Raw genomic sequence first — 70,035 nt, 5'->3', positions numbered from 1 at the left:
AAATGCACTACAATAATTTCTAAACTTCTTCGTACATCAAATTGATTCGTATGAATTGGTTTATTGTTTTTATAGTTCTTTGTGTGGAAATTTGAAATTGAATGTCTCTCAATTTTAAATCTATTCTTAGATTCTATTCAGCTCAAATGCAATTTGAATCATTCAAAACATATTCAATTCAAATACAAATTGAATTATCCCAATCCGATCCAATTCAATTCATTCATTGAATCATCATACACTCCAAATTCAAATTTGAATCTCATAACTCAAATGCCTTTATTCAAATTGAATCTTTACACATCCGGTTTACAGTTCAAATACATCAATTCGATTATCACATAAATATCTCCCTCAAGATCTTTCACTCTTTCTCTCACATCTCTTCACTAATCTCTCTCTCACTCATCTCTGATCTTATGCTCCGGCAGCAAAAGTCCTCTCTTAGCTCTCACCCGCCATCACTGCCCTCCCTCCCTCTCTGTTCATTTGCACCGGCCAAATTGCCTCATGCCTCTCCAAGATCTTTCCACGAGCAGGTAACTTGCCCTTCTCCTCCTCCTCCATAGCTTCACCTGCAATTCATACGGCCATATACATATACACAAGCACACGGCACCATCCCCTCACAAACACAGCAGCAACACTCCCATCTGCTCCACTCTCATGTCCCAACACCGAGCAACCACAACCATACACATATAGGCATACACACATGCATACAATACACAGAGCACACACACGGCACAAAGCAGCAGCAACACCGGCCCCATCTTCCGCTCCAGCCCTTCCTCTTGGAGCCGCTGCACGTGCCGTCGTCGCGCATTGCCTTGTGTGCTGTCGTCGTGCTAACCTCCAAGCGTCGCCATGCTACCATTGACCCGCATCGCGTCGCCACATTGTCACGTGTGCACTACCACCGTGCCACCCCGGTGAGCCTCCCTCTTCTTCCTCCGCCCTTCTCTGCTCCTTCGCACGCGTCACCGCCCCGCACCTCCGTCCTCCCGCCACCATGGCCCGAATCTGAGCTGTGGCCGCCGAGCTCTAAGCCCCGATCCGCCTTCCTCCTCTTCTAGGCCGAGTCGGCGCCATACTGCATGCACCGTTGTTCGGTCGCACCATCGCATCCACATGCTCCCTCGCATCGCGCCGCCCGCGCATGTGCCATTCCGCGCGAGCCGTCGCTGGCCAGCTCGCGCTGTCACCCATGCACCCCTTCGCACCAACGTCGTGCATGCCGCTACTCGCTAGCGCGCAGCCGCTGCACGCGCCGTCGCTGCCCGACCATCTCTTCGCCATGCCGCACCTCTGTCTCCCGGCCTCGAGCCTAGCCTCCACCGTTGCGCCATGCGCTCCTCCTTCTGCACCGTGTCCGCGCATCGCTCCGCGCCGCGTCATCGCTCGCCGTCTTGCACATGCACGAAGAAACCCACCACTAGCGAGCTAGCCTCCCTCTGGCCTTCTCTCTCTCCCCCCCACCGCTACCTTCTACTTCTACTTCGGTCAGCCACCCATCCCCTCCGGCCACCTCCCTTCCTACTCCGGTGCCACCCCCTTTTTCCCTACGTCGCCTTCTCTCCGGCCTCCTGCTCCCCGACCGACCACCTCTCTTCTTCCCCATCGATGCATCTCCCCTTCGCTCCTCTTTGAGCCACACAGGAAAAGCACCCAACCAACCTTATCCCTTAGCCCTCCTGACCACCATGTGGGCCCATGGCCAAGTTGGCCCTTGAGTCAGCCGGTCTATGGTGGACTGCTCCCTACGCCCACCCTCGGTCCACCGAACTACAAACCAAGTCCGCCAAATCTGGTGCACCGTGAACCCCACCTCACAGCTCCCTCAGTTCGGCGATTTTCTGAGCGAATATCTCGTCCGTTTCAACTCCGATTTCGGCGATTCTTTCGCCGAAATTCATCTAAATTCGAGATCTACCTGTCTATCGCAGTGATATCCTTTAGGGCTCACTTGGTTTTTTATTTGGTGTTAATTGTTTCTTCTCTAGTAGTTCGTTATTGATCGTAGTCGCTTTTGCAGAATCAGAAGACTTTGCGGAGAACACAAAAGATCTAGACTTCGACCAAGGCTTTGAGGAAGACTTCGAAGAAGGCAAATCCTATTTTCTCGATCATATTGAACCTATATTTTCAAATAATCTACATGATCAACTAAAACTGGACTTATTATCGCATGTGCTATGTATTACATTTTCTTTCAAACTACTTATAGTAGTTAATCCTATCAACACTGTCATGCCTTACATGCCATCATCTAGAATACATATCACCCTAAGAGTACCTGTTGTTAAATATATTAACGATGGATGACGTCTTAATATCTAACATGCTTAGGATGGAATACACCTTCTCAGAGATGTCGCTTTTAAAATACGTCTCTTCGGAGATATCGATTTACTGTTATCAATGATAATTCATATACCATAAATCCTTGATGGTTGTGAATTCTATAATGGCTGTGAAATTCTTGATGTCGTGTAGGATATGGCAGGAGATGTGTAAAAATATATGAAAACTGTTTTAGCGGGGGTAAGCGGGATAGTTCTCAGAGTTAGAGGTTATCTCATAAGTTAGGGGCTTGATGTGATACTCATTGCCAACGCTGAAGATGGCTGCCCTGGCCGCTTAAACACCGAGTCTTAGGCTGTCATGCTAAGCCACCCCAGTGTAACTATGCGTCCTGAATAGGCAGGACTTGACTCTTCTTTCACCGGACTAAGTTAGGCATAATACTAGGAGGTCTGAGAGTCAACGTTGAGCCAAGTGTCTTCAGGTTCTGCGCGAAGGAGTTTTCGCCCCAGTCGATCATCGGTGGTCTGCCCTCTATACGAGACCTGAAGAACTTGATGTATCACGTAGAAAAGCACGGTAGGAAAAGTGATTGAAATGTCTCTGTATGATTCGCTCCTCCACCTGCAACGGATGGAGGCTAAGCATATCGCGTGGATACAATGTACAACCTCTGCAGAGTGTAAACCTATTCGAATAGCCTTGTTTGCGATCATGGATTGCAAAGCATTAACCTCACTTGATTAGTCTAAGGGATGCGTGTGTCTTGATGAGTGAGTGAGTGGACTAGATGTCTGTGTGATGAGGTTCCTGGCTCGATCCGCCAGAAGCTGTCGTTTGTACTAGAGGTACACTAGATGTGATAATAGGGACTGCGGAGTGAGGTGTAGCCCCTCCTAGGACCGAAAAACCTCTAGATATACTTGCTGCTTGGTTTTGAACGATTTAAACTATTTTAAAGGTTAACAATAGAGAATACAATGGAATAGTTGCATAAAACTGCTTTACACTTAAAACTAAACCATAAAGCATTGTACTTGTTTCATCCCTTATGCATCTATCAAACACTTTGAAGTAGTATATGACTTGTTGAGTACCTTTCGTACTCACTCTTACTGTCATTCAGATGAAGAAATTAATGCCGACTTCACCAAAGGTGAAGGCGATGATGAAGAGTAGAGTTAAAAGTCACGTTCGCACCCTAGCTACTTGTGGCTTTGGGTAGTCGCTATTTTCCACTGTGTTTTGTTGACCGTCCGGGCAGATTTGTAATTTACAGTATGGTTTAAACCTTTTGTACTCTGAACCATAATACTTATGTATAAAGTTTGACTGTGATACTACTATTGTTATATTATGTGTATCAGCTACTTGATCTAGGGACTAATACAGGAGATACAAGAGATCTTGGGTTCAAGGTCTTACACCAGCTATCTTCGAGCATGCAGTGGTGCGGCCACCACCCCGAGTTCACCGCCAATGCTTCCTCCATGGCATATGGCTGAGCTAGCGCCTCCAAAGCCCATCCAAATGGAGATTGAGAGAGGAAGTGAAAGGAGCACCCAATACCGAAGCTTAACTTCAAAAAAATCTCTAATGGAGGGTGAAGAAGGAAGAGGTAAGTAGTACAAGAGAGAGAACACATACATGAGAAAGTTGTGCAATTTTAGGGGCAAAACGCAGTCCATCTCTCCGTACTCGGCTTTTCGCTTGGCTTCCTTCCGTTGTCCTTCTGCAACCACCTCGACAGCAGATTCTCCCCCACCCTCCCCCGTCTTCATGCTCTGCCGTGGTTGGAGGGGGTGTGAGACATGAACTCACCTTCCTGGAGCACCCCATCTGATTTTGCCTCCCCACACCAAATGCTTCTCGGATCCAAACTCAATTTGATCACAGTCAACTGCATGAACAAAAAACAACCCAAAACGGGGAAAAACCTCCCCTCCCCCAAATTAACACCACCGATTTCGCGCGGTCGAGAAAATCAAACCCAAATTGAAAACACAAACCCCCATGCACTCACCTTCCAGCGCAAAAAAAGGTCACCCTCGCTTCTCATTCCGCTGCATAAAAAAACACTCAAAATTTGAGCCGATCGGGGGTATTAGGGTTGAATCGAATACAAACGTGGAACAACGAACTCACCTCCATGTGCGCACCTACCCAATCATGGTTCTGATTTCCGTTAGATCAAACACCAAGCAAAACCCTAGTCAAATTGATTTGGGGACCAAGGAACAAAATCGCTTATGGGAGAGAGAGAGAGAGAGAGAGAGAGAGAGAGAGAGAGAGAGAGAGAGAGAGAGAGAGGATGATGAAATGAACTGGCACGACTCCTGAGATTTGAAAAAGGCTCTCCCCAAAACCGTTGTTCTACCCGCCTCGTCAGTTTCTCGAGAAAGATACGATGATAGATGGGTTTGAGTTTGGTGTGAAGATAGAGGGGTACGACCACAATAGGTGGAAAAGGTACACGGCATCTAGTGGGCCCTAGCCGCAGAGTGGAACTCCAACATCGTTGTGTGTGAACGCTGCACGACTTGAAACTTCCACGAACATGTTGTGCACAGACAGATGGCCAGCGGATGGTTGATCGAGCGTGCATGCCGCACGACCAGAGCATACACACTCGAAATTTAGAATTTGCCTAGTTCTTTTATCTAGCCAAGTGAAAATAGTGTAATAATTTCGCACGCTCGAAATTTAGAATTTACCTAGTTTTTTTATCTAGTCGAGTGGAAGTAGTGTAATAATTTTCACTCGGTTAGAATTTACCTATTGCTTATTGGTACAACACAGCCTTACCATCTACGCTGTCCCGTTGTGCGGCTGTTTAAATGGTTCTTCATTTACGGCGATGACAAGCCTAAAAGTAGACAATAAGTTTGCGTCGGTGATCTAAGTTCGAGCTACACAATCAGGTGGTGGTACAAAATGATATATTGCGCATGTTTATAATTCGTGTAAAAAAGAACATATATAAGATTGTAACATAAAATTGCTAAGAAGTCCACTGGAGTAGGCTAAGCTTACAATAACAACTTAGAGGACCGAAATTAAATAGTTCTCTTTTTTTAGATGGAAACTGAATAATTCGACGTGACAACATGGCATCGGAAAGATGTAGCCACCGAAACAAAAAGCATCACCTTTTTTTATTGTGGAGACCTTTCTGTCAATGATACCAGACGACTAATCCAGATCTATTCAGTATGTTGCATTTTTTTAATCTTTGAGGATCCGATCAGGTTATCTGAACTTGGATGGCGACTGGAAGATGAGTAACTGAAGCTTGGCGAAACTGAGGTACTGTTGAGTAATTGCTCAAATTTAGTTCTTGTCTTGCCGTGCACTGAATTCAAATTTGGAGACCGTTTAGAAGAACGTCAATAGATATGATCAGATATTCTGGCTCCACCATATAGTTAAAACTAGTAATCAGAAACGCAATTTCGACTATGCATTTGCAAAAAAGGAAAAGGAAAACACGGCTGATTGTTCAATTTAATTTTGGCTGTCCTGCAACTGGCTTTGAACCGTGCTACTTTCTAAAAACGCAGGGGGTCATGCCCTGATTTTGTTCAAAATTACACGAGGCGGCCAGGTCCGTATAATTAGCCCCACCAGACGTATCCTCGGCAAAGGATCAAACAATGAACTAGACACGATAAAGGTATGTATAGAGGCAAATTGGATGAATATCGGCAATTATTTGCATTTCGAATACATTATGCCAACACGACTGCCTTCCTTACAGATCGGCACATCACTTCAGAGACAAACTGGTATTGGGCTAATATGCACGGACCTCGAACACTCGGCGTCCAGTAAGCGAGGACTCATCAGATCCCTTAATGAGAAGGAAACAAACATGACAGCATCTTAATCATTGGCCTTGATGGGGTAGTCTTGTGGCAAGACAAGCTGGCGTCCTCTGTAATAACCTCCGTTGCATCATTGCCAACCAAATTTGCTTCTGTTAATGGTACGGCATTCCTTGCTGGAGATGCTGTTGCGGAATCGCTTGTGACAGCAGGAAGCTCCGCATTCTTCTTGCTGAATTCTTGAACCACCTGTGACAATTAAAGCAAACTAGAATACATAAGAATTTTCGATGAGCAACAATTTTAACTGTCTTCTACTCTTCTTCCAAGTGTAACATTGAGGCAAAATGAACTACAAGTCTTTCAGGACCTTCTAGAAACATTCAGAATCCTTCAGTGATAATTCAGCATTACTCTTGCAGTCTTGCTCTAATTAATGGGCTATATTTGGGTCCATAGAGAGTAAATTTGGTCCCCACTACATAAATTCGGTGCATTACCACTCACCAGCAAAAAGTAGCTAAATGTCACAATCCAAACAGCTAACAGATTGCAGTATTGCTCTGCAAATACAATTGCTATGTTTACATCATCTTCGGATCAAACATAGGTGCTCAGTCGAGCAGTAGTAACAACAACAACATTCCCTTTGCACTAGATGCGGGCTGGTTTATTTCCTAAGTATGACAGAAAATTGTGCTAAAATGCATTAACACATGCTTTCCTAGTTAGTTACATTATTAGGATCAATTGGTCAGCTACACTTATCACTGGTAAATGCAATGTACATCATTATACATAAATTATTTAAAGGGGACCAATCATGCAACTTCCCAAATTAAAAAGCACAGCAGAAAGTAACATCAGAAAATATTGTCAAGTTTGAAAAGTTGGCATGTTTTGAGATGGAAGAGATGAGTCACTGTGTGTTCAGTACCTTCCATTGAGAAGGGGTCAACAGCACTCGAGCCCTTTTCGATCGCACATACTCGAAAGCTGCTGCAGGTGTCATATTCTTGTACTTTACCTGGTGAAAATCAAGAACCATACTAATCGCAAGGATTACACTGAAACACAATGAAATTGATTCCAAACAAGCAGTATGCTATAATTCATTCTCATTATGAACCTGAAGTTCTCATCTCAATTTGTGACATATTAGTTTTCCTAAAAGATGAATAATCAGTTTACCAGATAGCACAAGACAATTGTTGTACTCCTCCCCCTTCCAGCTTTGCAGTGAATATATGTTATCCTCCCACAAGATGCATTTCCTAATTAAGAAGGGCATAAATGTCATCAAAGAAAAGTTACTGAGCAAAAGGTACTCATGTCGTGAATAGTCAACAACTTAATCACCAACTCTTGGATGATCAAGATCAACTAAACAACTGCTAAATTAAGGGTTCACTTTGGGCATAATTTGATGCAAACTTACTATGAATGAAATCAACAGCTTGATTAATATCCATAAGTGAAGGAGCAAACATATAATCTCTTGTAGGAATAACAAGGTGATCAATCCCATGTGACTGTAAATTTCAGCAGAGGAGCATTTATGTCATAACATATTTCCGATTGATCATAACTTGGGCTGTAGCAATTCTGTTCCTAGGTGGCATATGTAAGATTTCATGAAACTTTAAAGGACTATAAGCTCTGCAAATGGCATACACCTTTGAACATAAAAAGGTAAAAGTTGCGAGCCACATGCCTTATACAATGATGACGGCACTAAAGTCTCAAATGGTTCATTTAGGGTTATCACACCATGCACCCCAAGCTTCAGCAAGCGTGGAACGTCCCTGCGGAATGGAACAGCTCCAAGCAAAATGAACTGGTACAATGGTCAACATTTACATCGGTATCATCAGCTCGAAGATAGCTATAACTCATCAAATGGAAAAAATCAACTCAAACAGAAGGGAAACGATACAACTCCACAGAATCATGCAAACATTAGGTCAAGGCTAGCCGAGATTGAACCCCAAATACAAAGCTAAATTCATGCATAGCATAACTATGGCATTCCTTGTAGAGAACAATAATAGAGCCAACATCATTTGGAAAGCCCAGCATGCTGCATTTCATCCAAGATGTGCTATTTTTTGCAAGTTACTGGAAGATTTATGCAAATCATCTCGAACATCCCAAAGTCCCAAGACTCCGTACATACGTTACCACCAAAATTAACCCTAGTCCTAACAAAAAGCATGGAAGAAGCTCCTAATTCTAACAGCGATGAAAATCAGTAAATCACCTTATTCTATATAGATGTTTTGGCACTGGAACAAAATGATACCACATCTGCATCTAAAGTACAATATGATCAGTAAAAGTACAGAAGCTCATCCTTATAATTCTACCTCTTAATCCACTAGGCTCAGCAAAAGCACAACAGACTGTACATCTATGACAACAATCGCTTCATTTCAATGTGATACAAAACACATAATCCACCACTAGAATACTCCTAGCCTGCAGCCAGATCCCCTGAGAAGCACCGATTGTTCTAGTTTACTAGCGAACATAGCAATCTCAAGTCAAAACCCACAGGTAATCTCTCACTCAGGAAGCTTTGGGGGTGCAAGAACGACAATTCACCTGATCGACCTCATCCCACCACCGGAACTCGGCCTGGACCTTGCTCCGCACCACGTTGTACAGCAGCGTCGGGTAGAAGAGCAGCCTCGCGGCGGCGCCCACCGCCGCCTCCTTCGCCTTCCTCCGCGCCGCAGCCCCGCGCCGGCCGCCCACCTCCACGGCCATGGCGACCGCTCCGAGGGCAGCCGAGCCTTCAGCCTTCCGCCCAGACCGCAGGGGTCACAGGTCTTCCAACGGGAACCGGGCTTTGGATGCAAGTGCAGGAGCAGGATCAGAGACTGTGGCGGGTTGAATTGGGGTGGGATCGAGAGTAAATTTGGCCGATTCAGGGCTTGATTGGGAGATCAGGAAGCGGGGAATTGCCGGATGGGGTGATCGAAGCTTTGCTTCGGAATGGGGCGAAGATGAGGATCCTCTGACTTCAGAAACCATGACTTCGGCTTCATCTCATCTCAGGCGTGCGCGGCATCCAACGGAGGAAAATCCTTCTTCCCCGTCTAGTCACCACCTTGTGCTACCGGCATAGCTACTGCGGTCACGAAGGAGACGAGAGGGGAAGAGGGATTTTCCCCCGTGAGATCGCACGCGCGGCTGAGATGAAGCCAAAGTCACGGTGACTTTTATCCTAATTTAACAGATACGTATATTTTTTTATTAAAAAGTCTTACGTGCATGGTATCTTCATACATATTCCCCTCCCCTTCCCGGTCCGCACACACGCCAATTCCGCCCGCATGTGGGCCTCCTCCCTCCCATTGCTAAAAAAATAACAAATTCTTTCCAACCAAGCCGCCGCCGCCGCCACCCTATCCCTCGCCTTCGCCCCGGCCAATTCCTCCACCACCCCAGCCGGATCCGCCCCTGACACTCCGCCTATGCCCCGGCTGATCCACCGCTGTTGTGGTCTAGATCGGCCCGATCCACAGCTTCTTCGCGCCCCCCGCCCCCATCCTCCCTGCGGAAGGATTTATTGTCTAGCAAGCACCGTGAGAATTTATTGGCCAAGTTAGATAGCGGTGATATTTTTTCTGGAAGATGAAAATATCAAGAAACTAATTTGGCTAGACCTGGAGATACTAGATGGGGTTCTTATTACAAAACTTTAATCCTTATTGAATCCATGTGGGTTGCGGTGATAGAGGTGCTAGGGCTTGTGCAGGAAGATGCCCAAAATCTAACATCAGCGAATGGTTTGATGAGAATAACGGAGACATTCAACTTTGTGTTTATTATGAAGATGATGTTGAAAATTTTTCATATTACAAGTGAGTTATCTCTACTCTTGCAAAGAAAGGACCAAAATATTGTTGAGGCCATGTCATTGCCGATTGATGTGAAAGTACGTTTTCTTAACTTGAGGAAACAAGGTTGGGAGCTGTGAGGAACAATCCAAACAGTATTCTAATTAATCACTAAGTCGATCACTGACACGATCATGACTTCAGCGATTAAACAGAATACCGCTCCGATAGTCCCGGCACGTGTTTTGTGCCCAAGGATCAGAACACATGCCTTCCAACATATACATCGCAACATAGCTTAATAAAGAGTGAGTAATAAATATTTATATTACAAGTATTAAGCATGCAACTGATTTCAATTTACAATAAAAGCGAGCTAGAAGGAGACAAAACCCCTCAACTCCTAACAAAAAAACTACGCAGCGGAAAGTTAAACTTATGAACAACAAAAGAAAACAGCGCCACATGCCCTTAGGCACCGTCTCAACACGCCACCTTTAGAGTAAGATGTACTACTCTTGCCCGTCACCCTGATCGGCAAGCATGAAGTAGCCAAAAATAGCCTCATCCACAGCAGCAGCAATACCTGCAATAATTTAAAGGCAACACCCTGAGTACGAAGATACTCGCAAGATTTATACAATATGGATATATAATATTCTGACTTCAAGAATTACGCATTGAGCTGTTAGCAAGGACAAGTCATAAGGTTAAGTAAAACATATACGGTAAGCAACCTAGATGTATATGTGTGAGCACCTAAACTTAACCAAACATGCCATTCTATCCTGCAATAACCAACTAAAGATAAATGAAATTGTAACATAAATGTAACCTAAGTACTTTAACATATAAGTAAACTGAACCAACTCATCTATCACTATAATAACCGAACCATCAACCACATAATCGAACTATCAACCACATACGAAAACTCTACGGCCGGGTTCAAATGAAACAATAGCATGCTCATGAACAAGAGCGCGGCAGTTCGAACTGTTTATACACACTGCAAGGGATACTCCTGGATCTACATGACACGAGGACCATACGATTTGTGCCACCCACTAAAGTGCACACAAGGGGTACTCATGACAACCTTTCCCAACCAGCCCCAACCGTGTGGATCATGCATCGCTCAGCGCGGCAGTACTAGAACTACTCCCGGAGTAAACCAGTACCACTTACAAGCTAGCCCGCTCACACCGTCGATGTTCAGACCCATAAAGCCACAGCTGCGAAGGTATTCGGCTCGCCTTACCATTAGATCGGCATGTGGTGAGTAAGGTAAGTGCTAAAACCAATTACCCTGACGATCGGCCTTAAACGATGCAAGCGGTCTACGGTGCCCGGGTTCCTCTCCCGGACTGCCCCAGGACTTTCCTTCGAGCCAGACGTCACCCCTAACACCGCCCATATCTCGTCGCATACTCACCACTCATCCAACAAACATCCACATAACCACATAAGTGAATAAGTAGTAAGCCATAAGCTCACAAAAAATAGTCGAACCATTGCTCGTCTTCTATCGAGGACCTATACATTGCTAAGCATTTTGATCGACTTTTAGATATTTATCATATTACCAAGGCTACAAGAATATAAATGAACAATTCAAGGTAGGAATTATGCAATCAACATAGGCTCTACTCATAAAAACCTGATATCGACTCCCTATACATGCAAACCTATATATAAGCATAGTTTATCAATATTTAGATTTCATTCAATTCGATAAAGTTGCAATATGATAGATACTTGCCTTGCTGCTCAAGTAGCTGCCTATAGATACCCACGCAACACTCGTTGAAATCCGGAAGATCGGAGTTGTATTCGACCACTGTCGCCTCCCGCTCCGGCTCCTTCTTAGCTAAATAAGAACGCGTGCAATGATTAGCATGAATGAATGCAATGAGGCATGCCACAATGCTTAACAACATGCTAGAAGCATAAGATATGTGAATCAATGCAATACTAAATGATCTAAACGAAATCCGAAAATTAACAGCCATCCGGAGTATCTGGAATGGTTCAGAATATCCGGGCTCGGACCCTCCGGGTGAACTTCTGGAAGAGGTGCTCGGTTACTGCTTTTTATTTGACTGGCCCGGAGTATCCAGGTGAATCTGGAATGTCCGAGTTTCGGAGTATCCGGGCCATCCTCCGGTGAAGACTCTCGGTTAGCCATTATTTTAACTTAACCCGGAACCTCCGGGTTGGTCCGAGCTATCCAGGATATACCGGACACTCCGAGTGAGGTTCGAAACGAAGCTCTCGGCTACACGATCACATAACTACTCGGAGTCTCCGGGTTTGCTCGGATTATCCGAGTGATACAGACTTTGGTTCTTCACGATTTTTCCCTCGGGTGATTTGACTTATTTTACAAATCTGTGCTACATAAACGTGCACATGCCTTATCCAAGAGATCCTAAACCAAAATCGCACCCTAAACCCTAACCAATTTTGAACACAATTCAATGAACTATTTCTGCTGAACCCGGAGTATCTGGGTGAGTCCGGAGTATCCGAGTCAGTCCAGAAAAGCTGTCTTCGAGTGGATTTTTGGTTGATTCAAGTTGCGATCTTTTCCAAGCCTAAAGGGAACATGTTAGGGATAGTACAAGGGTACTAGAACTTGTTCATCAACTACCAACACGACTCTATAGCTCAAATTCGACCAAAACTCCATTTTTGCTCAAAAAGCTCAAGAACACCAAAAACTTCAAGAACTACTCGATTCTTCCACAAAAACGAAAATGAATTGGATAGATGAGTAGCTCATGTGCTAGAGAATGCAACGGTACCACATGCATACCTTGAATCCTCCACTTGAGCTCGGATTTTGAAAAGAAAAGGAGAGAATGCTTGAGTGAGAGAGGGAGAGAGGGAGGGGAGCTGCTGCTGTAGCTTGGGGGAACGTGTGGAGTGAGGGAGGAGAGAGAGAGGGCAGGTGGGGTGCTGCCCACTTGAGAGAGGGAGTGGGTGGGATGGTGGGGCCATATGTTAGAGAAAATGGGTATTTTCAATGTAATTTTTATTCTTTTCTATCCCAATTTTCTTCTCTCACTCGAATAATTTTTTAACGAAATGCATTAGCATTCTGAATTATCATTATACAAAATTAAGTACAATGCTTAAGAAGCATGATCTTGCTTAAATACGTGATTAAAAATTTGGGACGTGACAGGAGCCATTGTTTGCGGAAGTCAAAACATTTGTGAACAAAATAAGATATCAATTCCAAATATGGATGAAGCAGTACCAAGATGGGGCCAATCAAGGCGTAATAAGATCAGTGTCACTCAAGACTGTCATTATCGTGTTGACACCTTTTATGCAGCTCTTGATGCTATAAACATAGAGATGACTCATCGTTTCAGTGAGCTATCTTCAGAGTTGCTTATATGTTTTTCTTGTCTTGATGTAAGAGACAGATTCTCTAAGTTTGATGTGAACAAGATTGCTAGATTTACGGAGATATATGACATAGATTCTCTATCAGCAATTGTGCCGTTATAAAAGATCAACATGAAACATTCATTCTTCATGTTCGAAGAATTGAAGATTTTATTGGTTGTCACGATCTTGCAAGTCTAGCAATGAAGATGGTAGAAACTCTAAGATATATTGTGTTTCTATTGGTATACCACCTTATTGAGTTAGCATTGGTACTACCAGTTGCAACAACATTTGTTGAAAGAGTTTTCTTGGCCATGAACACCATCAAAACTGATTTGCGCAACAGGTTATGCGATGTTTGGCTCAATGACTTGATGTTGTGCTATATTAAGCGGTATTTATTCAGAGGACTATATTCTAATGCTATTAAGAACCGGTTTCAAGACATGAAAATAAGAAAGATGAATTTGCCTAAGCCATCTAGTTCTAGACATAATTAGTGGTTGTGGTTCTGTAAGTTTCTTTACTTAATTACTTCTATTGTCTTTGGTTACATTTGATTACTTTGCTTAATTGCATATTTGCATATATGTTTACTTTCGGTTTTTTTCTATTTTACAGGTTCATATGATTTTATCGACTTATGTTGAGGACCTGTTCGCTTCGCTTAACTATTATTTTAATTGAAGTGTTTTTTTAATCTCGTTTTAAAATTCATCCTACCTACTTTGCCTGTCTAATCCGTCACTGTATGCTGCCCTGCTAATGTAATCTGATCAGCATTGTTCTATGTGATTAGGTTCTTCTTCTTCGGTGCGCAAAGGTCCATCTCGACACCATTGGCTTCTTGGTACCGAATTAAGGCGCGGCTACAGTTGAATTTCTTTTCCCCTTTTTTTCCAACGCGACTCAGCCCCTGCTTGCAGTTGGAGATGAATGCATCTAAAAGATACGACCATGTTACCAACAAGGACAGTGCAGAAACTGCAAGGGATATCATGACCATGTCCGGCCCAATCCAACCCCTCAAAATCCCAGACGCTGTTGTTGCGCTCGCTCAAACTGCTGCAAAGGCAAATAGTGAGACTGAAAAATGAATGTCATGTCAAATGTAGGTATTTTTTTCAGTTGTGATATAGGCTGATAGGTGGTGTTATTGGACAAGGGAAAGAACTTCCGTTATCACGAAATAAACCTGTTTTTTGTCTTGCAGATCTTCGAGGCTGGCCGTTGTTCTCGCCTCCTAAGGTGCAGTTGGAGAAGTCTACCAAGTGTTCAAGAGAATTCTGTTCTTCAATCAACTTTAGACGCATGTTCATCGCCGAACTCTCAAAATAGATAAGGTCTGTATTTTGTCCTTTTGTCTCTTCCCTCCAATTTTGTGTCAACTTACCATAGTTGGATAAAAGAGGGACCAGTAGGGGAACTCTGAATCTTTTAAATTAAGGATGGAGACAGGGCTCAAGGCTGTGACCTCAACCATCGCACCCAACTGCTTTCTTTGCCACTGTACTCGGACATCATATAGGTCTTAAGGTGAACAGTAGAATTGTTTGCGTCCGTTTTTTGTTTCCTTTGTTCACATGTCGTACTTATATGCATGATCATGTTAGTATAGCATCAAAGTTTGAATTAGTAGAATGCATGCTTCATGGATAATTCGTTTGTTTCCAGAGTCAAAATTGAACTCTTATGTTTGTAAGTTTATTTACCTGATGCTATCACCTATCATTTTCCTAGAAATTATGTCATATTGTTGTTCCTGTTACATGGGATACTTTCACTTTTTAGAAACCCAGGATCCAGAATTCATGAGTTGTATGAGAATCTATTTGAAAGCTTAGCACAACAACCAAGTAGTAAACATAAAATTGCACGAGTAGCTTGTATCTTAAATGGTTGGATGTTCTCGGTTTCTGTTAAGTGTGTATCTTTTTCTTAGCTACACAAAAAATCCTTTTGGGAAAAAATCTTCGTGGTATACATCTTTGGTCCATGGTATAGTAGTATTTGTTGTCGTATTGAACTCCAGTTATTTCACATCTTCATTTTCTTTCTCTGAAGCTGCTCCTTTATCTCATTAGCATACATTGGCATGACATAGTTGTTGGTGTTCTGTAGGATTTCCCCAAGAACAGAGACCATGTTGCCGCTTTCTGGGATAAAGTAAGTAATCTGCAATAAATTACTTATTATACTTTTTTAAAGTTCCATCACAGTTGACAGTATTACACAAGTCCAGGGATTTTGAATAGAGATGCAATTTCGCAGTTCGCACCATAAAGCTAATTTGGGGCCGAGCAAAGTCACTACAAGATAAGGTATTATGATTTCTTTTCTTTCTTTGGCCTCTTTCTGATGGATGTCGGTGCTTCTTGCAACAGAATTTGTTGGATGTGAAAATATTAAGCGGATTGCGACACATGATATATTGTGAAAAATATTTGGTCCTCGTTGCAACATGTGGTTACGTAACTAAGTTTAAAAAAAATACTTTTATCGTTTGGTTATTTGTATTTACTGTTGTGATATGACCCAGAAGATATAAATATACAGCCTCATCGTTACCTGTGAGTGAAACTTGATTCGAAGGCAAATTTCACTCCGTAGTCTGGCCTTGTAAATGCAAACTCGGCTCTACATCCACTCAGTTAGGTAGACTTATTGTTAATATAAAAAAAATCATCTTAAATTTAGTCAATTAAATAAAAATTCAACTCATCCTATCTAAACCGATACAATTAAATAAATATTATTTTTTTCAATAAATATAATTTTATTCTATTTACTTTCACTCAACTGCTTATATGATATAACTCTGCAGAATAAATCTGCGGGACGCAACACACCCTGCACATTCCAGTTGCAAGAGAGCACGAGTCTCGCGGCCTGGCCCCCCTCCATCTGGAAGACGCCCGGCCCCACCACCAAGTGTCAGACCGCGCATCTCTCCCGTCCCCCACTTCTCCATAGGCATCGCATCGTCGTTCTCGCTCGCATCCAATTCGCTCGTCTCCTCCTCCGGTCGCCGTCACCCCTCGTCGTCACGCGCCCCCGGTCGCCGCCGTCGCCATCACCGCACAAACCCCCACAAAGCCACCCGAACCCCGTCCAAAATGGATCTCTCTTCCTCATCCTCCTCCCATGGCGCAGCTGGCGGCTCCCCGCGCTGCTGACTCGGACTCCGAGAACCCCAGACCCACCGCGCCCGTGCCCATCACCGTGCCGAGCCCGCGGGCCCACCTGCACCACCCCCACCATCACCTGGTCGACCGCCGAGACACGCCGCGGGGCCGCGCGTGGGAGCCGGAGAGGAACCGGCGGGGTGAGGCGATGGACGGGGCGGCGGCGGCCAAGGTAGTGGATGGCGAGGCTGGGTACGTCCTCGAGGACGTGCCGCACGTGTCCGACTACCTCCCCGATCTCCCGGTGAGTGCCGCGGTTCCTTGGGGACGACGATCTGGGGGGTAGAGCGGGGATCGGTTGATCGATCGCTGCTGCGTCTGGGCGAGACCGCCGGTGTGTGGCGTGGTGAGGGAGCGCGGGATCGTGCGGGAATGTGGAATCTGATGGTGATTCCGTGCGAAAGTAGGTAGCAGCTTTTGTTATTTAATTTTGGTCGTTAGTTATTTGCGTCATGGCTTGGGCTCTTTTGGTGATTCGAATTGTGGTGACCTTATTTTTTGGCGTCACCTTTTTGAGTGGTCACATGCACTACACTTTTCCTCTTTTCGTGTTTCTAATTTGGTGAGGCAGATTAAGTGATTTGTCACGGAGGCAATAGGTGATTTGTGATTAGTTACGGAGGCATTAGGTGATTTATGATTAGTTACGGAGGCAATAGGTGATTTATGATTAGTTACGGAGGCAACGGTGAATCTTTTAGAGATACTAATAATAACCAGTCTCTTTGTGATCATGATGAATTTTTCATTTGATGCTGCAGACCTACCCAAACCCATTGCAGGATAACCCAGCATACTCGGTTGTGAAGTAAGATTGAACTTGCTTACTTGATTAGCTGACTTTCTTCCTCTTTTTTTCATATTGTTGCTAACTTGAAAGTAATTTTTGTTTTGTTTTCAGGCAGTACTTTGTGAACCCAGATGACACCGTCTGCCAGAAGGTGATTTTTTTATGAACTTGTCCACTGGCATTTCCTTTGTGTTAAGAAATACTTTACTTCTAGAAGTATTTGTGTTATTTTCATGTGACTGCGTACTATTGTTCAATGCAGATTGTTGTTCACAAGAATGGCCCAAGAGGGAACCACTTCCGTCGTGCTGGACCTCGCCAAAGGGTATATAAATCTTGTGTTTTTTGTACACCAACGAAGCAATCAACAATGGCAAAGATAATATGATTAACCTTGTAAGCTTTCTTCTAACCTTGTGATTGTCTTGGTTAGGTTTATTTCGAATCGGATGAGGTACATGCATGCATTGTCACCTGCGGCGGATTGTGCCCTGGACTTAATACTGTGATTAGGGAAATTGTATGCGGTTTATCTGACATGTATGGTGTCAGCAAGATACTCGGAATTCAGGTAAAACATTACATCGCATCATGAAGTCCACATGAAGTATGCACCCATCATTTTCCCCCTGGGGTTCTGCAAGTTTCTTCTTTCCTGAAATTTAGCTGAATTTATTCTGGACTAACTGTTATCACATAGTAGTATTTCTTTTACATTATTCCAGTTGCATGAACCTGTCAATCAGGATGATGCATCAGACACAAGCTAAAGTTTGCGCAATGAATGCATATAAAGAAGAACGTTTGGGTAATGAATGACTTTTTCTTTACCAGTTTGATGATTCAATCTATCGAGCCAAATACCACCAAATCCTGTCTACCAAATGTGTGTTGTTGGTTTTTGCCATAAATCTATAACCAGTTCTTTCAACTACTGTACTACAACCACAAGCTTTTGGTATGTGGGAACAGGGACATAGGAGTCCATTGAGCCTGCTCAGAATAACCCCCTTTTGCTGAATTATCACCAATATAATCATAAAATAATCACAATGACCGCGGAAAACACAACATAATTAGTATTTGGTGTCCTTATGTTTATTTTTAACACAGGGTGGGTACAGAGGCTTCTACGCTCGCAACACCATCAACTTGACTCCAAAGAGTGTAAATGACATTCACAAAAGGGGTGGAACTATTCTCGGATCATCACGAGGAGGCCATGACACCATGAAGATAGTTGACAGCATTCAAGACCGTGGCATAAATCAGGTAAAGGAAAGAAAATAGCATTTCTACTCTGTCCTTTTCTCTCTTTTCTGTTATCACTTTGTTCTTCTCTTAAATCTATTGGCACCATGAAGATTCTTTGACAAAGCTGAGACAGTTAATCTTGTACACTGATTAATGATTTTACTCTTTGGTGCTTTGTTCAGGTCTATGTAATTGGTGGTGACGGTACTCAAAGGGGTGCTGGTGTGATTTTTGAAGTACGCACAATTCTATATTCGCTGAAAGTGTTCTCAGATCTGTTTGAATTATACCCTTTACCTAATGGCATATTGATAGACAATCAATCATATACTATCAAACCAATTCCTGAAATATGTTTATAAGTTACTCTTTACTTGAATCTTCTTCAGGAAGTTAAAAGACGTGGTCTTAAAGTTGCTGTTGCTGGCATTCCAAAAACTATTGACAACGACATCCCAGTAATGCACGTTTCCACATTGTAGTGATATTTTGGTGAAAGGTTACATCTACCTTATATGCATGAACTCATTATTACCTATGTTTCAGGTAATTGACAAGTCATTTGGTTTCGACACAGCAGTCGAGGAGGCTCAACGTGCAATAAATGCTGCTCATGTGGAAGCTGTAAGCGCTGAGAATGGTATAGGTCTTGTTAAGCTAATGGGCCGACATAGTGGTAAGCTTCTCAGAGAAACTGATATGTCATGCTAGTAACACTTCAATATGTGTGGGGCACCTTTGAGAAACTTCAGTTCTTCTATGAAAATCTTAAATGACTTTCTGTTATAATCAGTTTCCTGATGAATTTTAGTATTGCTTATTGCATTTAACAACCTTAAGTGTTATATACAGTTCTATGGAAATTCAAATAACCTTTTTCCAATCTCTTTGAATTTATATGTGTATAGATATGCATGTCTTATGCTGCCATGGCAAATTGTTGCTTGTCATGTTTCATGCTTTTGTAAGTAGAAATATGGCAATGGCTGACATATATAATCTTATTGAGTTGTGGGTGTTCCACTTCCTTTTAGGCTGCATTTAGATCATTTTTCTTCTTTGTAGACGCAAAGCACTTTATAGGTCATTAACTAAACGTGCCTATGCTTCTTAAGGCCTGTATGGATAGGGGGGTCCTTGGAATCTAATTCAAATTTGAAGTAAATCCCAACAGTTTTCATCCAAACACCCCCTTAGTAATTTCCTGGGTAACAAACTTGTCCATTCACTTGTTCCTTTATACCCTAAATTTGACTAATGATTTTTTTACTGATGCAGGTTTCATCGCACATTATGCGACTCTGGCTAGCAGGGACGTGGTATGTTCACATCTCCATCAAGCTGAAAATATTTGAAGTGTATTTTCATGTTTACATACTAGAATAAGGCTCAAACATTTCTTTTTGTCAGGATTGTTGTTTGATTCCAGAGTCACCTTTCTATCTGGAAGGTGAAGGTGGGCTTTTCAGATATATAGAAAAGCGTCTGAAGGACAACGGTCACATGGTTATTGTTGTTGCTGAGGGTGCCGGACAGAAACTTATCACGGAAACCATGCAGTCAATTGGGAAAGATGCTTCAGGCAATGAGCTGCTTCTTGACGTTGGTCTTTGGTTATCTCAAAAGATAAATGTGAGACTTGGAAATTCCACTTGCATCTCCTATTTTTCTCTACTATCTAGTTGTTGTTTGTTGTTTTTACTTCCTCTGGCTCTTTTCTGCATTAGACGACACCATTGATACTGTATGCATGCCTATGTTTCACTCTCATCTAAAGATCTGCAATATAAGTACCTGCTTAATCAGTGTTTTACTCATGAATTCAGGAGTATTTCAAGAAAAACAAGATGACCATAAATCTGAAGTACATAGGTCAGTGGGTTTCTTTGCTTCTATGCTTCAGGATCTCAACTTGCTAGTTTCAGAGTAACAAATCTCAGATGTTATTCTTCTATTGCAGATCCGACATACATGATACGTGCAATCCCTAGCAATGCTTCTGATAATGTCTATTGCACGCTGTTGGCTCACAGTGTGGTCCATGGAGCCATGGCTGGATATACTGGTTTCACTATCGGTCAAGTAAACAGTCGGCATTGCTATATCCCCTTTTATGTAAGTCGCCCCTTGGTAGGACATTGGATTATGTTTTACTGTGTTCAGCATAACAAATTAAATAAAGTATTCTGCTCCAATGTCCCTCGTCCTGATTTTTTTAATCACTCCAGAGGATAACGGAGAAGCAGAACAGAGTTTCGATAACTGACAGGATGTGGGCAAGACTGCTCTCCTCTACCAACCAACCAAGCTTCCTCTGCAACAAAGTTGTGGAAGAGGCAAAGAAGGAAGACGAAAGAACGGCCAAACTTTTAGATGGTTCGCCTTCCCATCGGAAGGTTGACCAGAAGGTTGCATCTTCCAACTCTGGTGGTAAGAAGTGAGGTCAACGCCGCTGATATGTGCAGATTTCAGCTGCAGTAGTTATGGCAACTGATGATGCTCGATTCTCCGTGTCCAGTTTTTTTCTTGGAAAAACAGATCCTCCCTATCTGAATTAGATCTGAATTAGAGTGCTAGATAAATCTTTCTTTTGTTAGATTTGTATTATTGTTGTCTACATACTAAAATTATGTGCATGCATGAAAGTACTATTATTTTCTCTATAATTAAGTGAATGTATTAAATATTGGTAAATTCATAAATAAATATTGAGATATCTTAAATTAGTGAACTAATTTTTTTAGTCTTCTTTTGTCATGCTCTATGCAATAAAAAAAAAGTGTAATGTAGGCGCGCCAATCAGATTAGTTACTCTGAATAGCTATATGCTCTTGTCGGCTTACGGATCGAACTCCGTCCACACCATCTCAATTCGCCTGCGATGAAGGATGGGTCGTCGAAACATGATGTTATGGCCGATTGTGCACCGAGGTTGCTTCAGGAGTCGAAGCCTGGCGCCGCGAGGCCACCGCATGGGCCCATGGAAGATCTGCAGGCGTCGTGTGTCGTGGCTCCGTTTCCACCGCCGGAGCTGGCCACATCACCTCAGAATGCAGCACAAATCATCAGAAGGGCGTTGCCCCCTAGCGTGCGCTTTGGCTCCACCGATCCACCATGTTGTAAATAAAATTCTCAATTATTATGTAATTAGAAATATAACTGCATTAGGCAGTTAATGTTGAATATTGTAGACTCAATTCATCAATGAATACAAGGATTACATTATCTATCTCTCAGCTTTCGGTCTTTCCATCTACTTTCGACCACAATACGTTATCAACACGCTTGTTCTCCACTGAGCAATCATAACAACAGAAGAACAGAGGTACGAATGCCTTGATCATCCGGGACACACGCTCTACACAACGCTTGTAGGCCGATACACTTCATCAACGCTAATCGGCCTTACTACAGTGGTCCTTCGATGTGGCGGCTCTGACGCTAAAACAACATAGAACCGACGACAATCAAGAAAGCACAGAGGTGGCAAACTGGGTAAGATCGATGGATTCGCCAAGAACTTACCTATCTTGGGTCCTCTATCTTCGACGAACAGATGCGTCTCGCTTTTCACTCCGTGGAGAAGAACAAGCCAGAAGCATCCCTGATCTCCCTCTTATTCGACGACGACCATATCATTTTGTCATCTTGACATAATAATTACATTCAACGTATTTTTTTAAATATTCTACTTAGCATAACACAAGATAATAGGAATATAGACATATACTAACAAATATCAAATTATGTCTCCTACTACTGCAAGATCTATACTATTTTTGGTGATTATCTTCAACGTGTTAGCTACATAATTTGAGACTTATACTATGTAATTCAAGTCTTAACTTGACTTTACAAATTTTACATCATTATTATAATATTACCATGATGATTTTAATTTACCTATAGTAAATTAATCAAATCTATGGTCAAATCCATATATGATACAATGACCGACAAAGAGTTTAATAAACTCGCGCTTGACGGTCACAATTATCTAACATGACCAATGGACGTCAAGGTCAGTCTTGCGTCCCGCAGAATAGTAGCGACACTCCCAACCTCCCTAAAAGGGAGATCCACTGCTACTAGATCAAGTTAAATAAAACATCATATCTGTCCGGATCTCAAATCTGAGTATCTGATGGAAGAGAATCTGAGCACTCTATGGCTAGCTCTTAAAACCATATATGAATAGCAGAAGGTAGCCATTCTGTCCGAAGCATACTTTGAATGGTCACATTTTTTACTATAGGACTTTAAGTTCGTCGAAAATTACAATCATGTTATTCATAAAATTTGCTCAAAATTGTGTTTTTCAGGAAAGATAGAGATAACTTTATCTATTATGTTTCCTGCTGATAGGATCTTATAGCAACAATATCATACAAGAGAATACCAAATTTGACTCAATAAATGTATTATTTTAGGTTAAAAAACATGATAAACTCTTTCTAAGGAATCATCATTAGCGCCCAATAAACGTTGCTTATTTATCTGAAATACATCATAATGTTCTGAATAATAATAAGTTCGATGGCTATATTAAACGTCATTCAAAGAACTTCAATGGTGAACGCAAACGCGAGAAGAATCAAAAGCCCTGTATACCGGATCAGGATCAAGGCATTTTCAAACTTGACAAATCTAATCTTTATCGTGAGTGTGTATATTACAAGCACTCCATTTAGAAATATTGAAACCCGAGACATTTAGTTGATATATATTTACAATCCGTTGGACGTAACCAATCTGCTCAAGGACAAAAATTTGAAGCCCACTTCAATATTCAAATAGACTCCACCAAGGAGGCTAGTTGTTCACAACATGTTCCACAAAAACCAAGTAATAACAAGATTCTTCTGCAGCCAGAAGATCCTATGAGCCAAGAAAACATATTGTCGAATTTGCTTCGCACGACATGTTTGGAGACCTTATCTAGTCTCTCAATTTCTTAGATATCATGTTATCTACGTCCTATTAAATATTATAATATAATATTATATCAGCTCTATGATACTACAATAAAGTATGTGTATTCTATATATCTGATAAGAATTTTATATTAAATTCTTTATTTTTATATATAGATTTCTACGGGGGTCAATCCAATGGAGGAAGATATGTGCCTAGTGGACATATGCATCATAAATTCTATACTTAGGGAAATCAAAATAATTCACCTCTTACTAAGACACAAGAAAATATTTTGACAATCGCTAAACACGATGCAGTGATTGTTGGCTATGGTCGTGCCATAATTACTTTTCATATGGATACATAAGTCATAATTGATGATGCTCTATAGTATCTCGATTCAACACGTACCTTACTAAATTATAGTGATATCCGTCAGAATAGTTTACATATCGAAACCCATGATGATAACAAAAGAAGAATTTCTCCTCTTAATCAATGGATATGGCAAGCTTCCCTATATATCATCTAGATTGTACTATACATACATTAAACATGTACCATATATTGCGTACCAAATGTTATTTTTTTATCTTAATCAAACCAAGACTTGGCATGATTGCATTGGTCACTCTACCTTAGAGATGATAAGGAAAATTATTAACAATTATATTAGTCAACATATCCCCAAAAATCTTCAGATTTGTGTGTATCGTATGTGTCGCAAGGAATTTAATTTTAAGACCCTCCTACCTTAAAATTCATAATGTATCACCCAGTTTCTTGAACGCATTCAAGAACATACATGTGGCTCTATTCAGTAATTTTATGGATCATCTAGGTACTCTACAATACTGATTGATGCATTAAAAAATAGTCACACATATGTTCCTTATATATAAGACATCACACTTATGCCAAACTTATTGCTCAAATAATTCAAATTAGAGCAAATTATCCTGAACGCGGGATCAAATCCATTCACATGGATAATATCGTTCCTTAACATGTATTCAATTATTGTTTGATTTTAAACACTACTGCATTAAGTAACATATGTGCACATTCACGATAGTCTAGTTGAATATGTCAACAAGAGAATCATATATTGGATAACTAAATTGTACTTGGTGATGCTCTTACCCTTCATTAAAAATGCTCAGAAATGATTTGTTTAAAAAGCCAACTTTTCTGTATTATTATTCTTTTGCATTAATTGCTTGCCAAAGGTTCTGATTTGTGGTCTTTACATCATTTATATTGTTGGTTGTACCGAATTTATAAAGGTGAACCAAAGCTACAGTGCTGTAGAAGAATGATATTATCCCATATGGCTACAGCCACACCTTCAAATGACTGACTGGAGGGGTATTTATAGCCTCAAATCCGGCAGGTAGCTATTTTTCCAATGACTTAGAAAAGCTGTTAACACCGGATGATACGGTGAGAACAGTAGCACTAACGCCGGATTATCTGGTGAGTACAATATCAGAAACTAGCCGTTATAACTCCACTCAATGTCTCTGTGAATACCGGACATTTTAGTGTACCTTCAAATCCATCATCGTACCTACCGGTGAGTTATCTTGAGTCATCTGAGCCTTTGCAACATCTCTGTGCAAAATGCTTCGGTGCATTTATCTTCATAGCACCGGACCATCCGGTAGAATGTTCTTCATTCTTTAACACTTGCAATCGTCTCTGCAAGAAATGCTCTAGTGCTATAATCCAATATGCACAAAACAAGCACCGGACCATCCGATGGGTTGATCTTCAGTCTTCTGCACTTGTATTTTTCTCTATAGGAAATACTCCGATATTACCTAGTGCAGATCACCGGATTACCCTATGAGGTTATCAGCCTTCTCTCCATTTGTCAGAAACACTCATGTGGTCTCATATCCTATTCACCGGATTATCTGGTGAGCCTATCAGCCTCTGGACATAATGCCATGGTGAGTACAAATTCATCTGCATCGGACCATTTGACGAGACAAATTTTCCTAGAACTTTTTCAATTGAATCAAATTTTGTCCCAGCTACGATAGCTTCTTAATGTATTGCATCTATGAGACCTACTAGCGTATATTCTTGACAAACATGTTAGTCCCAATGACTATGTTATCAGTAATCACTAAAATCACAATTATAGTCTAATATAATCATTTTCGCTACAAATAGCATATCAATATACTATTTTCTCGTCATATTTTTCCCACAGAATTTTAGAGGAGTTTTCAACGAGAAATTTACAATTAGGAATAATTAATCAAAGGGAGTGTTGTAAATAAAATACTTAATTATCTTGTAATTAGAGATATAACTGCATTAGACAGTTAATCCTAAAAGGGCACCCGTTGGGGTGACCGACATCCCAACATGTGCAATCTCATGTATTCAATGTTTATATTTTGTAAACTCAATACATCAATGAATATAAGGATTGCATTCTCTAATCTCTCAACTTTCAGTCTTTCCGTCTACTTTCTACCACAAAACACCAAACGCGATAGCGCGGGGCCTCGATCCTCGGGAGTGGGCGGTGGCAGGCTGGCAGCTAGAATGCAAGTTTACATTTTTGGGGTCACCGTGTAGATCCAAAATTAAAAAAATAAATTAGAGATTTGCTTTCACTTAATTAAATTAAGAAAAATAAACTAAATAGTAATCTAGAATTACTCACTTACATCCCTACCAACAGCTAAGCCGACGCGGTGCACACGGGATGGTGAGAAGGAAACCCACCCGACGCACCAAAGAAGAACAAGCAAGGAAGCTTGCATGACAGATCTAGCTGGCAGTCATGCGTTCACCCATTGCAGTTGGTACGTCGTTGCCCCCGATTCCCCGGACTAGATGGAATCAAACCACGCCCACATAAGAAATTAACAATAAAAGGGTTTTTCAGGAAACAATTCGTGTCGCATCAAAGGGTTCAATGGATCAATTTATATGTCATTAAAAAAGAGACCCTCTGGTCTTATTTTTTTTCTATATCGTCAGACATTGATATTACTTGCTCATTGTAATGGATAGGGGCTAAATAGCGTTCTAGCTAATTTGCTTAAAGAGAACCTGGCCTTCTGGTGCATCGTATAATATGAGTAAGTGTCGTATGTTAAGAAGTGAAATTGTGTAACTGTAACAATGTTCATAGACTAGTTGTCAGGGGGTGCGTTGAGTACCAAGCGTTGAGTACCAAGTCCATAGGAGTTGGAGGCGCCGTGATGACCGCGTCTTGGTGACCACGCACTCCTGCACAATAGGTGATTAGCTCTGCATGTAGAACGGTTATTGACCTGAACTCACGGATTACCGATCCACCACTTGTTATGCCTGCTATATAAACAGAAGTGATCCCAAGAGGATCTTGCGTTTGGCAAATTATCTTTACTCCACATTCTTTTATGGTAATCAGAGCCACGATCTGATTGCTTAGCCATGACAGGATCGCCGTTTTCCACAACCACCGCAAATTCCTCATCGTCTGCTGCTGCTGCCCAAATCGGCACCATGCCTGCGCCATCATTCAGCCACATGATCCATGTGAAGCTAACCCAGGAGAATTATCTCCTATGGAAGACTCAGATCTTACCATATCTGAGGAGCCAAGGTCTTCTCGGCTACGTTGACGGATCAACTCCGCAACCAAGCCAGACAATCCATGTCGAAGAAGAAGGGCGTCGCAGGCTCGCCGTCAACCCGGACTACACCGTCTGGTACCATCAAGATCAGTTCGTGCTAAGCGGCATCATCTCCTCAGTGACCGAGGAGGTGCTCAGCACTCTCATCGGCGTGACCACCTCACGTCAAAGCCTAGCGCGAGCTGGAGAAGACCTTTGCGGCGAGCTCGCGTGCGCGCATCATGCAGATACGCATGCAGCTTGCCACGACCCAGAAGAAGGACAACAACGTCAGTGACTACTACCGCAAGATGAAGCGCCTCGCCGACACACTAGCCGCCATCGGCAAGCCCCTTGAGGACGAAGAGTTCATCGCCTACCTCCTGCGCGGACTTGGGAGCGAGTACGACTCCCTGGTGATGAGCATCACCACACGCACATATCAATACTCTGTCAGCGATGTGTATGCTCACATGTTGAATTATGAGATGCGCATCGAGCACAACAACATTGAAGTTCAGATCACGGCCAATGTCGCCAACAGAAGCCAAGGGCGCGGCGGTGGCGGCCGGAACAATCGAGGCAGGGGGCGCGTCAACAACAACCGAGCTCCCGGCGGTCGCGGCGGCGGCCGTGGCGGCGGCAACAAGGAGACATGCCAAGTCTGTGGCAAGAACGATCATGACGCCCTCCGCTGCTGGTATCGCTTCGATCACAGCTACCAGGCCGACGACGCCACCAAGGTCGCGGCTGCAGCCTCCACCAATGGTTACACTGTCGATCCGAACTGGTATGTTGACTCTGGAGCAACGGACCACATCACCCACGATCTGGAAAGACTGACGACAAGGGAGAACTACAATGGAGGTGATCACATTCAGGTAGCGAGTGGATCAGGTTTGTCAATTGCTCATGTTGGAAATTCTTTTATTACTGGTTCAATTCGTCCCCTATATCTGAGACATATCCTTCATGCTCCTGAGATAAATCGTCACTTACTGTCTGTTAGAAAATTGGCCACTGATAACAATGCCTTCGTTGAGTTTCATCCAAATTCTTTCTATGTTAAGGATCGAAACACGAGGATCACACTGGCACAAGGAAGATGTAGGAATGGCCTCTACATTCTTCAGAATAAAAGGCCCAGCCAGGTACTCATGTCAGCCAGAGTCACAAGGGAGCACTTGCATCGACGGCTAGGTCATCCTGCTTCTTCAATAGTTAATCGAGTTCTGCAGAATAATCAGTTAGCTGTAGTTAGTGACAGAGAGTCCCCATATGTTTGTGATGCTTGCCAGCAAGGCAAAGCACACCAGCTACCTTTTTCTTCATCAACCAATGCATCTTCCTTTCCTTTGCAAATAATACACACAGATGTTTGGGGCCCTGCTATTTCTTCTGTTCATAATGCCAAATTCTATGTGTCCTTTGTTGATGACTACAGCAAACATGTGTGGATTTACTTTCTGAAACACAAAAGTGAAGTTGAATCTGTTTTTCTTCAGTTTCAGAAACACGTTGAAACCCTGCTCAACACCAAGATTAGATCAGTTCAGTCTGACTGGGGGGGAGAGTATCATCGACTCCATCAGTACTTCACTAGATCAGGAATAGAACACAGGATCTCTTGCCCTCACACACACCAACAGAATGGTGTTATTGAGCGAAAACACAGACACATAGTAGAAACTGGTCTCACTCTTCTTGCTCAGGCCAAAATGCCACTTAGGTTTTGGGATGAGGCTTTTCACACAGCCTGTTATCTCATTAACAGAATGCCTACACCCACCATACACAATGACACACCTCTTCACAAGCTTTTTGGTTCTAAGCCTGATTACAAAATTCTTCGTATTTTCGGTTGTGCCTGCTGGCCAAACCTCAGAGCTTATAACTCAAAGAAGCTGAATTTCAGATCCAAGCAGTGTGTCTTCTTGGGATACAGTTCATCACACAAAGGGTACAAGTGTTTTGATAGGTCTACATGCCGTATTTTCATCTCTCGTGATGTCATATTTGATGAAAACTTGTTTCCCTTTGCTGTGCAGCCTGTGTCTGAAATTCTGAATCCGAAAATCACACATCACCCAACTCTGCTACCCATTGCAACTAAACAGCCTGTATACCTCGAGCACGCTCTCATGAACATTGAACCTATCCAATCCAACAACCCACATGAACCAGTAGTAAATGATTTTCAACTTAGCAATGACTCAACTGACTCTGCTCCTAACTCTGATGTCTCTCCTAGTAGTGTCTTGCCTGCAGGTCTGACAGAAAATTCAGAAGAAAATGCTGCCACCTCAAGCCATACTGATGAAGATGTTGACCAAAGTCAAGCACAGTCAGATGGTCAAGTGCCCGGCCATCCAATGCGTACCAGACTTCGTGACAATATTGTGAAACCAAAAAGGTTTACAGATGGAACAGTTCGGTATGGCTTAAACACTGAAGTGGCCACTGCTGAAAATCCGACAAGTGCAGTTTCAGCTCTGTCAGTCACTGAACCAAGCAGCCTACAGCAAGCTTTGAAAGATCCAGGGTGGAAGCAGGCTATGGATGTTGAGTACTCAGCCTTGATGAAGAATGACACATGGGAACTGGTGCCCCTAAAGAAAGGTATAAATCTCATTGACAGTAGATGGGTGTATAAAGTAAAGAGAAAGTCTGATGGTTCAGTTGAAAGGCTGAAAGCTAGGCTGGTAGCAAAGGGGTTTAAGCAGCAATATGGAGTTGATTTTCTTGACACCTACTCACCAGTTGTCAAACCAACTACAGTGCGTGTAATTCTGTCATTAGCAGTCACTAGAGGATGGTCCATGCATCAGATAGATATTCAGAACGCATTCCTTCATGGTTTTCTGAAAGAAGAAGTACACATGCGGCAGCCTCCAGGTTATGAAGATAAAGGACAGCCATCAGGTTATGTTTGTAGATTGAAGAAGGCTCTATATGGCCTGAAACAGGCCCCACGAGCTTGGCATTCAAGGTTAACAAGCAAACTGCATGAGCTGGGCTTCAGTGCTTCAAGAGCAGATGCATCATTGTTCATATTCAAACAAGGAGGCATTACAATTTACATGCTGATTTATGTGGATGACATCATAATTGTTAGTTCATCTTCTGATGCTACAAGAAAGCTAATTCAACAACTGAAAAATGAGTTTGCTGTCAAAGATTTGGGAAAATTGGATTACTTTCTAGGTATCCAAGTCAAACCACAAAAGGATGGTGTGCTGCTGTGTCAAAATAGGTATGCTTCAGATCTTCTGAAAAGAGCCAAGATGGATAGGTGTAAGCCAATATCTACACCTATGTCTCCCAGTGAAAAGCTGACCAAAGATCAAGGGAAGCAATTGTCTGAACTTGAAAGATTTCAGTACAGAAGTATTGTTGGAGGCCTTCAGTATCTGACTATTACAAGGCCTGATCTGTCCTTTGCAGTCAACCGAGTTTGTCAGTTTATTCAGTCACCAACAGATTTACATTGGGCTGCAGTCAAGCGTTTGCTGAGGTACATCAAAGGAACACTTGACTTTGGACTGAAACTGAAGTGCTCAACACACTGTACTCTCAGTGCATTTTCAGATGCAGACTGGGCAGGTTGCCCTGATGATAGAAGATCAACCAGCGGGTTTGCAGTATTTCTTGGATCAAACTTGGTGTCATGGAGCTCTAGGAAGCAAGCTACGGTGTCCAGATCCAGCACTGAAGCTGAATATAAAGCTATTGCAAATGTGACAGCTGAGCTGATATGGTTGCAATCTTTACTGAAAGAATTGGGTGTATTTCAACACAAAGCGCCATTGTTGTGGTGTGACAACCTAGGAGCAACCTATCTAACTGCAAATCCCATGTTTCATGCTCGAACAAAACACATTGAGGTGGATTTCCATTTTGTCAGAGAGCAAGTTGCAAGGAAGGCAATGGAAGTCAGGTTTATCTCCTCCAAAGATCAGCTTGCAGATGTCTTCACTAAGCCACTGCCAAGATCACCACTCATTTCTATCTGTCGCAATCTCAACTTGAGATCACCAAGCTGTGATTGAGGGGGTGTGTTAAGAAGTGAAATTGTGTAACTGTAACAATGTTCATAGACTAGTTGTCAGGGGGTGCGTTGAGTACCAAGCGTTGAGTACCAAGTCCATAGGAGTTGGAGGCGCCGTGATGACCGCGTCTTGGTGACCACGCACTCCTGCACAATAGGTGATTAGCTCTGCATGTAGAACGGTTATTGACCTGAACTCACTGATCACCGATCCACCACTTGTTATGCCTGCTATATAAACAGAAGTGATCCCAAGAGGATCTTGCGTTTGGCAAATTATCTTTACTCCACATTCTTTTATCGTACATGTCTCTACCTTTAGAGAGAAAATCCAAGAAGCTCCTCGATATTAGAGCGAAAACACCACTTGGGTTCCAGATTTTTCCCTTAGATTTTCATATTTGCCAATCGAGTTATTTAATTTTGCCAAAAGGCGTACGTCGCTGAAGAAGTCTCGAGCGCGAGCGGGTGGCAACGGAGCACGCGGGAAACCAAACCTCAACCGGCGCACGAGGATAAGGAAGGTTGGGTTTTTTCTGGCTTTAGCAGTCTAACTAAACTTTAAGCTGGTTTTTGAAAAGGTGAAAAATTAATTTTTGAGAAAATAAACTAAAATCTGAGAAGCTGATTGAAATGAGCTTTTTTGGTTTTTGATGTGCTGAGGAATTAAAAATTTATTGTAAAAATCAATAACAAAAGTCCATCAACCATTAGCCAGAAACAAGAAACTAATTTTTCAGTTCAAAAGCCAAAAGTCTCAGCTCAACCAAACACAACCAAAATCGAGACGACTATGAAAATCCAACATGTGGAAGAGGGTTAAAAGAACTATGCGTGTGGCCCGTGGAAACTCAGAGCCCAACTGGAAACGTGAAGTGGCATGCGTGGATAAATTTTAAGAATCCAAGAACAGCATGTATAGTTTTGTATTGTGATACAAAATACCAACAAAAATATAGTTCTCAAGTGCATAATACTCGTAGTTAGGTGAAAATTGATTCTTAAAATTGTAGTTTTTTTTTATATGGTGATGATAATAAAAACGTAGTTATGTGAAACTGTTTTTTTAAATATAGTTTGCGATTACTTGCTTAATATAGGTGTAGTTTTGTGTATTTTTTTTAAAAAATACACTAGGGGTAGGGAGGGGTAGTGAACAACTGCACCCAGGCTTGGGCGACGCCGCTTTGCACTTGGCAGGGCGACAACTCCAGTGCTTGGCTTTTGTATAGTTGGCTGCCGGACTTAACAGGCCACTGTTGGTGTTATCGTAGTGCCGGACTTCGTGCGCGTCATCTCAATGAAACTTGAAGTGTGATGCTATTATGACCGGACATGCACGAGGCGGAACGCCTGCCGCTGCCGACCTGCCGTTCTGGCTCCGTTTCCACCCGCCGGCAACAACTCAGGCGTCTGTTCCCCGAAGGCCGGAACGCGCGCGGCTCCGCTTCTCTTTTCCGAGGGGCACGCGGCTCCGCTTCTGATCCATCCAACTCACGGACGTCGCTGCCCTCGGTTCCATACCTAGCTGTCTGAATTATTTCTGAGACGTGCGATACATCCGACTGCTTAAGCATGGACAGCCTTTTTTTTTTTTTTTTTGCTATCTTGTGTCTGAGAACAAAGCGGAAAACTGAAAATGTACTTTATGGTTGAGAATACGCGAACGGACCGAACATATTTTCACTGTTAGCTCAGAGCTGCTCGGCGGAGCACGCCGGCGGCGAGGCTGGGCCGGAGAGGTGGCGGAGAGCACCAAAACAAAACTGCTGGGAGGTGAAGAAGATTATGGAATGATCAATTTGAGGTACTATAGGATTTTGGTGGCCGATTTCGCAGATTGGGGATGGGAAGGGGACAAGTACCTCGAGTTGGATCTCGATGACTCCAATAGCCATCGTCACCCGTTAGGAGGCTGAAGAGGAGCTCCTCAAGGATGGGCTTGCGACCGGGACGTCGATGGATGGGGTTGCTTATTGGTGGTGGTGGTGGTGGACGGGACGAGTTGGGGCCTCTTCTTCTTGTTGGTGGCAGTGGTTGCCTGTGAATTGGAGCTCGTTGGCGGAGAGGTCGGTCAGCAGGGAGGCTAAGAATGAGCTGTAGGAGCTGGGGGTCACCTTTGGGGCGATTGGTCGTAGGATCATCATTGGCGAGCGACGCAGCGCCCTGTAGCGTCAGGCTCCGGCACCTCCCCGAGCTCTGCATTGTGTTGGACTTAAGGTTCCCGTCGCGCCGTCATGGAGACTCATGCAACTGTGCGGTGATGCAGTAGCGACCTCTCATTGTGCCGTCGACGGGGGCGACAATGGAAGCAGCGTCGCATCGACTCGGGCATGAAGCGCTTTAGAATCGTGAGTCTCGGGCATCCGAAATTGGACGCCCGAGCCTGAGCTCGGTAGATTGAGCCTGAGAGGTGCTCCGGGTAACAACCCAACACCTCTCAGTCACCTCTCCGGCTTGCTCAAGCTCAGCCACCTCTCGACGAGGGCAGCAACCAAACAAAACAACCCCTACAAGCCTCAACGCTCGGATACACGGGCGGCTGGCTGTGGAGCCAGTACGGTGCACACGAGAGGTCGATACGGTGGAGCAAACCCCACTCAGCACACGAGAGAATACCACCGAACCAGCTGACCACGCGCACCCACCCTGTAGGGTGGCGACACGTGGCACATGGAAGTTCTCGCAATCGTCGAGAACGCGTTCTGGCGAGCTTTTTACTTAACATGTCATCTTCCAACGGCGACAAGTAAAAAAAGAAAAAAAAATGTTGCGCTTTATTACTCTTAAAATTTAAAAACTATAAATAGTCATAAAAATTATGACAAAAATATATGTTTTAGAGGATGCTATAATCTATATTTAAAAAATTTCAACTCAAACAATTACTTTGCAATGAGAAAAAAAAGATAAATTTCATTGTACACAGTAAAAATCTTTTTTTCTTATTGTACATAAAATATTCTTTTCTGAAATTTTTTAGAGTTGAAGCATAGTGTCATCTACAACATATATTTTTTAAAAAAAATTATAACTATTTAGATAATATTTTAAATTTTGAGAGTAATAGAACGTCGTGTTTTTTATTTTTTATGTCGCCCTCCAGAACGGATGACAACAGACTATTTTTGCACTTTTTTCACATGAACCTCTAGTTTTACAATTTTTATTTTTGAAATATAAAAATAAAAAAAAATCACGTTCTGGCTCACCTCACTCTTTGATAGGCCGGCCCAAACAACCTAAGGCGCATGCGCGGCAAAGCAGTCTCAGGCCTCGAGCCCTCGGCGCTTGAGTGGGCGAGCGACACGAGCCAGCGCGGAGCCCGACGATACGCGCCCGGCCCGTGGACTAGTGCGCGAGAAGGCAGGAGAGTGGCCCGTGAAAACTCGAAACGGCCCAGGTGGAAACACCCCGTGAGGCCGTGAGCGGTCTCGGGTCGGATTGCCGATTATTTTGTCCCACCTCGGTACCGGAGGAACACAGATGGAGGCGAGGCGGGTATAAGAAGAGGAGGCAGGCGACCTGAGGAAACCATCTTTGCGCTTGGGGCAATGACGCAGCTAGTGAGGTCATACCGAGGCGCGTCAATTGCTGGTTGAAAACTATTTCCAAACCCCCTCTTTGGCCCTCCCGGGCCACTGAGAATTTCTGGAAGGGCTCCTCCTTTTCGAAGGAGTGAAAGCCCTACAAATGTTAACCAAATTTTTTTCCCATTATCTGCAAGATAATAAAGGAATTTAGATAGCCATACCGAGGCGCGTCGATTGCTGGGTAAAGCTTCTACTTCCGAACCGAATTTCTGTAAAGGCTCAGAGAAACAATTTGCAGTATACTCCTTAAATTATCAAATTTGGGCAGCCAGATCTTCTATGCCCCCTAGTTTTTATGGAATATACATATTTCGGATCTATAGGCAAATGTGATGCATTGAAACATACCTACCTGAGAATTATGATGCTTTGCATCACAATATGTTGTGATGGTTCAGGATTCCAGCAAGGATAACCAAAGTCGTATGCTACATCAATTGCAACCTAGAAACCCATTCAGTGTCTAAATGCTACTATGCTACATCAATTGAACTAGCCAAGTTCTTGACCTACAGTACTTCTAAATGTCTACACGCCTACAATCAGCTTTGGTAAACCAGGCATCTCTTACATAAACATCAACCTTGGGGCCTAACTATGGTGTTTATAACCTGCTTCAGGTTGCTGCAGGACAAGATCTCAATATCAAGATTAAGCAGTTTGAGCAACTTCTCAGAGGTCTTGGGAACGACACATTTCTTGTATCCCAACTTTGCAATTGCCATCACCCGCTTGTCCATTCTTGGCACCTTTTAAGAGGAAAATAAAAAGAAATTACTAAGTTCCTGTTCCATATGATCACTACTAATAATGCATGCCCCCCCCCCCTAAAAAAACTAATAATGCATGGGCTGGATAACTAATGCACATTATTTTCCACAATCAAAGCACATTATTACTGTTAAACACCCCGAGCAAATGAGAGCCCACTTAGGGCATGTTTGGATGGTCGGCTCCCCTCATGCTTGCATCCGCGTGTGCAGTCGCTTGTGCTTAGCGCGTGTTTGGTTGCCTGGACCAGCTCTCTCGCCTGCACCCGCCCGTGCAAACGCATCGAGCGAGCCTGGCTCCGCGCGTACACCGGAATCGGGCGTACGCACCGGGGCTAGCTCGCCCGGTGAAAAACACTGTGCATGATAATTTTTTATTTAACTTTAGATTTTATTTAGTGGTACAAGAGTGATCCAAAAATTCTAAACGTTTTCGTAAGCAAACTAGAGCTCACTAGCAACCCATTTTAATTAATTTGATAAAAAAAAATCTAAGTCAATATTTAATTAAAATTCTTCAAAAATTATAAAAAATTCACTAATATTCTTATCCTGTGATGTACTAATTTATAAAAATATTTTCAACCTAAGTTATTTGATAAAAAAATGAGTTTCTTTGTAATGCAACGTATACTCATGCGGGCAACCAAACACAATCTTTTCTCAGCCAGACTCAGCACATGCAGCCAACTAAACAGACCCTCATACATCAACTCAGCCTACATGACTTGTACGAACCAGGCTGAGGATACTCGGGCAACCGAACAGACCCTTAACGTTTACACGCTCATCTACTGACGTGCACTGGATGAATTAAGGTGTTTAGCCTGTTTCCCACGTTAGCCGAGGAAGTTTTTGTATTGTATATTTACTTTGCACAAACCATTTTAAACTTCATTTAAATCATTTCATCATGCTATAAATTACCTGACCTGAGGATCATATTGATTTTTAAGGGCATGATTTGCACTTTAACACGTACAAACAATCCATATGTGAAGTTTGGAACAAGTATAAATTGCACCTCTACTGGGCTGGATTTCAAATTCTTAAACAGAAAACAAATTATATCGTATTGTTATAGAAAAAAATACAAAAAACAACATACAGTATCATCCTATTTCTAGCTAAGTTTTTCTTTAATGAGAGGATATTGGCTGGTAGGGAGTTTCCAGAAAAATCGTAGGGCGCTTAATTATAATTGTGTAGTCACTGTTTACTCGTTTAGACGGTAGATTTTTAACAGCACAGAAAACATCTGAGTAGGCTTGGAAGAGAAACATAGCGGGAGTTCTGGAGAGATGGAGCTCTCCCCCCTCCTTCTCTTCCGCCGCTGATCTCCCCCCTCCTCCCCCCTCGCCGGTGCTTAGCTCGAATTCGGCGTCCACCCATCCGCGTGCGCCTTCTCCACTGCTCAAGCCCCGATGACCTCCTCCCCACTTTCTCCTCTCGTGCCGCCATTTTGGTCAGGTGCGACCTCGGCGGGAAGAACAAAGGTGCAACGATGGCTGCAGGATTCGCCCCTCTCTGCCTCCTCGGATGGCTTTTCACCTCCAATCTGGCCTCCTCCCACAGCGGTGGTCCATAGCTCTGGTCTACTGCCGCTAGAGCGTAAGTGTAAAGCAACCATTTAGGGTGAGTCGTCGGGTTGTAGTTTGGCCAGGGTGCCTATAGTTTCCGACCTGCAGTTGGTCGATTCTGCTGGCCTAAGCTCCGCCACCTGGGCACCCTCGCCTGCTGTTTTTGGGGATCACTCCTCTCATCGTCCACCACCCTTGGCGTTTGGCTCTAGCCAGGTTGTTGACAGTGGTTGGACCTTGGTCTCTGGCCGTCGGCGTAGAAGAAAGCCACGCGAAGGTCCTTCTTGCAGGCCTTCCCCTCCACAGTGTAGTTTGCCTGCCGCCCTCAATGGACGATGCCTAAACTGCTTGTCTTGCACTCACCAGCGTGCGGATTGTCGCCTCCCCCCCCCCCCCCTCGGTGCTTCCACTGCAAGGGATTTCAACACCATGCTAAAGACTACAAACGTGCGCGGGGAAGCTCCTCTGGTTCTGATGCCGTTGGCCGCTCTCGTCAGATTCTACAGATTGGGTCTTCTGCAGATTCCACACCGTTTGGCTCTACGGCTGATGTCGACACCCCACCCCAGCACACTGACTCCGGTTCGCTCCGTCCACGGCCAGGCTCCACCCCTTCTGGATCAACGGCATGGGGTTCCACACCACCCTCTTCTCCGTCGCTGCACTGCCAGACGCACGATGGCGTTGCTGTTGATTTCCAGGTCTCCGCTCAGGAGGTGGTTGTCAGGGCTCCGGAAGGGGCGCTAGAGCACCGTGTTGTCCCATGGTCCGACGCCATCGTCGGGGAGGAGGCTTGTCTTCGGTGAGCGATTCTGGCTTACGCGAACGGTGCATGGAGGGACCTTCGTGCATTGGACCTCTTTGCATTTTTAGCCAAAGATCTTAGCGTTCTGGAAGATGAATTCAACATCAAGACCTTCTCTCTAGATAATTTCATCATTTGTTGCCGGTCGCAGTTCGCTTGGGATGCCATCCTTGCTGCCTTCGGCCAACCGGCATCTACGGTAGATGTTGTGTGGTTCTTCCGACCTTGGACCTGGCTAGCGTATGCGTCTGCCGGGGTTCTTGCCTACCGGGCAGTCATTGCTTTGCAAGGCGTTCCACCTCACACGTGGTCGATCTCTTCGGCGTAGACGCTCCTCGACCGCTGCTGCTGGGTCGAGCGATTTGAAGATGATGCCGCTGTGTTTGGTCGGACCTCGCCATTCTCTGGGTTGTCGCTTGGTGTGATGCGCCGTAGTGCATTCCTGACTTGATAATCATGGAGGTGACTGAGCAGGCCACTGCTTCCCGTTATGATGACCCTGAGCTTCATCTGCTTTTCGGCAACCTATCGCCATTCACCATGGAGAACCAGACTTTATGCTTCAGTGTCAGCATCAGGATCAATTCTTTGGCACAATTTCATGTGCCATCTTCCACCAGCGGCAGTGATGGTTCCGTTTCGTCGGTCAATGGGGTTGCCGATGGCCCTCCAGCAAGCTGCATGGGGCGTTCAGGCCTCCCTAGTGGGAGGTGCATGACCTTCCTACCTCTCCCTACTCCGGTGGCTGGTTCTGCTGCTCCGCCGACCGCTGGTCGTGCCTGCGGTGTGCATTGGGCGCCTGGTGTTCTTCATTCCTCCTTAGCTTCCGTGCATATCTCCTTTGGCTCCTTTCATGACGATGCTTCCAAGGCGACCTCTCCTCACATGTCTTTGCCAACGGAAATAGGGGCATGCGGTGGCCTTTCTACAGGTCGTGGTATGGGGCGTTGGACCTTGTAGTCGGCTGGTTCAAAACCCATGACACCTCCCATGACGCTGTCTTGTCCAAAGCCTTCGACCCTATGATGGATGAATCTCTTATCACCCGTGACGAGGCTCTGTTCGCCCCGTCCTGCACCAGGCTTTCTGTCCATACCGAAGCCCATTCAGTGCAGTCACGCAAAATCACGCTAGTGTATTCGCGACATCGGTGCCGTGCTCGAGCTACTGCTAAGTCCGCGCGGAGCGGAGACCCTGCCTCTCTCGTCGGGGGAATTTTGACTCTAGTGGGCCTATCTCCTCAGAGGCCTTCGTTGGGCAGCCCATCCACCCCTCTTCGCGCACGCTCTATGGGCTAGGCCGACTGTTCGTCCACACGCTCCGCTCTTCACCGCTCTGGTCGCGTCCGTTGTCGGGCAAGCTACAGAGCTAGTCAGGAGGGACCTTTGTCTGCTAATGGCTCGAGCGCCACTGTGGTGGTCATTCCTGTGGCCTCTACTGCTGGATCGGCCGTTGAGTCCTTCCTTCAGCAGCTCACCTGGGAGCTGCCTACACCGCTTGCTTCACCCCCTCACAGAAACGTTGCGGCACCGGGCTCTGAGTGTGCTCCCAGGAGAAGCAAGTGCCTGGCCTCACAATCAGCCTTTTCGGCTATGCGTCCATCCAAGTGTGGGGAGGCACTCCTCATGCGTTGCCTCGGCCTTCTCAAGGATGGTGAGGTGGTCTCGCAACAGCTTCACCAAGCGTATCTTCAGCTTTTTGAGCAACCTCTATCGGGCCAGCACATCCAGGCCCTTCATGTCAGACCAGTACATCCCGGCCCTTCAGGAGTTGTTCCCTACACAAGCGGTTGCGGTAGCAGTCTTCGCCGCTCAAGAGCCAGCCTGTTAAGGCGTTCCTTCGCGTTGTCGACGAGCACATGGATAACCACAACATCTTATGTTGGAATGTTCGCGGGCTTAACTACAAAGCCCGCCATGGCGTTGTTCAAACGATGTGTTCAGAGCAAAAAGCTTTGGTTGTATGTTTACTAGAAACAAAACTTGATGCACTCAACCGTTCTCTACTCAATGAGATGTGTGGCCCTGCCTTCTTCGATTACTCCTTCTTGTCATCGTCAGGGACAGGGGGGGCGTGTTAGTCGCCTGTCGACAGCCTCTTGTCCTTAATGTTGTCCAGGTGCTTCAATTCTCGGTTAGTGTCCAAGTTTCCTCCACCTCAGGCAAAAACTTTTTCCTAACTGTTGTCTATGGTCCGAATGATGCTTCTTTGCAAGATGCATTCCTCGCTGAGCTTTCTACGGTTCGCACGCTGTTATCGAGGGCCTAGCTGATCATCAGTGACTTCAACATGATTTCCCCGGCGGCTGATAAAAACAACAACATAATTGATATGAGGTCCAATAATTTGTAATGCCTCAAATAAATTTCCAAAAATATGCAAAAATTCACCAATATTCTTCTCATGTGATATACCAATTTATAAAAATATTTTTAACATTAGGTTATTTGGTGAAAAAGAACGATCCTTTATAACACTCTATTTATATGTATTTTTTTTTATCATTTCATGTTATATTTCTATTTAATTCAATTTGAATTCAAATAAATTCAAACATACACAAATTAATCCAAATACTTATAGAATGCATATAAATATGAATGAATCATTCTATCCACTCTAATCTCACCAATCAAACAGAAACCTAGCTCATCCTATCCACTCTAATCCCACCAACCAAACAAAAAACTGGCTCATCCTATCTATCTCAACCAAACAGAAAATTAGATCATCCCATCCAAAAACTTGGATGATCATATCTCATCCAACCTCACTCTCCACCCAAACGCACCCTAAGTGAAGTCCCATTGCCACCATTTTCTCAAACAATTGGACCTTCGAAATAAACGCTGGGATTTTTGATTTTTCACAAGTTTCAACTGATTTTGGAAGTAACTTTTACTTAGCTTCAAGGCTTGCAACCATCTAGGCAGGGACGTACCTAGCTCAAAAATTGAGCGGGGTATACCAGTGACCGTGCATTTATAACTTTACGAAAAAAGGACAAGTTTATTGAAGTTCATTGAAAAACAAGAATTTGAACGAGGTATGTGCCCTCGTTGGCTATATGCTGGGTTCGCCCATGCATCTAGGGACTAGGGACCTTCAGTTTTAAGCTTTTCAATCTAAACTTCTCAAAACACTTATTCGCTAGCTGCAAAAACTCTAGGGTAGCCTAATTCGGTGATGGTGGCGCACTCCATTAGCGGTAATTGATAACAGAGCAAACATATGCATACACCCTTACGTGGATCTGACGGCTAACATGAATTCATTCTTTCTTTGGACATATGGAAACCAACGTAATTAATCGTTTAGAATTTCCGCTCGTATATAGTCACATATATGGCACGTTTGGGAGCCTAGAACGGTTCTGAATCTTGGTCGATTTAGTAGAATCACTACCAAACACATTGGGCTACAGTCTATTCTAGCGTGGAGCGACTTGACTCGTTCCAGCCGTTTTGCCTAGGTTAATTAATTTTTTACCATCCTACAAAATAGCAACTTCCCAAATATCACTCTACTAAGATGCATGTTCAAATGCCATTTCGGTCCCACTCGAATGCGCTCATTTGCCACTCTGAGCCATTTTCACCCACCACCTCGCATTTTTCTTTTTCTTTAGCTTTGTTTATCATGGCTAGACACACAAAGATGCTTCTACCCCTCTTCTTCCTCCCCTTCTTCTCTGGCCAGGGCACCCCACGTCCATCTTCGCCAGCCCGACATAAGTCATGGCCAAATGCTATGGTCTGGGCACCCCATCTCATGGTTCCTGACTGCCACACATTGGGACATGTTCACGACCTCTAGCTAGGTCGCACCGCCAATAGGGTATTGAGCCCGCTCACCAGCCCAAGGCTCACCTATCGGACGCCCCACTTGACTCCAGACAATGCGACAGCGAGGGAGGTGTCGTCCAGCCCTATGCACGCGGAGAGGTTGAGCGCGGAGGAGGGGGCAAGGCGGAGTGGCATAACACAACCTCGGCACACGCGGCTCACGAGGCGACACAATTTGCGATCCCACATGTCATGCACCCTAGCCAACGCTTGGGTGAGCACATCCATCGAGAGCGTCTTCACGCCTCTACCCCCACCGCTAGACCCTTGGCTGAGTTGGCTCATCTCACAGGACAAGATCCAATCCTGTTGAGCTGGCTCGAGAGGAGGCAACTAGTGAGGTGTGGTTTAGGTGGGGATGAAGAGGAAGGAGAAGATGGTGACGTAGGGGAATCAGTCGTCGCAGGGAAGAAGGCGTTTGCAGTGGCGGCGGCGCAACATCGATGGTGGGTGACCAAACACGTGCGAGGAGGCTAGAGAAGAAGGGAAGAAGGATAGGGGTATAAGCGTCTTTGCACATCCAACACCATGTCGGACAAAGCCAAAAAAAAGAAAGAAAAATGACAGGTGGCAAGGGAAATAGTTAGGACTGGCAAAGTATCACATTCGAGTGGGCCCAAATGACATTTGGGCAATGCACCTTAGTGTAGGGTGGTATTTAGGTAAATTAGGACATGTAGTTTTAGATTGTGAGAATTCATTTTAATATGTATAATTTGTGAAACTCTTTTTCCATCTGATTGTAAATTATGAGATTTTATAATATAACTTACATTATAGATTATAAAAATCAGCTTTTTATATTATAAATATTTATATTTTCTTTTAATTCTAAGCTAGAGTCCATAATCGGAATAAAAAACAATAAGCCTTAATTAACCCCCGGAAGGCAGTTCCTCAACGATTGGTCGCCTGTTGTTTTGGACTTGCCCGTGTACTTGTGCTCTATTTACCTACCGTGCCATTGGCACGTAGCACCACCCGTTCCTCCTGCTCTCACCTCGCAGATCCGCCACCGGACTCGGACGCTGCTCCCCCATCCTGTCTGCCCCGGCGCTCGCACCTAGCTACGAGCAGATCCTGCCACCGGACGCGCCGCCGCTCCCCCATACTGTCTACCCCGGCGCTCGCACCCAGCTACGAGCAGATCTTGCCACCGGACGCGCCGCCCCCCCCCCCCATCCTTCCCGATCCTTCCTCGTGCAGATTCGTCTCCTGAATCGGAGCTTTCTAACCTTTGAAGGTACGGCTTGTCTTGTTGGATTAGTTCGATGTATCTGCCGCAGTGGATTAGTTCGATGCACCTATGAAGGTTGGCATGTAGCTAGTTCAGTTTAACCTTAGCTTTGTATACAATTCCATATCGAGTTTCAGACTTTGTGCACGCGCTTAGTTTTTAACCATGATTGATGTTTCCGTATCTTCATTGCAGTACCAGTTTGCAAACTTCAAAAATGATGGCTATAATAAGACTGGAAAGGGATACCTGAAGCTTCAGTTGATCAACCAGAGGGAAGATTTCTCGTTTGCACTTTTTTCGGGTGGTCTCTTGACGGTAAGCGAAAAGAGATAGCGTCTTCTGAACTTCTCTGCTTGATAACATGTCCAGCATAATTCTGAAGATGCATTTTTCATATTCCACAAGTCTGATTTGTCTAGCCAGTCTGTTTGATTTGTTTAGCCAATCTGAACTTCTCCGCAGTGTTGTTTAGCCAGTCTGTTTGATTTGTTCTTGCAGAGCTGAAGATTTATTAGCTGGAAGAGCTGACGGGCTGTTGACTCTTGCAGTGTTCTTGCAAGATTTTGTTCACATAAGCTTGAAGATTTCTTCTTGCAGTGTTTTCAGCCACTCAAAGAGCTGAAGATTATCTTATTAGATTTGTACGAGCAGAGGTATGTATAATATTGCAGCTACGAGCGTTTTTCTTGCAACAGCCTGTGTCCACCTGCTCCTATTGTAAGATTTGTTTGCAGAAATCTTAGGATGTGTTAGAATTTGTTTGCAGAATGAATGTACTTTGCTGGAGCCCTCGGGGTGGATGTTTCTGCTGGATCTGCCCCTAACATGAGATGAAAGAAGTGAATGGTTGATCCACTGGGGTGCGTTTAGTTGGGGGTAATTGGTGGGAGGGAATGATAATTTAGAGGTAGGGGCTTAGAAATCTCTTATTTGTTTTGTGGGAGTGGGAGTTTTGGTGGGATGAGAAATGGGAGTTTGGAGACGAACTCCCACCAATCTCTTCTCAGGGGGAGGTGTGGTAATTGGATGTGAGTTGTGTGTTTAGTGGAAGATGATTACATTTCCACTGTTCATCGTAACTTATGTTACAATTCCCCGGTTCTAAACCCACTAACCAAACAGTGGAAAAATATTTCCTCTTAAACTTCCTATCTTAACTCCTATCACAAGCCAAACAAGGGACTATGACCAAAAGTCCAACTCCCATAATTAATCCCTCCTCCAATTCCTTCCTCCAACCTCCTTCCCCTTCTTATCACTTGCCAAACGCGCCGTGGAAACAAATGGGAAATCTAAATCAGGACCTTTCCGTCGTACCTTGCACCAAAACTAATGCGCTTCAGATCATCTCAAGAATTAAGAATATAAGATCAAGATGCCATCGAATAATTGAGTCTTACTGGTGAAAATAAAATGTGCTAGTCTGTTTTTAGCCTTTAAGGATCATCACAAATTGGATTCAGGTGAGAAATTGCTTAGACTTCCGTGAGCTCTTTATAGAGAAATAGGATGTTCTTAGTTTAAAAGCACAATTATTTGCCAGTTCGTGGCCAAACTGAATCAATATTCCTGGATTAGAGATCAATTATGCATTTTTGTGTGTATTAATGAAGACACTGTGCAATTTGATGAGTTGACATCTTGAATGCATAGTTTTGAAATCCTACTTATAAAGTGATCTGAATGTGAAAATTTTCCATTCATAATAGTTGATGGGTTCTTGAAACATCCGTTTGGAAGGGCGAGTTCTTTTACTAGTTGCCTTTTACACGTATCAAGCTTTTTATTCTCTGCAGTTGATACAGGAAATTTACTTTTATCTCCATTCCACCTTCTTTTGTGACTATGGCGCTAGCTGCAATCTACAGCCTTTTCATCATTAACAAGTCTGGTGGCCTTATATACCACAAGGTATATTCCTGGACTCCCCTTCCTCTTCTGTCTTCTATCCCTAGAGTTGAAATCTGAATAACCTGCACATCGCTCCAGGACTATGGTTCAGCAGGGAGGATGGACACCAATGACAGTCTACGCTTGGCAAGTCTCTGGCATTCAATGCACGCTATCTCCCAGCAGCTGTCCCCTATCCCTGGCTGTACAGGCATTGACCTCCTACAAGCTCACAACTTCGACCTCCATTGCTTCCAATCCCTTACAGGTCTTTATTCCCCTGAATAGTTGAATATAAAGTTGTTTGATACTGCATACTGTAGTTCTCAGTTTAAGTAATTTGGGTTGCTGTGGCTTACATTTACTGTATCAATTCAAGTGTTACAATATGTGACTTTATTATAAGTATGTAGTTAGTCTCTAAAAATGCACATATTTTCCCTTGTTCAATATGTTGAGAAGATAATATCTTGAAACTGTGTATTGCAATAATATCATGAAATTGCGATTATAGCACCAAAGCATATGGTTGTGCCTTGGCAGCTGAGTCTCACAATGAGTGCACTTTTCATCAGTTGATTCAGTTCCTATATCTGGTCGGCAGTCAATGTTATCAGGTGTATATGCTGTGTGAGGAGTCCTTGTCAATTTTACCTGTTGTATCAAAAGCTTGCAAGTGAAGGACTGAAATATAACAGAGTTATTAAGTATACTTTATGTTCTGTTTCCAAACAGGTCCTGTCTTTTACCAAACAAAGTTACAGGAAAATTCATTGTGCTTTACAGCTGTGCATTTTGCTCTATACCTGTTTAAGTTATGTTCCGAACACAGCCTTCATAATGAATTGACCGATAACATTGAATACATCGTGTTACTCTTTCATTTTCTATCTAGCAACCATAAATCTTGCAATTCTTTAGACTCAGTAGTTTGCTTGGTGAACAACATGTATTAAGTACACAATAACTCAATCTTCTAATTGGAAATCCAAAGACCTTTTAGTCCTTGATCAATGAAATCACATGTCGACATGTCGTGCTCAATCCTTATCTCGTTCTATTATCTGGCCTGTAAATTTGCAGCAAGTTAGCCTAGTGGAACTACCACACACCCTCATTGTGTTCCCACTTCCCAACCGTTTTTGATCTGCTAGATCCTAGAATTTAAACTTCCGAGTTCTGAGAAGACTTGAATATTTTGACACGTCAATACAAAATTGAGACTAGTGTGCCAGACCCTCTGTGTTCTGCTTGCATGGGAATACCTCCATTATCTACTATTGCTTTGCCAGTTAACCCACATTACATGTTACGACACTTGGTAGCAGCGTTCATTAAATTCTAGAGTGGGAACATTTTGTAGCTAGTCAGATTTTTTTTTTCCAGTCAGTTACATATGGCAGAATACTGAAGATTTTGGGACCTGTTATCTTTTCAGGATAACTTTTCATATGCAAAACATTTTTTTGTTGGAGTACGGGATATCTCTAGAGTTGACTTATGCTTGTTTTTATTTGGCTGAAATTTGATCTAGATAATGATTCGATAATAAGTTACCCAAATTGGCTCGATTAGCAAATTTTGTTATTCACTTTTGTCTTTGTTTTTTTATCTATAGTGTGTTTTCAACTACTCGGTGGCATGGATATACCGTTTGATAATTGATACTATTATGCCCAGCTGTGCCTCGCATGTTATTGATTGTAAAGCTACTTATTATCAGGTTTGTCACCCCTGCAGTTAATGATCTGTTCTGATTGCTTCATTTGCTCCAGGGACAAAATTTTTTGTTGTATGCGAAACTGGCGCTCCTAATATGGAAATGCTTCTGAAAGTGATCTACGAGTTGTACACGGACTTTGTTCTGAAGAACCCATTCTATGAGATGGAGATGCCGATCCGGTGCGAGCTTTTTGATATCAACATATCTCAAGTGATACAGAAGGACCGTGTCGCACTTCTGGGCCGGTGAATCATGAAAACATATCGCCCCATCATGTACCTTATATAATTTCCCTGTTCTCTAAACTACCTTCCAGATTTGCTCAGCTGGAAACCTATGTTTTATTGGTGGATAATAGTTAACTTCAATAGTGTGTTGCTCATCTGTAATCTTCTCTCTGATGCTGAAATATAGAGATTAAGAAAATGTGCCTACGAGTAGCAACTGTGTGGAAAACAGCTTTTATTTCTTGCTTGTTTTGCGTGTGAGGAGCTTGAGCATGCTCGCATGAGCAATGGTCTTATTCGTCAGGATCGCCAGTCACTGCATCTGCAGATCTGCTATGGCATAGGAACAACAGTGCCATGGCATCCCAGCCTCTATTTTGTTTGTGCTTTCTGGAAGGCTGGGATGTACCACTCTTTTTGCTCAAACGCGAGAGTACTTCGCAGCTGCTTGTGATGATCTATCTTAAGCGACCAGTAGCTTCCGTGCAAGTAAAATCGATGCTGTTGAATGCAATTACTTGTGTGTGATATTGGGTCTGTTTGGTAGAGCCGGAGCTACGAGTACCTAAAGAGTGTTTAGATGAGATATTTTGTTTTTTATTTTAGTTTAGAAATAAAGATTTAAATCATTTTATTTAACTTATAAATTTAAGATCTAACTCGGAGTTATACCATTTCCAACTATATTTCTTTTATTTTATTCCCTTTTCTATTCTTATTCTCTTTATTTTCTCTCATCTCCAATAGTTTTTCTTCGAGGGAAATCGCGAAGGAAAACATGAGAAAATCCTGTCTTGAGATAAATGACTTGAAAATCTTTTCGTTACGAGAATCGTAAAAGAAAACCGTTAAAATATTTTTTTTAAAAATCTCTTTACGATAGAAATTTCATCCGTAACAAGGATCCCTTTAGCATAGTCTTAGGAGTTAGAGAGTGCTGCCGAACCGGACCATTGTAGCACTGAAACTCGTCTATCGTAGTTAAACTGAAACGAGCCTGCTAATCTAGAGCCGCAGCTGCATCTGATTTTCGGATTCGCCTCCCAAAACCCACCCGGTGCCCGGGGTGCCAAAAATCGACACGCGCACCGGCCCTGTGCTAGACGCCCGTGCCGAGCCGACCTCCTCCGCCGCGGCGCGCCGCGATGAGCCTCTCCCACCGCCTGCCCCCCGCCGCGGCGGCGGGGGATCCCTACTACTTGTACGCGCCGCCGCCGCCGCCGCACCCGGACCCGCAGCGGCAGGGCGTCCTCACGCTCTTCGTCGCCGGCCTCCCCGACGACGTGAAGCCCCGCGAGATCCACAACCTTTTTTCCCACCGCCCCGGCTTCGACCACTGCCTCCTCGAGTACACCGGCCGCGGCAACCAGGTCCGTTCCCTCCCTCTTGCCCCAGTCTCAGCTCCTGTCCCGTGCTCCTTCCGCGAGGTAGACGAGAACACCCTCCTCCGTCCGGGTGTCTCCGCTGCGACTGAGCTGTCGTGTAGAGCGATTTCTGATAAAGCGAGGAGAAGATAGATCACTGCAGTGATACTTCCTCTGGATGGATGTGTGCATCGATGTAATCGCTGTTTCCCAGTTGTTGTTTCTGAATTTGCGATTCTAATACTGCAGGCGGTTGCATTTGTGTCCTTCTTCACTCATCAGGCGGCCCTGTCGGCAATGACAGTTTTAAATGTGAGCTAAACTTTCGAGCTCAGCTAATGCTGTATCTGATCCATAATTACCAACCGTGAAGCTGGCTGTCTTCAACCTTGTTACTTGTACTTTAAGGATAAGAGGGGGAAATATCTAGTTCCTTCTGCATTTCTAGTTCTGCGTTCATTATTTCACATTCTATAAACCGTACAGGTGAGGTTTTCTTGGACAGTTCTGGAGTCTGGACTCTAGCTCATGTCACTGCCTCACTGGATCCTGCCATTATGGAAATCACGAAGCATTACAGTTACACTAGTCACAGGAACTTGGAAGCTACTGTTATTTTTGCATATTCACCACTTAAGCTTACTAATGAATTAGGTCTACTTAATATTGCGTGGTTGCTAGCATCTTCAATTCAATCTGTCATGTTCTAAAATTAGCTACCTGATTAGCCTAAAATGAGCCTACCCTAACTTGCTTGGGACAAAAGATGTTTTTGTTTTTGTTGTTGTTGTTGTTGTTCTAATTCAATCAACTCTAAGATAGTGTCATTAACTATGTTAATCCAGATATTTTGTAGCGATGTCTGTTGTCAGTCAGCTTGTAAAATGTGCTTGACTTACGTCCATAGGATGAAATGGAATACTGAAATATGTCCAAAACTGTACCCAGATATTTCTTGGCCACTTACCAGTAATATAGTGAGTCAATGCAAATTCTAAGTGAATTAGTCTTGCTCTGGTTACATGGAACTAAAAGCTCAAACTTGGAGTTCAGAGCATCTAACTAAATGAATATACATGCTTTTACTTGTTAAACCTTGATCATGTGAACTAACAGGTAAACTTTTGCTCTTGTACGAGTTTAGTTTATGAAGTAGTAGCAAGAGATCACCCTACACATCCTGACTCATAAGTCTTACTTTGTAGAATTGTGGCTGTATTTATTCAGGGTTGGTCGTTGGGCGTCATTGTCACTGATCTAAGATTGTGGTCCATTTCAGGGAACAGTTTTTGATCCGGAGACTGGTGACCGTTTGCACATTGAGCTAGCTAAATCTACTTCACGCAGACCTCGTGGAGGTGTCTTATATGCCATTACAAATTTTCATAATATTATTAAAGTTCCCTGTCTGCCTTAATCGTTAATTGGTGTTAATATGCCACTGAAAACTTCAATTCTAATCAATACATGTCAATTTCATTGTAGGCGGTGATGTATACCGAGTTATCGACAAACGAGTTAACATAACAGAAGGTAACGCTGACCATGAGACAATTGGTGATGAAGGTGATGATGAAGCATGGCGGGAGGAAGAGGATGGTGATAATGATGATAACGGTCAGTCTTATACTTGAAAAATCACTTTGTTTTTTTTTTGTTAAATGGGCTTACATGAAAGGGTACATATGTGGTGTTAACCATTAATTCAGTTCTAACATTCTAATCTTGTTAATGGGGCACAAACAAATTTATGAATATTTATAGAGCTAGTCTATGGATTTATCAACCAGACTGCAACTATCTAAAATTTAATATTCAAACTCAATTTGTGCCATGAGAAACAAATGTGTTGCGGAGCGTGAAATTTGCCTTCTTCCTTTTCCTTTCATCTATGGTTCCTATATATTGGTAATTTTATTTCTCATATCATAATTTCAGGTTGATAACTTTGTCGGAAACCTCTTCAATTATTATTTTTTTTTTTTTGTAATTTTTCATGTTGATCGCATATTCGCATGTCGTAACTAAAAGCACTGAATTAGCACTGAAGTAGGGGGGTGGCAACTTTCTCATGCTCATTTAATAAAATAATGTAGTCTAGGATTTCTCAAGGCACACTACAACATAGCATAAATCTCACCTGCACATTTTTCATGTCACCAAACATTTAGGTGATGAAGGATCTGATGAGCCATCGGGCACCGAAAATGAAAATTCCAGCGTTAAGAATGAATTACCTGCGGATCAGAGGTCGGCGTGCACTTCACATTACACATAGTTGGAGATGATGTCCATTCTTAATATAGTATTTCACCTTAATAAAATAGCAGAGCAGCTTCTTTTATGTTATCAATTTTGTCATGGGTCCTTAAAGTGATTTATGGCTGATGTTTCCTTTGATGGGCAGTGGTCGACCAGAGCACAAGCAGCGGAAAGGGCAATCTCCATCAAATGTGAGTTTACTGTCATGGTTTCACTTTATATGCTTGCGCCTACCATCATTGTTGTAATACCAACGTACACTGATGAAAGTCTGTGAAACATTTTAAGTAGTTGTCATGAGATTGTAGCTTAAACGGCATGTTAATTGTGACCGTAGGGATTACCATCTTTAATAACAGCTAGAGAAGGTCTGCCAAACTATTCTTGAAATGTGGATATATGCATGTCTTGTTTTGAAGAATCATCTTGTAGCTTGACTTATCCACCAACCTGACAAGTGGGTGGATCTGTGCAACTTATTTTGAACTATTCTTTCTTATTTAAAGATCTATATCATAAATGCAAGCATTGCTTGACATGTTTAAAGCTTAATATGATATGGCATGGTTGGTGCAGGATGAACCAGACAAAACTTCAGGTGATATTCCACCTTGTTCTACTCTATTTATTGCGAATTTGGGACATGCATGCACAGAGAAAGAGCTAACGGAAGTTTTATCCAAGTATGTTGCGTTAATTCTACTAATATGCTTGATGAAGTGGAACCATAGTAAAGAGATTGACTATCATTATTTTTTATTGCCAGGCAACCTGGATTTCATGTGCTTAAAATGCGCCGCCGTGGTGGAATGCCTGTAGCTTTTGCCGATTTTATGGTATACCTACATTTATTGTGTTAGCTAGTAACTTGAGCTACTGCTGTTTTTCTGGTCTAAGAAATAAAAAAAATGAAGGTTATATCCACATATCTTCGTTGCATGTTAATCTCAGTTAATGAAGTTTCTGAAGATCACTCTGTAAGTTAGTATGGCCAATGCAGAATACTGTTTCTGTTAGCATAAATAAATAAGGAGCATACAGTTTTTTTTAGGACTATAAGGAACATACTTTTGTTGTTAAAGGAACACCTCACTATTTCTCCATAGCTATTTGTGCTGAGAGCCTGAGACTGCAACTTGCAATATGCAGGATACTGAATCATCTACAGCTGCTATGAATAACCTCAAAGGCACTACGCTGTCTTCTTCTGATAATGACGGATTGCACATTGAGTATCCTTATTATTCAACACAATGCTTGCTTTTATTGCAATATTTCTGTTCGTTACCTGTTTTTGTGCGAATATCCGTAACACATCCCACAGTACAAGATTATTTCTCTCCTTTTGGTTTTGGAGTTTGGTTGGTTTGACATGGCTTGCATCTTCGTCATGTTCAAGTTTTGAAGACCTTGTAGGGTAACCAATTGTGGTGGCTTGCATCTTCGTCGTGTTCATCTTCGTCATGGTGGCTTGCTCATTTTGCATTTTCTGTGAAATAGTAACCAATTGTTTGATCCTCACTTCAAAGTGAAACACAATTGTTTGATTTGGGTATTTTAGCCTCGAGACATGATTTTGGGGTATGCTAAGCTGTTGATGAGGTTAGAATTGCCATTACCATCGATGTGTTCCCAGTGAAAATATTTCTTGCTTATCATCATGTACAATTTATTTTATCGATTGGAAATCAGGCATCGCTATATGCCATTGTTTTCTTTAACTCTAGTTACAGGTACGCAAGGTCAAAGATGAGGAAAAGCTAGCTAGATAGCAGTTGTTGGACTGCCAGGATTGGCATGTGATTTCCGGTCCGGTCATCCTGAAGGTATTAGTGGGCATCCCTGCACATGTTTGCCTGTAGAATTTGTAATTTGCTTTCTTTATCAAATATTGAGAATCGAGAACGGTGCTAATGTCCTGAGCCAGAGTAGCTAGTTGGATTATTTTGCATGTATCGTTTAAGAAACCTCCCTGTCTTTTTTTTTTTTTTTTTACTGTAGAAACCTCCCTGTCTGGAAAACTGCTATAAATCCATAAGGTCCTCATACATTCTATTTCTCTGTCTTTCCAACCAACCACTCCTCTATTCCATCCTCTCTCTCTCTCTTTTTTTTTCTTTTTGTCTTGCTTGCTCTTCGATATCTTGAGTTCCTATTTTTGTCCTCTTCATCTAATCCATAATAAAAAGGCAAAATACAGGAAGAATCCCATTGAAATCGATCTAAGACACGTGAGCTCTCGAGAGACTTCTAGGAGCGACTCATAGGCGATTCGGTGACTTGGCCGGCACCCTCACCTCTGATGGCCTCCCGACGTTGGAGCTGGAGGGTAGCCTGGCCCTGACGGTTGGGTTAGTTTATCTATTACGTAGCTTGGTAGTTAGGTTAGTAGTTTAAGTGTTTGTGTTTGTTTGTTGTGTTTTGGAAGATGTTTGGTGATAGGTATGTGTATGCGTATGTGTTTATGTATGTGCGTTTGTTGTACTGTCTTTGTGAAGGAGTGCGAGCTTTAAGTTTGGGTCGACCACATGCTCATCGGAGGCGTCGGTTCTTCCTTTCGAGTCATCGACGTGTTTCACGGTGTTGGGTTCCTTTCTAGCTGGCGAGCTTGCCCGATGCGTTCATCGCTCTCAATGCATTCTGGTAGCAGGATGTTACTCTTGGTGGTTGCTGTAGTGATAATGGCTGTATTAAGTCATGATTGTGATTTTAGTGATTAATGACAATATATTCACAAGACTAATATATTTGTCAAGAATATATATTAGTAAATCTCATGGATGCAATACATGAAGAAGTCACTGCAGTCTGGATAAAGTTTGATTGAATTTGAAAAGTCTCAGGAGAATTAACCTCACCGAAAGATCCGGTGTAGAGGAGTTTGCACTCATTGAAGCATTATGCACATATGTTGATAATCTCACCGGATAGTCCGATGTTCTGTGTGTTGAACTTACCGGAGTATTTCTGATAAAGGGTTAGAAGGTTGATGATCTCATCGGATACTCTGGTGATCCGCACAGGGTAACACTAGAGCATTTCTTGCAGAAAAGAATATAAGTGCAAAAGATTGAAGATCAACCCACCGAAAGGTCTGATGCTTGGTTTGTGCACACCAGAGTATAGCACCGGAGCATTTCTTACAGAGATGACTACAAGTACTGAAGAATGAAGATTAACTCACCAGATAGTTCAGTGATCACAGAGATAGTTGCATCGGAGCATTTATAGGGAAAAGAAGAGAAGTTTTAACTCACCGGGTGGTCCAGTGTGAATGGAATGAGCACCAGATGGATGCGCTGGAGTATTTACTCAAGATAACTCATCGAAAGGTCCGGTGATGGATTTGAAGGCGCATCAGAGTATTTGGTGTTCACAAAGGCTGTGAGTGGAGTTACAATGGTTAGTTTCTGAGTTTGTTCTCACCGGATGATCCGATGTTAGTACTATTGTTCTCATCGGATCATCCGGTATCAACAGCTTTTCTGAGCCGTTAGGAAAACGGCTAATTGGCACATTTGATGATATAAATATCCCTCCACTCAGTCATTTGAAGGTGTGGCATGCTGCTGGAGTCTAGAGGAAGCTCATATACACTTGAGAAGATATTCAAGCCACCAAAATACTTAAAGTGATCATCCAAGACGATTAAGCATAAGATTAGAGAATGTTTAGTACTTATAGGCCTAGAGTGAGTTGTAGCTAAGTGCTGCAGTTTGAAGAAGGGATTAAAAAGTGATACTAGCTTGTACCGAGTGATACGTTGGTGCCTTACGGTCTTGGTGACTCGCCGGCATCTTGGGTCTTAGTGGCTCAAGCTTGTTGACCCTCTAACTTGGTGTGGAGCGGCGGCAAGACACGTGTACATCTTGGGTCTTAGAGACCCTTGACTTGTTGGCTTAAGCTCCAAAGTGATCATGACAGCAAGTGACCAGAAGAGAGGCTAGTGGTGAGACCTTGGTTTGGTGGCTCATTTTGCTTGAGAGCCGTGACCAGAAGAGACTTAACGACAAAGAGCATATCCTTTGTGGAGCTCCAACGTGAATTAGGGGTGACATTCATATCATTGATATCATGGGATAAAAATCCTTCGTACCGAGTTTTTTCTCTACCTTATTTACGTTTTCGCATTGACATACTTACAATATACCTTGCTAGAGTATGTTGCAATGCTCTAGAGCGGTAGAGTAGACATACTAGATAAATCTAGAACACATTTAAATAGAAATTAATATTGATTTATCTTGTGAATTTTTTGGAACAGATTTGTTTTAGATTTCTAAGTATCCTAATTCACTCCCGTCTTAGTACGTCACCGTTTCTCACAGTTGCGAAAAATCTAATGGCCTTGCTTCGTCAGTGCAGAGTTTGGCTCCGCTTTCTTCGATCATGTTCGATGACGGTGGATCGGAGATGAAGCTCAGGATGTTGGCAATAGGGGTTGTGTTATTTCTTTATATTTTCTTTTGTCCTATATTCGTGTTGGTAATATTTATGTTTCACTGGATCTAATAAAGTCATCCCTTCTAAAAATAAAATAAATAAATAAATTGAACTTTCTTTCGTCCTATATTCGTGTTGGTAATGTTTATGCTTCGCTGGATCTAATAAAGTCACCCCTTCTAAAAATAAAATAAATAAATAAATTGAACTAACCCAAATCTAATACGAGTAGAAATCGAACCAAGATATATAATTGACAACAATTATCAGACAGGATCTGTACTGCACAAAAACGATTCTCACATGATTCTGGCGTGGGATCAGATTCTCTGGCGTGGTCGAGAATCGAGATGGAGACAGAAAAGGAACAACACATCGTGGTCGAGATGGAGACAGGAAGGGAACAGAACGTTGAATGGTGTACAGTCACACCCGTACACGTGAGTACTGACTCATTACGAGGCTCCTTTTCCGGCCTTAACAGGTCGGCAGTCTGAAAAGTCGTCGCCGAAGTGTCCAATTCAAGTGCCCAACTCTTCCTTCGCCAGGTCTCCTGCCGCCGGATGCCATTGGGTTGGTTCACCGACCTGTTGGCCCGTTCAGTTTGATCTATAATAAAATGCACAAAATAAGCTAATAATTTTAGAAAGTATAGCAAGCAGGGAATAAAACGGCTGCAGCACTTGTATAAATCAGTAGCATTACGTTGTCTACACCGGTGAATAAAATTTCATCGAAATTCTGTGAATTTTTAGAATTTTAAAGGGAAAAAATATCTAATTTTAGAATTTTATTTTATTAGCATGTAAGACCTACATAAATAGGGGTAAACAAGAAGGAGATTTCAATAAAATTTCATGAATTTCCATATTTTTGTCGGTGAACGAAAAAATAAAAAACAAATTGAAATCCCTATCTACCAAGACTCCCCCCCCCCCCCCCTTTCACCTCCGTCCCAGCTCGATCCCAATCCACGTTCGTGCCCGACGGAATGCCGGTCGAGCGCTTCGACGTTGCGATCTCCTCGCGGACGCTGGTGCGGGCGTCCGACCCGCCGCCGGGCTTCCCCGCGGTGCTCCCGGCCTCCAACCTCGACCTCATCCTCGGCTCCTTCCACACCTACCTCATCGCCGTGTACCCCGTCCCGGCCGCGGGCTTCCCCGCCGTGGCCGCGGCCGTGCGCGCCGCCTTGCCCGTGTTCCTCTCCCGGTTCTTCCCCTTCGCCGGTCGCGTCGTCACCAACGCCTCCACCGGCGTGCCCGAGATCGCCTGCAACAACGCCGGCGCCGAGCTCGTTGTGGCGGATGCTGGGGTGATGCTTGCGGATGTCGACTTCGCTGACGCCGACCGCTCGCTCGTGCGCATCCAGGTACCGTTCCAGCAGGGCCTCGCGCTGTCGCTGCAGCTCGTGCGGTTCGCGTGCGGCGGGTTCTCGCTGTCGTGGGGGACCAACCATCTGTTGGTGGACGGCCATGGACTGACGGCGCTGGCCAACGCGTGGGCGGAGCTGCTCCGCACCGGAGGCGTCTCGTGGGAGCCCCACCACGACCGGAGGTCGCTCTTCCGGGCGCGCTCACCGCCGCGGTTCAGCCCGTCGCTGGACGCCGAGTTCACGCGGTACGCGCCGGGCGGTCTCCCCAACTCCCTCCTGGTGGCCACCTTCGCACGCCGCAACTATGTGGTCTCGGCCGCGGACGTCGACCGCCTCCGCGCCGCTGCCAGCACCCCCGCCCGCCGCGCCACGCGGCTCGAGGCCCTGTCCGCGCATGTGTGGAAGCTGCTCGCCGCTGCCGTCGGCGGGTCCGACGCGCACTGCCGGCTCGCGTGGCTCGTCGACGGCCGGCCGCGCCTCGACCCGGCCAAGTACGACAAGGACACCGTGAGACGCTACATCGGTAACGTTGTGACGTACGCGTCGCGGGAGGCAACTGTGGAGGCCGTCTCGTCGTCCCCGCTGGCCGACGTGGCGGCGATGGCGGGCGCGGCCATCGCGGAGGTGTTCCGGTCGGAGCGGTACGAGGAGCTGGTGGACTGGATGGAGACGCGCAAGGGGGTGTTCCGGGAGGGCGGCAAGTGGACGGAGGTGGTGGGCGTGGGCACGGGGAGCCCGGCGCTGGTGGTGTCGGCGTTCCTGCCGTTCCGGGTGGAGGGGGACTTCGGGTTCGGACGGCCGCGGCTGGTGATGCCGTGGGTGCGGCCGGGGCGGCTGGGGTCCGCGGCCATGACCGTGGCGCGGAGCCCGGGCGAGGACGGGTCGTGGGTGATCACCGCCAGGCTGTGGCCGCGGCTGGCCGATGCCGTGGAGCTGGACCCGGAGGCCGTGCTCAAGCCGGCCACAGCCGCGCGGCTCGGGTTCGGCGCGCGCGAGCCGGCTGATGTGGTGCGTCACGCGAGCCACATGTGAGATGGTGAGAACCGAGACGTGGTGCTGCGGGCTCCGCGGGCGTGGTGCTGCCGTTGTCGGTGTCTGCTAGCGGAGTATCCAGAGAACAGGGTTCCCCACCCCCTAATTTCTATATATCATCCTCACCATATATGATATATTAGAGATTAGACAGTGATTTAATGATATGTTATGGATTTATATTTTTTTAGTGGTGGATTTTCTATTGGTTCTTTCTTAGATTCGGCTCAGTTTAGTACAGCAATCTATTTTTTTTATTCCAGGAAAACATGTTATATGTACGATTGACATATGCTGATCCAAAACCGAAGAAGAAAAAAATCGAAATCTCTACCATGTTGAACGCAGCCACTGGTCATTGTCGTGTTAACAAGTTTTGCTCGCTACCAAACAAGTAGCTGTCGACAGGGATTTTAATTCTGTTTTACATTTTTTTTTCATTCACCGGTGAAAAGATTGAAATTCATGAAAATTCATCGAGATTTTAGTCAGTTTTTGTCCTCTGCTATGTGAATCATGCATGTTAGTAAAATAAAATTCTGATTTTAGATATTTCGTACCTTTTGAAATTGGTGAATTCGCAAATTTTGGTGAAATTTTAATCTGGCTGTCGGTCTATCCCCAGTCACTTCAATCCCAGAATCCATGTAAGCCAAAAGGTGGGCATCACGTTCCCGTCCCTCCTGTAGATGCTTTTTTTCTCTTCATTTTGTAGTAGTACACGCAGTGAAATCCATCGTTGGATATTGGATCGTTCATTTGGAACAATTCCTGCAGCCGCCCTGGGTTGGTTCATCGAACATCGAAGAGCACAAAATCCTCCTGCTCGCCAATCAGCACGATGCTCACAGCTCACTGCTGGAGCCTCATAAGATCAACGAGATTCTGCAAACCATGCATAGACGCAGACGGAAGGTGAAGTGACGCAGGTGCTTACGCAAAGCTCGTCGAGTTCGTCCACGGACCACGATAGCACTACAAGCCTCGAGGTTCCCGACCAGGCCTCGCGCCCAGGACGGGCCCAACGACACAGCGCCCTTCCCGCACGGCACGAATAATTCCAGCTCGGGTAAAACCGACCCAGCACGACCCCGGCTCTGTCCAGAGTGCTGTCCAAGGCTAGGGTGAGGCGGATTCAATGTCGAAGCCTGTGATCCTGCTCGTGTCCACATCAGCTGACCTAACGCAACTCGGTTGCACACGTACGGATTATCTCAGTTATCCATTTGTCTCATTTAATATTTATTCATTTATTAATTTTTCACATATTCTTCTTACATAAATCTTAATATAAATACACAATTCTAATAAGCATTACATCGGCGACATATGCCCTTTGGAAATTTTCCTTCTCCGAGCAGACGGTCCGTCCCCTTCCTTCCCTGAGCCGACAGGTCCGTCAAGAGGGGATGTAGCGGTAGCACGCGTCTCGTAGTTACATGTAGTAGGAGTCACACATCCGGTAAAGGGCTAGGGCTGTTAACGAGCCAAACTCGAGCGAACCTGGCATGGCAAGTTCGAACTCGACAGAAATGTGAGCCGAGCTCGAGCGAGTCTGAGTTGCCGACCAAGCATAGAAATAAGCTCGAGCTCGAGCTCGGTTTGAATAGGCTCGAGTAGACTCGTTAATAGATAAAATTTATAATATTTTTCTCTATTTCTAATCAAACCTATAAATTGTTAATAATTTCCCTTCTCTATTTCTAATGAAATGTATAAATTGTTAAATTATTAAATAGGATAAGAGGCTCACGGGCTTCGAGCCAAGCTTGAGTTCGGCTCGTTTAGGCTTACGAGTTTTGAGTCAGGCTCGAGCTCAGTTCGAATTTCAGACGAGTCAATCTCAAATCAAACTTTTAACAAGCCGAGTTCGAGTAGTTCGTAAGTCTCGAACTTTTTGACAACCTTATAAAGGGCTTGGCATACAGAGCCCTGAATCCCGGACTCAAAGCGGGACCTCATCCCGTCAGCGTTGTAGATGCGGGCAACCTTGAACTCTCCATTCCTGGCATGTACGACGTAGATATATACGGAGACACACCATTTCTGATGATCCAGTAAATTGGTCTTGAAACCTTGGTACATTGGCTTCTTGTTATGCCCATTGACTTCAGCACGTCCCATAGTAGTAGTGGTAGGGTCTCGGCTTACAAGCCAGATGAGGGGTGTACTTCGCTACTGTCCATCTATAAGTTAAAGATAGAGACGAGTTAGAGAGAAAATGTAAAGGAGAGAGTTTTTTTTTTGGAAGGGATTGAATTAGATTAAACCATCAAATTACATCCCTTCTTGTGAAGAGGCCCTTGAGAAAAAAGACCTGCTCCCCACGCCGACGGCCAAGAAGAAGCAAACATAGCCGAATTGGAGGCCACAAACCACACCAATAGCAGAGCCCACACATGTAGAAACTGCAGAAGATGCACACAGACGAGCTCGGAGGCCCTGCCTCCGCCATGCTCCTATACGCGCAAAGGACACCGGAAGAGTATCGGCCAGCTCCACTCTAAGCGAGGTTGGGCAAGTAGACCAGCGCTAGATCTCACAGATTCACCGGAGAAACTAGCCCAAAAGCGAGATTCGCTGCCGCTCGCATACACAACGACGGCCCGAAAAACAAAGCCGCACAAGGGAACGACAAAGACCTCCAATCCTTCCGCATAGAGGACTAGAGATACAAACCTTTCCTTTGTCTTGTCGTAGAAGATGTCGAAACCACCGTCGACGCCGGAGATAACAGGAAAGGAGAAGACCTGCACGATCTTGACACCGAGACCAAGGTCGACGAAGACCGGCGTAGACAAAACCTTCCTTGGCTCTCCTTCGCTTAGAATCTTCTTTGAAGCATCATCGACATGGAGACCGCCGCCAAAAGATCCCTCAACGGAGAAGAGGCAAAGGGAAAAAAAGATCCACAGCAAACATGTTGCCATGGATGAACCTAAGACTACATAGATCTAATAAACTAAGGCCCTGTTTATTTTATTTTAGGATTATAATAAGCGGCTTATAAATAGTGGATTATAATAAGTTGAATTATGATAAGCTGGAGAGAAATAAGCTGAGAGCTGTTTGGCAATCTAGATTATTGGAGTCTGGATTATTGGCAAAAGTCTACCATGCCCTCAATAGGGGGTAGGAGATTCGGGTATATGGTGGGAGGAGTGGCATTGACGGGTAATTTCCCTTAAATTTGATGGGTAGTACAGTAGAAGATCAAAATAAGCTGAAATAAGCTCCTTTTCACAGCTTATAGGATTATTATAATATGAGCTTCAGCTTATAATAATATGGACAAATAAACTAGTTGTTTGTTTCAGCTCAGAATAAATAAGCTAGTTTATTATAATCTTAAGCTGAAACAAACAAAGTCTAAGTCTAAATATACAGATCCACCAGCGGAACCTGCTTCCCCTCCCTCTCTATCGCCAGCAAGGCCGCCGGAGAGGAGGGGGAGCAACAAAATCTGTGCTGGGGACGGAGTCACCAAGAAAATGCCTTTTTGCCTGCTCTTTACTGTAGCATGGGAAGGGGTCAGGAGTCTTCTAAGGAGAGAGGTTTTTTAAGCATAGCTTTTAAGATTTTAAGTTTTTCTTTTTATAGGATGACCGATCTAACTAGGGTTATGCTCTAAGTTGATATTTGGTGCTCTCATTTCACAGATGCAGATTTTTGTCAAGACCCTTAAGGGCAAGACCATCATTCTCGAATATCAACCGAATCACGGTAGGGATTTATTGCATATTTTTTTATCAAGCGATTGAAGAATAGTAAATCTGTTGTCAATTTTTCTATGAATTCCTCGGGGAATGTTTAACCACATGAATTTTTTATTTTCTTAAACCAGTAATAGAGTTATAGCTACATTATGTTGTAAAAATGTTACTCAAAAGAATGCTATTCTTGAACACCAGCCGCACAACCCACATTGATTTTCATGGTAACTTTAGTGCCTGTTTGGATAGTTTTTTTTTGGGTTTTTCCCTCAAAAAAGTCGGAAGCCTATCCAAACGTTTGAAACTCAGACGGGCTTCTTCAAATATGGCCCGCTTTTTTGCACGTAACGCAGAAGCCGGGTGAAACCGCTTCCCAAGCTTATGCCTGAGTGCGTTTACTAAATTGCTCTCAAAGATGCATGGTATTTACCCAACTTTGCCATCATATAAATTCGGTTCCAACCTACCTCCCATTCAGTTCCGTCCTCATTTCTCCCCCACTCGCCCGAGTGCTCTCGCTCACCCAGCTCGCCTGCAGCACCACCGCTCGCCTGTCCACCCTCGCCTTAGCCTTCCCCACTTGACCCCATCGCAGCAACCCGGCCTCCCTCGCCCCTCGTCGCCCCTGCTCGGCCGGCGCACCGCTTGGGCGGGCCCATTGCCCCTCCTCGGCGAGATCTGGTAGCACGATTGGCGCCCATCATAGTACCGCACTACCGGTTGGCCTCCCCGTCAACTCGGCCCCCTTCTTCATCACTGCTCGGGCCCCTCCTTCCTCGGCACTCAGCTCGCCTCGATGCCCCTTGATCGCCCAAACGCCTCCTCCACGCCCCCTTGACCGCCCAGATGTCGATTCGATGCCTCCTCGATCGCACGACGTGTTTGACACCGAGAAGCACATGTGAGCCTCCATCCCCTTTCCCCCTTATGAGCTAGACTTTATGATCCCCCTTATGAGCTAGACTTTATGACCAAAGGAAATGGAGGTTGGAGTTCAGTGCACTGTGCTTGTATGGAGCGATGGAGCTGCTAGATTTGCAGTTCGTTGATCCCCTCATTTACCTTCCCCGTTAACTGTAGTTCTTGATTTGGTCCTTCTCATGTATGGGATTGTTGCGAATCAGAGTATATTTCTTAGCATGCTTTGTGTATAGTTGCTTGAACTAACCTAGTCTGTACAAAATATAAAACTGATTCTTTGCTCGGTATAGTTGCCTTAACTAATTTTTCTAGAATCATGTAAGCTCCTGCTTTCTCAGACTAGTATCAATTCATAGGCATGAAACCATTGAATTACCCTTGAGTCGCTTTGCAGATACACAATATTGTACATACATATACATGAGGACATATGTGATTTGGTTGCTTATGCATTGTTCACCAACATCGTGTTTGGGTTTACATGGCTGACAGATCAAAGGGCATTTGTTGTTGTGTACAGTCATGTGACTATGTGAGAGAGATCTTTGTCAAGTGAACATTAGTAAAGAGTATTTGTTTTAATATAGTCAAGTGAGATTTCTCTGTTACTCCAGTTTTGCTTGCCATAGACCCGTTTGGATATCACTAGTGCTGTTATTTTTGTCATATATTTTTTCATTTGTTAACTAGTAGTAATGTACAAGAGTATTAGGGTATGGATGGATCAGAGATGTATGCACTGATCAATGAATTGTTATTGTTATGCCATGTTGAGTTCATTAGATGGAAAAAGGTTCAGGAAAGGCAGCTTAGGACGCACTTGCAACCTGAGTATTCTGTGAGGAGTGCAAGTTTGAGGTGCTAGCTGGAAATAGACCATTGGGAGCACTAAGCAAGCATGAATATGCAAACTTGAGGCAGAAGTTCTTCATCAAAACAGGCTGGCATTATACACAGAAGCAATTCAAGAATAAGTGGGACTCCTTGAAAAAAGAGTATGGGTGTTGGCTGGCGCTAAGCACGCAACTACTGGTCTTGGGTGGGATGAAAACAAGGGAACGATCATAGTTGACGATGAATGATGGACTCTGTACATATAGGTAAATGTTTCTGTATGGATGATATTGTCTTCTTACAATATTGCAGTACTATTATATGATGCTTACACAATCTTGTTTCCATTATAGGCCCATCCAGAAGCAAAAAAGTTTAGGTATGGTCCTGCTGCCCATCTAGAGGGCATGGGCATCATGTTCAATAAGGTCTATGTCACAGGTGTATCCTCTGTCATACCTGGGCAGCATGTACAGGAGCATGGGATTGATGCAGTTGGTGACGAGAAGTCTTCCACAGATAAAGATGTGGTGAAGAGCCCAAAGAAAGGGAAGATACATGCATCCTCTAGTGGTCCTACTAAAGTGAAGAAGCACAAGAACAAGAGTCCTATGGTCAGGAAATTTGCGAAGATGGTCACCATGTTGAGTAGTGTAACATCTGATAGATTGACCAACACCTCACCAGCAGCAGCTATTCCCACCATCAAAGATTATTTGAGGTTGATTGTTAGATGTGGTGCGAATGAAGGGATGATCTACATTTCACAGCTACAAAAATTCTTATGAAGCTAGACTATAGAGGGTTGTTTGCTTCTTTCAAGACAGATTCAGGGAGACTTGACTAGCTTCAGAGGATGCACAATGAGTTGAGCAAGAAGTGATAATTTGTACCATCTATTGTACCACTATTTGAACAATTACTATTTGTGTCGAACTAGTCTTGATTGCTATTTCACTTGGACTTTGTTGTAATAATTGAGTTGTGTTGAACTTATATGTTATTCAATTTATGGTTATCTTATGTGTTGTTCAATTGGATGCTGAATTAAAATGTTGTCATGTGTAGATAGATTATTCCCATGATCTTCATGGCCTAAATTTAAAGTTCACGTGGATGACTCTCAAACTATGTTCAACTTATCTTGGGAGGAATTGAAGTTGAAGAGGAGAATGATGAAGAGGTTGCAGATCTAACGAGGTAGTATCTTCCATATGTTATAGCGGTTGGTTTTATAGGTAACTTTTACTATGAAACATATGAGAACAAAGGACCATGTAGGACACCACAACAGACTGGTTATGAGTGGACAATAGAACTAGCTGATGATAGAGATTGTTACTCAATGTTCAGGATGGCTCCAAAAGTATTCTATGCATTGTATGACACTTTGGTTGCAAACTATAACTTTAAATCAAATAGGTTATGTATCTCAATTGAGAGTTTGGCTATATTCTTATGGATGGTAGGAGCAGCAGAACCAGTTAGTCAAACAAAGAATAAGTTTAAGAGGTCTGATGAAACAATTTATAGAAAATTTCTACATGTATTGCGTTCTGTCAATGCCTTAGTTGCACAAAATATTAGATCTAAAGACCCAAACTTTACCATCATGCATTCTAGACTACAAGATGGTAGCTTTTTCCCTCATTTTAATGGATGCATCAGTGCTATAGATGGCACACATATACGTGTCATTGTACCTTACGATGAGATTGTCAATCACACTGATAGACATGGCTATCCAACTCAAAATGTGATGGCTGTTTGTGACTTTGATATGAGATTTACCTTTATGGTGGCCGAATGGCCGGGGTCGGCACATGATACTCGTATATTCAATGACTCATTAGGAAAATATGTGGCAAGTTTCTCTCACCCACCCGCAGGTAACAATTTTCCCTAATCCAATAATGTTCACCTTTTTATGTACTCACGGCTGACATGTGTCCTTGCATGTAGGTATGTACTATCTTATAAGGGAAACAAGTACCTTATAAGGGAAACAAGTATTACCTTCAAGAATTCAATCAAGGACGACAACCAAGCGGGAACTATGAAGTGTTTAATCATGCACATTTTTGTCTTCATAATGTAGTTGAGAGGCCATTCGGTGTTTTAAAGATGAAATGGAGGATCTTGTTAGGCATACCGGCGTACCCAATGGTAAAGTAAACTCAAATAATTCTTGCATGTATGGCCTTTCATAATTTCATACGCGACAGTGTCTTGCATGACGAGAAGTTTGAAAAATGTGACACTGATGAGGACTACATTCCGGGAGGTGCTCAACCACATCAAATGGGAGGTGTTGGCAACACCACTATGGCACAAGATGAGCAAGACATGAACCAATTTCGTGACAGTATTGCTACCTCTTTGATGGCCAGTAGAATTTATGAATATTTTTCATTACATGCTGCTACTACTATTTGGCGAATAAGACTTTGGTATTGTAACGTCACTTAACCTACAATTTATCAAAAATTCTATGTGATGGATGTATGTGTTGTTTGATGTCATTATTTGTACATAAGTCGTTACAGCTTTATGAGGATTTAAATAGGTCAACTACGCTTTAACAATATATTTACAACAAATCAGTTAAACCAGAGGTATTTCAAATATTTCCTCATTCGACCACAGCTACAGCAGATACCTAGCCCATCCAAAAGTCAGCTATCCAAACTATTTTCTTCTCAACTTAAAAACCTAGCAGGCACAGCTGCTTCCTTAGCCACGCAGCCAGCAGCTGCTTCTGCACAAGCTGCAGCCTATCAAACCGGGCTTAAGCTTCAAATGAGTTTGCAAGAACAAATAGAAAGACTTGATTTTTACGGCACAATTTGAAGTGCATTCGCAAAGAACGATGCGAACTCACAGACGGGATCCCGCCGGCGTCGCCAGTCCAAGGTCCGCCGCCATCACCGGCTTCAGCAAGCTCCCGGGGTCTGCTTCCACCACCTCCAAGAGCCGCGGCCACATCCTCGTTGCGCCGACGATCCACGACCCGTCACCGCTCGGGCTGGGCACGACCGTCACGGACGCGGAGCCCAGCCGGCCGTGCCGCAACCACGGCATGACGAGCCTGGGCTTCCCGAACCCGAGGTCCCCGTCGATGGGGAACGGGAGCAGCCCGGAGATCACCAGCGCGGGGCTCCCGAACCCAAGATTCACCGCCTCCGTCCACTTCCCGCCATCCCTGAACGCCGCCTTCCGCTCCTCCATCCAGTCCGCCAGCTCCTGGAACCGCGCCTCGTTCATCACCGCCGCGATGGACGCGCGCACCATGGCCGCCACGTCGCGCAGCGGCGCGCGAAGCAGCTCCGCCACGCTCGCCTCACGGGAAGTGTAGGTGATCACATTCCCGATGTACCGGTCCAGGGCGCCGTCCGACGGCTCGACCAGCTTCCGGCCGTCGACGATCCACGCCATCCGGCAGCTGGGGTCGGAGTCGCCAACGGCGCGCGCGAGGAGCTTCCAGACGTGCGCGCACAGTGCCACGAAGCGCGACGCTCGGCGCCCGCCGCCGGCCGACGCTGCCTCAGCCTGGAGTGCCGCCAGGTCGGCCGCCTCGATGCGGTACAGGCGACGCCGGATGGCCGCGGCCAGGAGGGGGTTGATCATGCTCTCCGGCGTGAACCGCGAGAACTCGGCATCCAGTGACGCGCTGTACCGCGGCGGCGACCGCGGCCGAAACAGGGACCGGTCGAGCCGGGGTTCGCCAGAGAGGCCGCCCTCGCGGACCATTTCGGCGAACGCGCTCAGCAACACGGTGAACGCCCGGCCGTCGGCGAGGAGGTGGCTCGTGGCGAGCGTCAGAGCGAACCCGCCGCACGCGAACCGGACCACCTGCACGGACATGGCGAGGCTCGGGTCGAACGGTATCTGGATCAGCCCCAGCGACCGGTCGACCTCCGAGAAGTCGACGGCCGCGAGTTGCACGGCAGCGTCGGCGACCACGAGCTCGGCGCCGGCGTTATTGCACGCGACCTCGGGGATCTTGGTCTCCGGATCGCGCACGATGCGGCCGGCGAAGGGAAAGAAGAGGGAGAGGTAGGACGGCAAGGCGGCGCGCACGGCGGAAACGACCGCATCGAGGCCGGCGGCGGGGGCAGAGTAGACGGAAACGAGGAAGATGGGGAAGGGGCCGAGGACGAGATCGAGGTTGGAGACGGCGAGGACGGCGGGGAAGCATGGCGGCGGGCGCGAGGCCCCCACCAGCATCCGGGAGGCGATCTCGAGGTCGAAGTGCGTAATCGCCATTTCGCCGAGCAGGTTCTGCGTGTGGTGTCGGGGCTCTTGGACGGAGATGGGTGGTGAGTGGTGCTAACCTGGTGGCTACAAGCCTACAAGCAAAATGGGTGATACAGGGTTTCTATTATTTACCATTTAAAATTTTGGTTTCGATAAATTGTTATTAAAAATTATGTCTTCATTGATTCTTTGCCATTTTAGCCAAATTAATTAGTTTTGATTTTCATTTATCCATTTAGCTATGTTAAATGATTATTGTTTCCCTTATCTAATTTCTCTCCACTCCAAGGCTAGATCAGCACGAGACTTGAGTGTCTCTGCCTCCTAGACCAGATCGAGACTGAGATCATACTGGCCCCCAACGAGGTTAAGCTCACGGGAGAACGGAAGCGCAAGGGAGCGACGAGCAAGCCTGGACCTTCGAGTTGTTTTCACCGGAGGTACGGATTGAACTCATACTAGCTTGTAGTGTATTTGCCTTCTAATTTCCTCAATTTTTGTTAAGAAGTCAGTTCGTTTTGTGTAACCCTAGAGTTTGGATGGTTGAGAGGAGCGGTTGAAGAGTTCGGTTGCGGTTGCTATAACCATGGACGACGTACCCAAGGGGTATAGAATTTCGATTACTTGCAATTGCTAGTTCCATTTGAGCACAACCTGCGTAGAAACACATTGTGCCTAAACTCTAATAATTTTTTTCTTCTTGGTCATTCTGTTTGTCGAGTAGGAACTAACCTAAACGTGGTTTCAAAGTAGCTGTCATAATCTGGAATGGGATGTTGGCTTGTCTAGGTACACATTTGACATGTTTATTGCTGACTTGAGGTTGAGAATTGTTTGGGGTCGTATGCAACAACCATATATTTGGTGTACTGACATGAACACTAAGGATCAAGAGAGGGTTTACCACAGCTTTGATCTTGTGTAGTGTTTCCTGGACCGTTGGGCTGTTAAATGGGTATATTTTTTGTTGAAATTGTAGACATTTGTGTTAGCCAATCTAGTGTGACAGAGGTTGCTAGCAATTCAGTGCAGCCGGCTAGTAATGCAATAGCAGTTCAAGTTTGCCCACCACAAGCTATGGTTGACTGATCCAATCTGGAGATTGAGCCAGTCCATGATGAGGAAGACATGGTAGTTCCAATGAGTGATGATGCCATGTATGTCCTGCTAGGCTTGAGGGAGGAGGGTGAGCAAAGGAAGAAGCAAAGGGAAGCTAGTAATGATGCTGATACAAATAGGGCTGAAACAACAACCACTGTTGTAGGTACTGATGGGATCGAAGGGGCAGCAATTCCAGTAGATGATTCCATACCAGAGGAGCAATATATTGTTTATGATACGGATAACCCTTAGTTCTATCTTGATGTTAGGTATCCCACAATGAATGACTTTAGAATGCCCCTGAGACAGTATGCAATCAATAACGAGTATGACATGGGAATTGAAAAATCTGACAAGACCATATTTAGAGGATTTTGTAGAGCTGATGGTTGTCCTTGGAGAATTGTGGGTTGCATAATGCCAGATAACAGAACCACAAGGGTACTAACCTTTTTTGTGTATATTATAATGAATGTGTATATTTTAATTAATGTGTATATTTCAATTCATGTTTATATTTTAATGTATATATTTTATTTAAATTGCAGGTTACCAAAATAGTTGATGAACACACTTGTACATCTAGTAGCAGGATTGAGACTACTATGACTTCTTAGGCTTGGGTGGCAAACAAAGATCTCTCCATTCTTAGGAAGAAGCTTAACATGGGTACCAAGGAGCTTCAGACACAGTTACAGGATGACCACAATATCACTATTGGTTATGACACTATTTGAAAGGGGAAGGAAAGGGTTGCCAATTAGTTGTATGGATGTTGGGAAGAAAGCTTCCAACAACTTCATCATTTCAAGGCTGAGGTAGAGTTAAGGTCACCCAGAAGTGTTGTAGAGGTAGACACCAAGGTTGTGGATGATAAAGTGTACTTTTATATATTCTTTTGTTCTTTCAAGCCATGCATTGATGGATTTTTGAATGGGTGTCGACCATACATTAGCATAGATTCCACTGCGTTGAATGGAAAGTGGAATGTTCAATTAGCTGTAGCCACCGCTCTGGATGGGCACAATTGGATGTTTCCACTTGCATTTGGCTTCATTGAATCAGAGACAGAGGATCACTGGACATGGTTCATGAATCAACTGCATAAGGCTATAGGAGATCCTCCTATTCTAGCTATTTATATAGATGCTTGCAATGGGCTGAAGAATATTGTTAAGAGTGTATTCCCTCGGGTTGAACATAGAGAATGCTTTAGACATCTTATGCAGAAATTCATTAAGAGATACCAAGGTGATGGCTTTGCATATATGTATCCAGTAGCAAGGGCTTACAAGCCTGAGGTATTCCAAGATCACATGATGAAGGTTCTTACTGCTTCTCATGATGTGGAAGAATACCTTAACAAGGACCATTCTCTGTTGTGGATGAGGTGTCTCTTCAATCCTGCAATAAAGTGTGATTATATTAATAATAACCTGGCTGAGTGCTTCAACAATTGGATTAAGGACATCAAGGACTTGCCTATTGTTGACATAGCAGACAAGATCAGAGAGATGATAATGTTGCTCTTTGAGAAGAGGAGAAGAATTGGACAAAGACTTGAAGGAATTATTCGGCCTACTATCATACAAGAACTAGAGGATTATACCATTTGAGGGTATTGAAGGTTGTGGATTGGAGTGCTGAAGTTTGGGACAGCAATAATAACCATGTAAGACATGTGGTGAAGACTAGAACCCATGAGTGCTCTTGTATGGAATGACCGTACACAGGGAATCCATGTGAGCATGCTTTGGCCTTTCTTAGTACACAAAGAAATACCAAGTTGGATCCATATGTACATGAGTATTACTCCTTGAAAAGGTTTAGGTCAGCATATGGGAGGGTCATAGAACCAATGACTGATAACT

The 70,035-nt window shown here is 44.0% G+C and overlaps 6 protein-coding genes and 1 non-coding gene across 16 annotated transcripts; 5 read left to right on the top strand and 2 right to left on the bottom strand.

The window, feature by feature from the left end:
- Window positions 1–5,963: 5,963 nt before the first annotated feature.
- Window positions 5,964–9,278, bottom strand: LOC133926254 (phosphatidylglycerophosphate phosphatase PTPMT2-like). The gene is made up of 6 exons (XM_062372084.1): window positions 8,733–9,278; window positions 7,843–7,965; window positions 7,567–7,660; window positions 7,320–7,402; window positions 7,066–7,155; window positions 5,964–6,377 (listed from the first exon to the last, which is right to left on the bottom strand). Exons 1-6 carry the CDS (start codon window positions 8,895–8,897, stop codon window positions 6,156–6,158), a joined length of 777 nt encoding a protein of 258 aa, XP_062228068.1. The 5' UTR covers window positions 8,898–9,278; the 3' UTR covers window positions 5,964–6,155.
- A 7,062-nt stretch (window positions 9,279–16,340) lies between these two features.
- LOC133926253 (ATP-dependent 6-phosphofructokinase 7-like) lies at window positions 16,341–21,833 on the top strand. The gene is made up of 14 exons (XM_062372083.1): window positions 16,341–16,804; window positions 17,322–17,368; window positions 17,462–17,501; window positions 17,613–17,675; window positions 17,784–17,921; window positions 18,464–18,622; window positions 18,787–18,840; window positions 18,994–19,062; window positions 19,151–19,280; window positions 19,883–19,923; window positions 20,015–20,236; window positions 20,431–20,476; window positions 20,565–20,719; window positions 20,833–21,833. The coding sequence occupies exons 1-14, from the start codon at window positions 16,520–16,522 to the stop codon at window positions 21,043–21,045; spliced, it is 1,662 nt and encodes a 553-aa protein (XP_062228067.1). The 5' UTR covers window positions 16,341–16,519; the 3' UTR covers window positions 21,046–21,833.
- Window positions 21,834–34,728: 12,895 nt separating this feature from the next.
- LOC133927870 (U4 spliceosomal RNA) lies at window positions 34,729–34,879 on the top strand. The gene has a single exon (XR_009911366.1). It is a non-coding gene; the product is annotated as a U4 spliceosomal RNA (small nuclear RNA).
- Window positions 34,880–42,711: 7,832 nt separating this feature from the next.
- On the top strand, window positions 42,712–47,078 carry LOC133926252 (uncharacterized). Of its 5 annotated transcripts, none has more exons than XM_062372077.1 (7): window positions 42,712–43,028; window positions 43,218–43,340; window positions 43,524–43,678; window positions 43,792–43,885; window positions 44,831–44,936; window positions 45,015–45,183; window positions 46,691–47,078. In XM_062372077.1, exons 4-7 carry the CDS (start codon window positions 43,869–43,871, stop codon window positions 46,885–46,887), a joined length of 489 nt encoding a protein of 162 aa, XP_062228061.1. In that variant the 5' UTR covers window positions 42,712–43,028; window positions 43,218–43,340; window positions 43,524–43,678; window positions 43,792–43,868; the 3' UTR covers window positions 46,888–47,078. The 5 variants fall into 5 exon arrangements, with proteins under 5 accessions (XP_062228061.1, XP_062228062.1, XP_062228064.1 ...); XM_062372078.1 differs by having other exon boundaries at window positions 42,712–43,097; XM_062372080.1 differs by lacking the exon at window positions 43,792–43,885 and having other exon boundaries at window positions 42,715–43,028.
- Window positions 47,079–47,860: 782 nt separating this feature from the next.
- LOC133926250 (uncharacterized) lies at window positions 47,861–55,007 on the top strand. Of its 6 annotated transcripts, none has more exons than XR_009911071.1 (11): window positions 47,861–48,235; window positions 48,479–48,541; window positions 49,509–49,587; window positions 49,715–49,846; window positions 50,401–50,479; window positions 50,637–50,682; window positions 51,068–51,174; window positions 51,258–51,327; window positions 51,641–51,723; window positions 52,225–52,317; window positions 54,857–55,007. XR_009911071.1 is itself a non-coding variant. In XM_062372076.1 (10 exons), the coding sequence occupies exons 1-10, from the start codon at window positions 48,011–48,013 to the stop codon at window positions 52,253–52,255; spliced, it is 915 nt and encodes a 304-aa protein (XP_062228060.1). In that variant the 5' UTR covers window positions 47,861–48,010; the 3' UTR covers window positions 52,256–52,583. The 6 variants fall into 6 exon arrangements, 1 of the variants encoding a protein (XP_062228060.1); XR_009911072.1 differs by having other exon boundaries at window positions 54,852–54,998; XR_009911075.1 differs by lacking the exon at window positions 54,857–55,007 and adding an exon at window positions 52,692–53,234.
- Window positions 55,008–55,850: 843 nt separating this feature from the next.
- LOC133926248 (coniferyl alcohol acyltransferase-like) lies at window positions 55,851–57,528 on the top strand. Its single transcript, XM_062372074.1, has one exon. The coding sequence runs from the start codon at window positions 55,926–55,928 to the stop codon at window positions 57,336–57,338; it is 1,413 nt and encodes a 470-aa protein (XP_062228058.1). The 5' UTR covers window positions 55,851–55,925; the 3' UTR covers window positions 57,339–57,528.
- A 7,772-nt stretch (window positions 57,529–65,300) lies between these two features.
- Window positions 65,301–67,173, bottom strand: LOC133926249 (putrescine hydroxycinnamoyltransferase 1-like). Its single transcript, XM_062372075.1, has one exon. It carries the CDS (start codon window positions 67,070–67,072, stop codon window positions 65,684–65,686), a length of 1,389 nt encoding a protein of 462 aa, XP_062228059.1. The 5' UTR covers window positions 67,073–67,173; the 3' UTR covers window positions 65,301–65,683.
- Window positions 67,174–70,035: the final 2,862 nt, after the last annotated feature.

Source organism: Phragmites australis, chromosome 8 (genome assembly GCF_958298935.1).
Source record: "Phragmites australis chromosome 8, lpPhrAust1.1, whole genome shotgun sequence".
Lineage (NCBI taxonomy): Eukaryota > Viridiplantae > Streptophyta > Magnoliopsida > Poales > Poaceae > Phragmites > Phragmites australis.
Note: the sequence above shows the minus strand (reverse complement) of the source record. Positions and strands in the feature narration are given on the sequence as shown.

Bases quoted from the DNA above. Each gene is read 5' to 3' on its own strand.
- LOC133926254 (XM_062372084.1), bottom strand. From the start codon at position 8,897: ATGGCCGTGGAGGTGGGCGGCCGGCGCGGGGCTGCGGCGCGGAGGAAG. The intron at 7,403-7,566 runs GTAAGTTTGCAT...CTTCTTAATTAG, and splicing joins AGCTGTTGATTTCATTCATA to GAAATGCATCTTGTGGGAGG. The intron at 7,156-7,319 runs GTAAACTGATTA...GATTTTCACCAG, and splicing joins CAATTGTCTTGTGCTATCTG to GTAAAGTACAAGAATATGAC.
- LOC133926253 (XM_062372083.1), top strand. From the start codon at position 16,520: ATGGCGCAGCTGGCGGCTCCCCGCGCTGCTGACTCGGACTCCGAGAAC. The intron at 18,623-18,786 runs GTAAAGGAAAGA...TGCTTTGTTCAG, and splicing joins AAGACCGTGGCATAAATCAG to GTCTATGTAATTGGTGGTGA. The intron at 19,281-19,882 runs GTAAGCTTCTCA...TTACTGATGCAG, and splicing joins GCTAATGGGCCGACATAGTG to GTTTCATCGCACATTATGCG.
- LOC133926252 (XM_062372077.1), top strand. The intron at 44,937-45,014 runs GTATATTCCTGG...ACATCGCTCCAG, and splicing joins GTGGCCTTATATACCACAAG to GACTATGGTTCAGCAGGGAG. The intron at 45,184-46,690 runs GTCTTTATTCCC...CATTTGCTCCAG, and splicing joins TTGCTTCCAATCCCTTACAG to GGACAAAATTTTTTGTTGTA.
- LOC133926250 (XM_062372076.1), top strand. From the start codon at position 48,011: ATGAGCCTCTCCCACCGCCTGCCCCCCGCCGCGGCGGCGGGGGATCCC. The intron at 51,175-51,257 runs GTATGTTGCGTT...TTTTATTGCCAG, and splicing joins CTAACGGAAGTTTTATCCAA to GCAACCTGGATTTCATGTGC. The intron at 51,328-51,640 runs GTATACCTACAT...TGCAATATGCAG, and splicing joins TAGCTTTTGCCGATTTTATG to GATACTGAATCATCTACAGC.
- LOC133926248 (XM_062372074.1), top strand. From the start codon at position 55,926: ATGCCGGTCGAGCGCTTCGACGTTGCGATCTCCTCGCGGACGCTGGTG.
- LOC133926249 (XM_062372075.1), bottom strand. From the start codon at position 67,072: ATGGCGATTACGCACTTCGACCTCGAGATCGCCTCCCGGATGCTGGTG.